The sequence below is a fragment of the Scleropages formosus genome, chromosome 1, assembly GCF_900964775.1.
Source record: "Scleropages formosus chromosome 1, fSclFor1.1, whole genome shotgun sequence".
NCBI lineage: Eukaryota > Metazoa > Chordata > Actinopteri > Osteoglossiformes > Osteoglossidae > Scleropages > Scleropages formosus.
Window position 1 is genome coordinate 38,714,143 of NC_041806.1, and position 72,089 is coordinate 38,786,231.

Below are 72,089 nucleotides of genomic sequence, written 5' to 3' on the forward strand. Positions count from 1 at the left end.
ATTTATGAGCAATCATAAACCTATTCCTATTAGCAGATTAATCAGTTTTTCCTTCTGCAAGACGTTAAAACTTCACATTGAACAACACCCAAACAGTGCTCACTTAAATCCAAAATAAACAGAATTACTTCCAGCAGCTAGATTTGTGCACCACTAAGGTATTATGGATGGTATTTATATTCTCTTCCTGTTGATCATTTACAATAGAATAAAACTTTTTCAGGCCTATGTGTGTGGGTGGCATGGTTGCACAGCAAGTAGTGCTGCTGTCCTACAGAACCTGGGTGATGCAAGAGGATGTGGGTTTGATCCCTGCTCGCTTTGTGTGGAGTTTGCATGTTGTCTGCATGGGTTCCCTTGTATAGTCCGAAGAGATGCTGTTCAGGTTCACCCATAGTGTGTGAGTGATGCAGAGAGTGTGTTCCACTGACGTATGGATGAGTGACCCATTGTAAGTAGTGTATCTAGCAGTTTAAGTTGCCTTGGTGAATAAGGTGTGTGGGCTGCTAACACTACATAGAGTTCATTGGAAGTTGCTTTCGAGAAAAGTGTATGCCAAATAAATGAATGCATATGTAAGTGAGTATCAGTTTCAATATAATGTACTGCTTCCCAAAAGTGGTTTATTTTTTTGTTTGGCTTTGTGAAAATATCTGACATTCCACACCTTGGAAGCCTGAAATTATTAAAATGTAACACACATGTTTCAATAGAGCAGAAACTGAAGCAATGAGGACATTTCAAAATGTTTCAGTCATCTCATTTATACATAAATTCGTTCAATGCAACTTTTTGATTAAAAACTTGTAAATGGTTTTCTGGTCACATAATGCATGTTGATGTTGTTTCACATTGACAGTAAAATATTGAGGATGTGTACTTGAATATTGTTCTGTGATTTGGCAGGATTAATGGATGTTTTTTTAACCAAGTTCTAAATAAACAGGGGTCTGAGTGGACATACACGCTATTAAACAAATATGTTTTCTTAGAAAGAACTGACTAATGGATGCTGAGAAAATGTGTACACAACTGTATAAACAGTAGGCTATGGCAAGCATTGTGAAATTATTACATAGAAATCTAATAATGTAGATATAAATTTGACCAAAGTGTTCCTGCTAATATTCAGTTTTATGCATAAATGTTTTAACTGCTATCTCAGGATAAAAGCATGATCTCATGATATAAAAGAATGTCATGTTTCATCCAAATGTGATAATGTGCCTGATGCAAAAAGTTGCACAGATCTAAAAGCATTGTTGTTTGTGTTAGCATATTCCATTGAAAGTTTACTGTATAAAAGACAAAATAAAAATGAAAAGGGGTATTTAATTATTTAAAAAACAAAAATAAAGTTTTAAAAATAAAAATGAAAGAAGGCAATTAAAACTGGTATTTAAATTCACCTAATTAGAAATCCAACCTATTCTTGTCTGTGTGATAAGAAAAACCTGTCTGTCCTGTCATTCTTATTGCTTCCACATTAAGGAACTTGTGAAAAAGGCACAGGGTGTAGTTTAAAATATTTCAAGCACAAAGACATACCCGGCTATCTAAGGGAAAGGGGGAAGACACTGATTTAAAGCTAGATTTTTTGTTGTAACAAAGGCAAAGGTGCAGAGGTTGCATAGGAAATTGCAAAGTACTTGACATTTTTCTGCACCCTTCAAATGATTATATGTACAAGAAAATATCAGTACCTTTGCCCTTTTCGTTAATAATATTCTCTTTAAAAATAAGTGGAAATTGACCAAAGTATTTGCTCCCGACATTTCTTTGTTCTGATGTTAATGTTACAGAATCTTTGCTTCTTTTCAGAACCCGATATATCCTATTATAAACCGAAAGTAAAAAGAAATGGCAATGACCAACTTACTGACACCTTAATATTTGGTAGCAAAGCTTTTTATTAGAATAACGGTAATAAGGCACCTCCTATAGCCATTGTTGAGTTCCCTGCACCTCTCTTCTCACAGTTTCACCCACTCTTCTTCTGCAAACTGCTCCAGTTCTCCCACACTGGAACGGTGCCTTCTCGCAACAGCTGTTTTCAGTGGGATTCAGATATGGACCCAAAGCTGGACACTTCAGAACAGTCTGCTTTGGGCTACTGTAGTGCTGAAAGACCCATAACCTTTGATGGAGGCTTATCTTTCTGGGTAGAACATCATGCTGCCAAATGCCTTGTTATTCTCCTTATTTCATGATTCCATGCACCTGTTGAAGGCACTTGGGACAGAGGCAGCAAAGCAACCTCAAAACATCACTTAACCTTATCCATGTTTCACTAAAAGAAAGGTGTTCTTTTCTCTGAAGGCTTCATTTTATTAAACCTGTAAATCTGGTCTAAATCTGTCCACAGGAGATGGACTTGGACATGTCCTCCTGAGTCTCCTACAATACAAAAAAAAAGATTCAGTCCAAATATTGAATCTGGGGTGTCAGTAATTTTGTTTATCCCATTTCTTTTTATTTTCTGTTTTAAAAAGGATATATTAAGTTCTAAATCAAAAACGGCGATTTGGTAATATTAACAGTGAAATATAAAATTGTGAAGACTAAATATTGCAGGGTGCAAACTGAGAGTGCAGTAATTAGAGCTGCTGCCTTTGGATTAGGCAGTTGCAGGTTCAAATCCTCCCTCCTATTGTAGTACCCTTGAGCAAGGTACTTACCCTAAATTACTCCAGTAAAATTACCAGCTGTATAAATAGGTAAATAATTGTAAGTATCTTTACATTGTAAGTCACTAGGAGAAAAATATCAGATAAATGTACTTCGGTCAATTTCAACTTATGTTTTAGAGAAAACAGATTGTACCTTCATATCAGATCTGAAGTACAGCAACTCATTTACAATTAATTCTTGTTCTTACATCAAGATTGTCAATTCACAAGTGGGAAAGCACTATAATAATTATTCCAATGAACTTTTAATCAATAATTATCTACAGCAGAAGTTTTTAAACCTGATACTGGTGACCCCCCTGTGTTCACTGTTTTTGTCCTGGTGGAGCTCTTAATAAATCATGCATTATTATACTTTTAAATGATTCATGATTAAAATCATGATTAAACTGAATGCCAAGAGCTTGCTATTATTACTAACAGTGATGGTGGAACTAAATTCATTTTAACTGAGGAGTACCTATAATTGTAAAAATAGTACAGAGCTATTTAATTGTATATATTGTATAAACATCTGAAATACATATTTCTTTGAGCAATTGCATCTCTAACCATTTTCTCTGCCAAAATGATTTTTTTCACAACCACGAATCCCTATTAATGCTTCTGGTTCAATGAGATTTAATCAGCAGCAAAATGACAAGTTAATTCAGCTCACCTCTGACAAAAACCAGTATACACAGTGGGTCACCAGGACAGCGAAAACCCCAAGTATACTGAGGATACATACAATACAATATCATGTAATGTAATATGACTTTAGTACAGTAACATGATCAGAGGAGGGCAGTATTTATTCAAATCTCCTCTTGAATCCCCAGAACTAGCTCATTATTTTATCTTTGTGAGATATATATGGAAATAGGAACTGTGTGAAAAGAAAAACAACTTGAGGGAACCACTGACATAATGTATATGGAGAATAAAGATGGAAAAAGAGAGACAGGAGGTAGGATGGACATACTGACCCAAGTTTACAAAATTGTGCAACTGCTTCTCCCATTTCTTCTCCCATCTTTATCAAAAAATGAAATCGTCCGTTTGATATTAAACACGTATGTGCCTTGATATGGCATATCTTCAGCGGTCTATAGGCTTCAATTATGTGCCTTTGATGGAAATTCCCAGTACTGTGTATAAATGAAACCCATTGCATACAATACACATCCAATGATATTCAGCTTGTTTTTGTGTTTCACAGTATTCTTACCCTCATGACAATCGCTTCTACCGTCTAAGTGTGTAAGAGGAACTTACAAACTCCTCTGCCTCCTTATTGGTGTGAGCATTTGGCTGTCCTGACTTGCAGCGATGGCAGGCCTTTGAGAGTCAACGCTTCCTTCTGGTTGCTTCAATGGCAACATGTCAAACCAGTTTATGCACATGGGCAGGACCTGGAGGGGAGTTGGGGTGGAGGCGGGAGCCATCAGCCTTGTCTTTGGTTCGGCACAAGTTACCGTTGGACACCAGGATGCAGCAGAATCCCAAAGTATACACTTTTTTTCAACTGAGCTACTAATAAAGTCGGAAATGTTCCATCACCTACAGTGTGTGACAAAGTTCTCATCTGCAAAACCAACAGAAAAAAAAAAATGTTGGGTGGGTGAACATAAAAAAGATGGGAGTGTGGTGTAGTTTGTACAGTGTTTTCGTGTTAAATTGCATGTGCGACCAAAAGTTCATTGCCTACGTTTAAAAGTTTTCCAAATGTGGAGCCCTAATACAATAAAGGAATCGTTTGCGAAGAGGACGCTCAAACAGGTTACAGGTGGATGTTTGCGAGCGTTCCTTTGTTTGCGTGTGTGCGCTGCTCTTTGTGCACACAGGTGTTGCACAACAGAAGAGTCCTCAGTCCTTCTGAAAGTCAGTGATTTATCTGAGCGGCGTTCACAGCGGAGGAGTTTCTGTGTGCCTCATACAGACGAATTGATCTGGACTTCCAACGTGTCGTGTTTTTTGTACCCCCGTCCCCCTCCCCCGAAACAGCGCGAGCAGAAACAAGCCTTACAAGGTCGTGTCATTTATGGTGTGCAGATTTATCTGGTCCAACTACTTCGTCTGCACGCCGTCGCCGCACGGGTTGTTTTTCTTTCATTTTCCTCTTTGTTTTCCTTGGAATCAACGAAGGGGATAATAAACCACAACAGCGTGAAGATGGTAAGAGCGCCTGCATGTTGTGTAATTACGGTTTAATTAGCGCTGTTTGTTGTTCATTACTTTCGCGGTCGTGTCTAAACTTGCGATGTGTGTGTGTGTCACACAACAAACGGGGCGGGAACGGCATCCTTCTCTTTCAGCAGAGAAAACGACTTTTTTTGACACGAAGAACGGTTTTCTTAACATTTTATTACAAAATGTAAAAGTAATAGCACAGCCCACACTTACGTCTTCTTACACGAGTCGGGTGAAATTTGGTGTTACTGTGTACTCTTTGCTTGTACATAGTTTATGTTTGTTCACTCTTATTAAATAATCTAATCTAATTCGCGTCCAGTACACTGTTGTATAGATAATTTGCCGTTACTTCGTGCATTATTTATTATTTTGTTACGATTATTTCATAATATTACCCCGAAGTCCAGTAACTCAAGAGCAAATATTTAATGATAGCTCTAAAACTTTAAAGTACGGAAACTTTGCATTCATTACGCCATTTAATATGAATTTTAACCTGAGTAGCCAACTGTGGTGCCTCCATCTGCCCCACACGCCATAAACCAGGTGTGTCTGCGTGACGGTTTCCCGTAATGCATTGCGAAGGCGCCGCCTGTCCGTCAGCTCTGCGCGAGACCGTCCCGTGATCCAATGATCCGTCCAGTTACTGTATAGGCAAATAGCGCGGACGTCGCAGGCCTGTTGGATCATTTTAAGGGGAGCAAACGTAACATTTTCTCCAAAGTCGCCTCAGTTATCCACAAAAATGTACTAAATTGGCGTGCCATTTTGACTGTAATCTTTTATTTCTGTATCTCTGTGAGACTATTGACCCTGCCTGTAAAGGGGACCTGTGGCCAGCGCGGAGAATTTTTAAATCCCGTGTTTTTTTGTCATCTTAAATCTGTCTCTTTTACTGTTTATGGCTGAGTCAGGTTGATTCAGAGGTTGATGTATTGCTTCTTGTATTGTAGGAAGGATTTTTGATGATTTTCATCACAGAGTGTATGAAGTTCATGTCTTCAGAGAAAAGCACGAGGCATCAAGCTCGTGGCCCATGTTAGAAAAGAGTCGTAGGTGTAGCTTCCAGAAATTACCGGTATATTCACTATATTTTAACTTTTTTTTCGATTTGTGCATCATTTTCCTTACAGTTTAGCATGATGTGTAAAGACATGTGCGGAATCACTCTCTGTTTATTTTCTATCCCATTTGTAATGTCCTTTAAAATATATATAACACGCTCTAGTAGGACTAAGGACATTAAATGAAGCATAGTGAGGTCCTGTAACACAGGTTTTAAGTGTTGCAGCACTCTGGATGTTTTATCTCTCTGGAAAGAGGAAAGAGCAGTTAGACAGCCCCCCATGTGTCTCTAACGTTCGTTCCAGACCCCAGCATTCCAGCAGCAGTAAGATGGGAGCACTCCAAGATCTCCCAAATTAGGAGCACATTCTCAGATGTGAGCCCCACCTCTGTGGGCGGAGGTAGAGACACAGGCCATCTGAGTGACGAGGAGGGTGTTGACAAGTCCTTCGGGCAAGACAGCAGCACAGTACACCTGAATACCTTTTCTTTCTCCTTCAAGGAGACACCCATCCAGGACGTGAAACCAGCAGTGGCAGATACAAGGCTGCAGTCTGCAGTCTGCTTGGAAGGGTCGTGTGTGGACTACAACCAGAGAGTCAAACATGCAAAGAACTTCCCTGTCATTTCTGGATATTCGCATTTATTTACTGCATCATCGTCCTTGACAGATGATCAGAAGGTATTACTGAATCCCTCTGCTGTTGGATTATTGCTTGAGCCAAAGACCGCAACCCAGTCAATCTCAGCTCTTTGCACCAGCAAGACAGAGGGTGAGACGATGGGGCGGAAGAATTCAGGGAGGAGGAGGTCCCGCAAGAATTCTCATGGGGATCCAACCAGCCCTCAAGAGTGCACCTCACCAAAAACCCCCATAAATTTACCAAGTTCCCCTGACCCAGGTAATACCAGTAAGACCCCAAGCTTGGTGGAGGACTCACCTGTGTTTGCCTTACCTGTATCTGTTGTTGGCTCAGATGTCGATGTCCCAGAGGGTTTGCTTGTCTGTCCTTCCCCTTCTGAGCCAGCCACCATGACAGTGGCCTCCCCGGAAAGAGGGTTTAGCTGCGCTGCTCCAGAGAACCCCAAACCATTGATGATGCATATGGAGACTACAGGGTCAAAGCAAGAATTGCAAGCTGATAAGTTCTTTGCCAAGAAAGTACTGGTGAATCCGGAGTTGGATGACGATAATGACACAGGCTTTGAACAAACAAAACAAAATGCGAGTGCTGAAGGGAAGGTCTCCCAGATGTTTGGAGTGAAACAGTAAGTAAATGACTTTATTTTTATGAGCGATTACTCAATTTGACACTGATAGGCAGAAAAAATGACATTTGTTTGCAGATGTTTCACTGAAACTTGAAATCTTTTATGATCACCTTTTAATAGTCATGTTAAATGTAATAAAGTTGTTACAAAATATTGAAAAGTGACATAAAGGACTAGCAGCATGATCGCACAGCAGGTATGTCTTGGGGCTTCACAGCATCTGGGCTGGAAGTTTGAATCTGGAGCAGTTTGTGTGGAGTTTGCAGGTTTTCCCTGACTTTGAGTGGGTTTTATCTGTGTGCTTTGGCTTCCTCCCACTGTCAAAAGATGTACTTCAGGTGAACATTGCTCATAGTGTGAATCTATACAAGTAAATGAGGGCTGTGTGAAGCCCTGTAATGTATTTGTGTCCTAACCAGTGTGCACCCTGCCTTGCACTCTGTGATTCCTGAATCGGATTAAGACGATCATTATCCTGCATTGGACATGTGTTTACTGATAATTAAAGAACGAATAATAAAGGACATTTTCTGAAACCGAAACATTTTATTTTTATTTGGTAAACAAATTCATTTCTAAATTTTTTTAAACTGCGTAATATCACTAAGATCTACCTTTTAACAGTATTTTTTTGTGTTTATTACACACAGATCACCAAATCTGAAAAGGGAAAATGTGGTCAATCTAAATACTGAAAGCACAGGCAAGATAGCAGATAAAATCAGTCTTTTTGAGGGTCGGGTAGCAAACCAAGACAACAAAACTGGTCATGTCACAAGGAGTGTGGATCGTTCCTCAAGATCAACAGAAAGACTAATTGAAAGGGTTGCATGGAAGTCACGGTCGGCTGACCGTGGGGTGACTTCTGGACCAGTTGGACCAGGAAATATGACAAAACCGTTTTTTGGACACTCTGTGGCTTTGAAAACAAAGACTGTCAGGGAAAGGGCTAAAGACTTCACAGAGAATTTCCAGAGTAACAACAGAACAAGTGTTGTCACACACCGCAGTCCATTTCAAAAATCTACCCAGGGAGGTAATATCATAGAGAGTAATACTGACATTGTGATATCAAAGTCCCAAGTGGAGAACACCCCCCCTGTGCCTAACGTCTTTTTAAGCCAAGAGAAGTTAAGGTCAAACCTTCATAACAAAGACCTTATTATAAAAGACAGCCCCTCTATTGTCTGTCAGGATAGTCAGAACTATAACATACTGGATGACCAGACCTCAGAAAAGTCTGTCACTTCAGTCTCTAAGATGAAGAAAGAACAAAAAGTGGGAGGTACACATAGAGCAATGCCCAGCAGTGAAAGTGAACAAGATCAGTGCTCTATAAATGAGAGAACCCCAACTACACATGAGCAAACCTCAATTATTGTTACAGCAGTGGGGTCTGTCAAGAATGAGGATAATAGAGGACACAAGTCTAACAAAAACAACCTATTACTACAATGTGGATTGCAGGCAACAGAGCAAATGGTGTCCACAATCACGGATGACACCGATAGCAAACAATCTATCAGTGATCTTACAATCAAGGAATTGAAATCAGATGTTAAAGGGACAGTGAGTGCCAAAGTGTTGACAATACCGCTGAAACAGAAAGGGCCAAAGATAAGGGTTGTGGGGAAAATAACAGCTGATGAAGTGAGAGACCTTTCAGAGACATCACAAAACACAATAAAAGTGCACCACCCTGGTCTGGCACCATTACGTGAAGAATCCTTGCATAACCAAGCAGACTTAACTGCAGTGGCCACACGGGCAGATAACAAGATGATACAGTCTGTTGCTATTCTGTCAACATCAGAGCTTATCAAACCTCTGAACCGCACCAAAGAGGAAAAGACTACTGAAATCAAAATGAAAAAAGAGCACTCTGCCAAAGAGCATAGTTATACCTCACAGGTGGCTACAGAAGTAAAAATTTCTGTAAAATACCCAGTAAACATAAATATCCCTGAAATTCAACCTCCTGACAAGGTGTCTAATGCATCTGTATCTGCTTATAAAACTTTTGAAGGCAAAGTCTCTCAGTGTGTCACAGATGACAGTGTGATGAAACCTATGAGAAAACAGAAAACACTAAAGGTCAACAAACTTCAAAGTGAAGGTTGGGCAAAACAGGAAAAATTCTTGAAAAGTACAAAGAAAGAAGGTCAATCTGATCACACTGGTATGGAAACAGAGAACTCTGTGAATGATTCCAGAAGCAAAAGTTCTGTGCATGATACACCTAATGTGCAGTTAGAAACTTCTGGACTTAAATATGAAATGTCAACAGGCAAAGTATCTCAGCTAATTGCACTGTCCCAACCAAATCACAAATCTGCTGACACGCAGAAGAAAACATCTGTGAAAGGAACAGATGAAAACCGTAAGGTCAGCCATTCAGTTAACACGCATCCGCACCATACAAGTGTTGCTGCTGATACCTCATCTAGCTTTAAATCTGCAGTGACTGACGTAGGTGATTTGGCACCTGCTGTCAGTATGCTCTCAGAACACACACCTTTTCATGAGTCTCATGCCGTGAGCAGGCACAGCCATACATTAGACAGGGAGACCAATCAGCATAAAAATATCCATCCAGTATCCGTGACAGACCTTCCAGTTATCTCTAGAAGAAAGAGAACGAAGGAGGGATTATCTTTAGACTACGAGACAGACATCACAAATGAAAGTCTTTCTGGGTCCAGTCCATCTTTCCTTCCGAAGGTAAAGAAGTATGAGGCAAAACAAAAAGCGACCTCTCCTGTGAATCAGTTGCAGAAAGGCAGGCTAGAAAGTTCACAGTGCCAGTCAGTAGAACAAAATATACCAGAGAAGGCCAGAATCTCGGCAGTTAAAGAAACTTCACGAAAAGGAATAGGATTCCATGATCATGACTCGTCAGAAAAACAGACAGACTCATTTGTGATGGAACAACAAGCAGATAATAAACTGAAACCACTTGACCCTAAATATTCAATATCTAAAGTAGCCGAGGCTATAAATGATACTAACACCCAAGACAAAAATACCACGAAAGGACAGGCTGATGATGCTGCCACTAAAGCAAAAAAGCCTGGGGCAAGTAAGTTGTCACCGGCTGTAGATGTCTTTCCAAAACACACGTCTATTAGTGTTTCTTATGCAAATTCAAGGACCCTGGACCAAGAGAGTGGGAATAATCAGCAAGAAAATGTGCCTTCAGCACCAATAAAGGACCCTCCTTTGAAGTCAGTAGATGAAAACAGTAAGGGGGAATGGCCAAAAACTAAGTTAGAAAGTCCTTCACAAATCACCATTTTTAATCCTTCAAAGGAAAGGGAATCGGGGCAAAACTATAGACAGATGGCTGCTACTGTAAGCCTTGCACTGAAAGGGGAACTGGAAGAGTCAAAATGCTTGTCATTGCAACAGAAAGAGCTGGACAAGGGTGAGCTTGGAATTTCAGTAGATGAAGACAGAAGCCATTCAGACACATCACAGAAAGGAAGACTGCACAGGGAGGAGATTTTGCAACATCAGACAGACTCATCCACTGCAGCCACACAGAAAGATTTCAAGCTGAATCCACCTTTAACAAAACATTCAATGTCCGTGGTTTCCAAGTCTCAGAATAATAACTGCACTGCAGAGGAGAAAGCCTTGGAAAGCAGTGTGAAAAAAGAGCAGTCTGCTCATGTGTTTGATGCCACTTCTCTAGTGGTCTCACAAATAAAAAATTCAGTAAAGGACATCAGCCACAATGACACTGAGTGTCCACCTCCTAATGAGAGGTCATTTGAACCTAACAATAAAGATGTAGCAAGCAAAGCCCTTGAGTCCACAGAGGGACAGTTGCAAACAGATAAGCATCATTGTGGTAATGCATGGAAGGAAGAAATATATCTAAAAGTTAAAAGCAAAGCCCATGTTGAAGAAAAGACTGTTTCTGCTATAACTACCTCTGCTGTGGTTCCTGAGTTAGAAAAACTGCAGGTAAATCAGAAGGAAGAAGTTCCATTTGGAAACCAGTCATTCAAAGGGCAACCAGAAAAGGGACTGCCAGCTGAAAGTCCAACTCAAGCTGAAAATAAAGAAACTCAGCATATTTTACATTTTACTGCCACAGAGACTAATACTCTGAGTTCAGGGGAGGGAGTTGGGACAATGGGGGCAAAATCTACCATCACAGAGACAACAGCAAAGGTGAATCAGGAAAAGTTCCTATTTGGAAGCCAGTCACCCAAAGGGGAACCAGAAAAGCCTCAGGGACTACCAGTTGAAAGTCCAACTCAAACTGAAAATGAAGAAACTGAGCCTATTTTACATATTACTGCTGTAGAAACTAATACCCAAAGTACATGTGAGGCAGCTGGGACTATGGCGGAAAACTCTGGCATTACAGAAAAAACAGTAAAGGCAAATCGAAAAGAAGAGGTCTCATCTGGATGCCAGTCCCCCAAAGGGGAACCAGAAAAGCCACAAGGACAATCATTTGAAAGTCTATTGCAAACAGAAAAAGAAACTCAGCCTGTTTTACATGTCAGTGTTATAGAGAGAAATACCCAGAGTATAGGGGAATCAGTTGGAATAATGGAAGAAAAATCTGACATTACAGAGAAAACAATAATGGAAGATCAAAAGGAAAATGCCCCATTTAGAGGCCAATCACTGAAAGGGCAACCAGAAAAGCCACAAGGACAATTAGCTGAATGTCCAACTCAAATTGAAAATAAAGAAACTCAGCCTATTTCACACGCCACTGTGACAGAAACTAATACTCAGAGTATAGATGAGGTAGTTGAGACAATGGGGGCAAAATCTGGCATTACAGAGAAAAAAGTAAAGTCAGACCAGAAAGTAAAGGTCCAGTTTGGAGGTCTCCTCCCCAAAGGACAACATGAAATGGCACAAGGACAATCAGTTGAAAGTTCCCTGCAAATAGAAAAAGAAACTCAAGGTACTTTTCATGTCATTGGTGCAGAGACGAATACCCAAAGTACAGGTGAGGCCGTTGAGACATTGGGAGCAAAATCTACCATCACAGAGACAACGGACAAGGTGAATCAGAAGGAAAAGGTTCCATTTGGAAGCCAATCACCCAAAGCGCAGCCAGAAGAGCTACAGGGACAGGGATCTTTATCATCTGAAGATCAAGCTCGAATAGAAGACAAAGAAACTCAGCTTATTTTACATCTCAGTTCTCCAGAGATTAATACGCAGAATACAAGTGAGGAAGCTAGGACTATGAGAGAAAACTCTGGCATTACAGAGAAAACAGTAACGGCAAATCAAAAGGAAGAGGTCCTTTTTGGATTTCAGCCCCCCAAAGGGGAACCAGAAAAGCCACAAGGGCAATCAGTAGAAAGTCCACTGCAAATAGAAAGAGAACCTCAGCCTGTTATACATCTCAGTGCTATAGAGATAAATACCCAGAGTATAGGGATGGCAGTTGGGACAGTGGGGGCGAAATCTGGCATTACAGAGACAGTGGTAAAGGGAAATCAGAAGGAAGAGGTCCCATTTGGAAGCCAGTCCCCCAAAGGGGATTCTGAAAAACCACGAGGGCAAGCTGTTGAAAGTCCACTAGAAATAGATAAAGAAAATCAACCTGTTTTACATGTCACTGCTATAGAGATAAATACCCAGAGTATAAGGGAGGCAGTTGGAACAATGGGGGCAAAATCTGACATTACAGAGAAAACAGTAAAAGCAGATCAGAAAGAAAAAATACCATTTGGAAGCCAGTGTCCCAAAGGTCAACCAGAAAAGCCACGAGGACAATTAGTCGAAAGTTTACTACAAATAGAAAACAAAGAAACTCAGCCTATTTTACATGTTACTGCTACAGAGACTAATGTCCAGAATTCAGGGGAGGCAGATGGGACAATGGGGACAATATCTGGCATTACAGAGACAGTGGTAAAGGTAAATCAGAAGGAACAAGTCCTGTTTGGAAGCCAGTCACCCAAAGTTCAACCAGAAAAGCCTCAGGGACTACCAGTTGAAAGTCCAACTCAAACTGAAAACAAAGAAACTGAGCCTATTTTACATTTTACTGCTACAGAGACTAATACTCTGAGTTCAGGGGAGGGAGTTGGGACAATGGGGGCAAAGTCTACCATTACAGAGACAACAGAAAAGGTGAATCAGAAGGAAAAGTTCCCATTTGGAAGCCAGTCACCCAAAGGGCAACCAGAAAAGCCTCATGGACCATTAGCTGAAGGTCAAGCACAAATTGAAAACAAAGAAACTGAGCCTATTTTACATCTCTCTGCTTCAGAGACTAACAGTGATAGTGCAAGTGAGGAAGTTAGGAAGATGGTCCTGTATTCTGGCATTTCAGAGACAAAGGCTGGCTCCCGTTTTGAAGCTGCCATAGGGTCTGAGGTGAGCTTTCTAACAAGCAAATGGCATCCATCTCCTGAAGGGCAGCCAGCCAGAAAAGCAGTTCCCTCTAGCTGGCTGGATGTTGATCAAAACCTAACCCAGAAGAAACCAAAAAAACCCAAAGGAACCCTGAGCTCCTCTGTCAGTGAAGAAAACCTTTTTGACACCTCAGATGAGTTAAAAGACTTCATAGAGAAAATTAAGAGGCTGGGTGCTCCGTTTGCTCTACCACCAAGGAAGCTTGGTCAGGTCAAGTTTCCCTCTGCTCCTTCTAAAATGCCTACCATCAAAGAAGATTATTTTGAGAAGGCTTTTGACTCAGAGGAGTTCCCGTTTGGACTAAGGAAGAAAACAGGCAAGAAAAATCGAACTCCTGGGATGTTGGGGAGAGTATACAGCACTGAGGCCAGGGGCAAGCTGGAGCTAGAACAAGCTAACGCTGAGGAGAGCAGCATTCTCTTTCAGTCACATCACACCTGTGGCAAGGAACAGGAAGAGAAGAAGGAGAAGGAGTTGAAGGATATGACAGAGGAAGAGCCCAGTCCTTTTTCATCACGCTTGGGAAAGAGCACTATCTTTTCCAGCCTCCTGAGGTCCTCCTCCAAAGCCAAAAGGTCTGGTGATAAGGTACATTCTGCCCAAGGCAGTGCGGTTTCCACCAGCAGTGCCATCAGCCCTTTAACTCCAGTGACAAAGACCACAGTGCAGCCGCTTCCTTCACCGGACAGGGCTTCAGCTGCTCAGGACACTGTATCAGCAACAGCCACTAACCCAGGTCACAGTCCCGCAGCTGCTTTCCCTTTGGTCCCAGAGATTGTGCTGCCTGATCATTCAGCAGATGCCTTTCCCCAGGTCTGGAAAGCTCTGATTAAATCAGAAGACCATCAGAAATTGCAGGTTTGTCCCTTCCTTTTCGCCCAGTCAGTGTCAGTACTTTAGTTATTTATTTCGATCATGGTCAAGTATTGAACACATAAAGTAATGAAAAGCTGTTTACGTGTTTTAAAAAGAACTGGGTTGAATGGTATCCTGGACATGTATAACATATGATTTTCACAATTTTTCTTAAAATTTCTCTGCATGGGTTAGCCAGGAACAGGGGTTGATCCTCTGGTTCCCAGCACAATGGATCCAAAGATCGACATTGGCATTCACACAGCAGATGCTGGACCCTCTGAAATACCGGGACAGACCTCTGCCAGCGTACTAGACAGCATTGCCCCTGTCCCTGAACTTAGTGCAGGCAATGTTACCGTGAGTCCAGAGAACTCTGTTTATTGTTTTACTGCAGCTTATTGCTGCACTTTGTTTACTTTTTTAAACTTGTCTTGTTATCACTGTTAAATTGTTGTGCAGTGCTTTTTAAAAAACCCACAGGCTGAACACAAAATCTCATGGGAAACTTCCTTTTTTACATGAGAAAATTATGTTCAGTATGTTAATATTTGTTCACTGATAAATAACTTTACAAAAATCAAATATCTGTAGTATGCATAAGAATAATTTACTTAATGCACTAGGATACATGTCCTTAACCACTTTGCTGCTGTATTTTGGACAGTTTACGTGCAATTATGTCCCTAACTGCTATACTGCGATAACTGATGCACAGTACACATCCTCTAACATTATTTTAGTACATTTAGTGCAGTTTATATTTCTTTTAGTGTGCAGGAGCCAGCTCCCATCTATAGATGGTGGTATTTATGGAATGTTTATTGCTGCTGTTTAAGTAGTGCAAAGATAACACTTTTTTTGTTGGTAGTTCCCAGCTGTAAAAGGATTCCACACCCGTCCAGGAAAGGTGGGTAATTTTAAAAGTGTAAAACGCTTCATTATGTCTTTTCTATACAGCAGATGTGCACTACATTGACATGTTGAATGTGGTGAAACAGGTAGATAATATGTGAGAGGAACAAGGGTTCTGTATGTTATTTTTGCTTATAGTGAAATATAGAAATACACTTCACTTTTGTTTGCAAAGAGACACTTATATTGCTCTGACTTACAGTTGGGAAAAACAGGAATCTGTACCTGAAGAAATAATTCCCTATGTTCACACACACACTCACTCACACACACACTGGCTGAAGCCGCTTGTCCCAAACGGGGTCATGGCGAGCTGGAGCCTAACCTGGCAACACAGAGCATAAGGCTGCAGGAGGAGGGGACGCACACAGGACAGGACGCCAGTCCATCACAAGGTACCCCAAGCAGGACTGGAACCCCAGACCTGCTAGAGAGCAAGACCCAGCCAAACCTGCTGCGCCACCACTTCCCATATTTAATTTATAATAATTGTATGTACACATTACATGTGATGTCAGGCCACAGCAGGTTGAAGTACTGCCATGTGTTTGTCTTTGCAGATTGTGATTTATGAGCAAGCTCAGTTCAGTGGCAAGGCTTTTGAAGTGTTCAGAGACCTGAAGGATTCTACCTCGCTGAAACTGTCCCCTGTCATTTCTATCAGGGTCATCAGAGGATGGTGAGTCATACAGAGAGATACTCTGAAAATTCACACTCTGCAGATTAATTCCATATCATAGCTGCTGTTACAAAAAAAAAAAAAATCCAACATTTCCAGCATAAGAAATTTCCAATATGAGATATTTAATTTTCACTACTTTAGCCTGTTTTCACTCCTTTATATAACTCCTTTATCACAAATAATTTCCATTTAAAAAAGAAATTCCCAAATGCTTTTGTCTTTATTTAGTTGGATATTATATGAGAAGCCTAGATTTGAGGGGCGTTCCATTGCTCTGGAGGAGGGACCTATCCAGCTGAGGAATATCTGGGCTGAAGGAGGGTTAGCCGAACAATCGCATCAGACTTTGCCCACAGCCCCCATTGTCATTGGCTCCATCCGCCTGGCCGTCAAGGTGATCCCTCCTCCACTCCATTCCTCTTTATCTCCACCTTTGTGGTATCACTAGATGAAAAACGAAAGGCCTTGATTTTCACTACTTATTAAAAAAAAAAATGTAAATCTTTGAACCCAGTATGTCTCCACATCAGCCAGAACATTTCAGTGATATTTACATAAATTAAAATTTCAGCCACATTACTTGTAATTATGTTGTGGTGGAGTCGAGGTGTATCTGCTACACTGCTACACCACAGATTGCCTTTGTCCTGTTTTTGTTAAGCTGTGTTTTTATGTGTCATTTGCTTGACCTCCAGGACTACAGCATTCCCCACATTGACCTGTTCTCAGAGCCTCGAGGTTTAGGTAGAGTGATATCCTATTTTGACAGCACAGTGGACATCTGCAATTTTGGGATTCTACAGAGCACAGCATCCATCAAGGTCCACTCTGGGGTGTAAGTTTACCTTTCTGCAATATAATTTCATGTTATAACTGTATTTATCTGTTGTTCTGCTATGTAGGCCTGTCTCGGTTTATGTGTATTCAAAGTGGAAGTTAAAATTTTTGAAGAACCAGTCTAATACGAAGTCACAGATCCTTTTATTCTAGTCTCTTATCGTTGTCTTTCTGTTTTTGCTTTTGGTGACTGCATTCAAACAGATTCTTTCATTGTTTTTTACAACTGCTCTGTACAGTGCATGACTTGGTTCTAGTGCCTATTATGAATTGAAGCATAAATATTGAGAAGCTTAATGACCACGGTGTGGAAAAGAAGTAAAGATGACAGGCAAGAATTCTTGTGGTTTAGCACAGAATGGCAGTTTGGAGTCTCAGCTTTGTTGTCTGTCAGCTTGTTTTGGTTTTTTTCCTTTCCCCTTCCTGGAATGTCAGCTCACTTGCTCATGCATGTTGAAAGGAGAAAATGTGACCACAAAGTGTTTCTCTTTTGTGCCAATACCCTACCATATGACCAGAAAGCATAGATGTTATGTGTACACTAGTGAGGAAAGGAACACTTATTCTACAAACCAGCATCAGAATGGACTGGAAGGCCAGACTTTTTAGTGATCCTACCCTAACAGGTAGATTAGACATCATAGTATCTCAGGAATGCAGGGCCAGTGTCTATTCACATGTTTGGTCTGCCACTCACGACCCACTTCTGTGGAATTCTGCTGATCCTGTTGATCCAACAACACGCTTAAAACATCTTGCAGGCAATGCTTGTTGTTATAATAGCAATCGCTGACAATGCTGCATGACTTTTTTTGCAGCAGTTGGTGAAGTTTTCTCATAGAATGACTTTCAAAATTAGTGGTTTTTCCCCACATCTATATTTTGGAGCAGTCATGTAGCTCACCCATAGATGTCTTTATTCCAACCTAAAGTTGCATGATTAAAATGGAGTTGCACCACTAGCTGAAGCTTTAGAATGCTAGAAGGTCTCACACCTTGCTGTGCAATATATGCGTTTGCTTTAGCAAATTTTGACAAGCTAATTGATTTGATTCTTGTGCTGTTGTGGTTTCTCTCCAGCTGGTTGCTTTACAGTGACCCAGGGTTCCAAGGCCTCCTGGCATTGCTGGACGCAGGGGAGTATCCCTGTCCTGAGTCCTGGGGCTTCCCTGCACCATTTGTTGGCTCCCTGCGACCCCTGAAAATGGTGAGCTCTCCGTGGACTTTCTCACCTGTTCAGCATCTGTGGAATTATGAATGGCTTTTAATATGTAAACAAGAGTAGTTACAGAGGGGGGTGCGGTGGCGCAGTGGGTTGGACCGCGGTCCTACTCTCCGGTGGGTCTGGGGTTCGAGTCCCGCTTGGGGTGCCTTGTGACGGACTGGCGTCCCGTCCTGGGTGTGTCCCCTTCCCCCTCCGGCCTTACGCCCTGTGTTACCGGGTAGGCTCCGGTTCCCCGTGACCCCGTAAGGGACGAGCGGTTCTGAAAATGTGTGTGTGTGTGTGTGAGTAGTTACAGCAATTTAAAAATTAATTTCTAAATTCAGTACTCACACATAACTGCAATTCTGCTGCATCATTAGAAAAAATATTTTAAAATTGTCACAATTCAGTTAGCAATACTATTTGCAAGAGTTCAGGGGAAAAAAAAGGAAATATTTACATTGTCAACAATCTGACTGATATTTGAGATTTTGTGTTAAAAGGTCATATTATTTTCTTCTCTCAGATCTCAGTACTGACTCTCCACCGTTCCCACAGACGTTTGCATGTTCCTTTTCTTTTAAAAGATTACCTCTGTTGTTTTTCTGGTCCAGGCACATTTTTTGCGGTAGAGAATTTGTTCTTTGCCAAGTACCTAATAATTGCTTTTTAGTATTCCTGAAACTGCAAGAACACGTGTTTGTTTTGGGTTTTCAATTTCATTTTTTATTTTCATAATACACATAGTAATTTCCTAGAACTGTGCTGCTGCAGAAGGGAATAATATTACCTTCTTTTTCAGGGCGGCCTGAAAGTGGAGAACCCAAATGAAGTAAAGGTTTGTAGGAGTCTTAATTATGCCCTGATTAATTAATTAAAAAAGAAATAACTTCCAGATACACTTATTTTAAGTGATCGCCACATTTTATAGGTATCTTTTGTTATTATTCATAAACTTAGATATGGGGCAACTTGTGCATTATAATTTTCCCTCTGTGTAACTGAATTCATGCACCACTTCAGTTTTATTAATTTATTACATATATTTGTAACAAGCTGCTAGTTCAGCTAGGCAGGATGATGCAGGGACTTGAGGTTAAGTGCTGATACAACCAAGTTTATTGATGGCTTTGATTCTGTACAAGATGGGGCTTGAGGAATGCAGACAAGGCGACGTGCATGAATGGTGAAGGGTTTAGGAAAGCACAGCAACTTTCAGAATCCCTTGGTTTGTCAAGATGTCAGTCTGGGTTTAGATTGATTCACTCTACTGAGAATAGCATTGAATAGGAAATCAGTGATGAGGTGATGTAGTGCAGATGGAGTGCTTATATGATTTGTTGAAGAAGCTGTACGACGTGAGAAGGTTCGTTTTAAATAGGCTGACATTTCTGGGCTTGTGGATATTTTAAGCATGCATATCATAACTATTTAGCAAAACTGATAATGCAGACAGCACAGAAGAAAGTAACTTCAAGGTAAGATGCAAATTGTAGCATTCTCAAGTTATGGTATGTATAAAATACAAGGGGATGGGAATAACACTGAGGTGAACATAATTTTATTGCTATATGACTTATTTGAGCAGTCAAAGTTCTGGGTAGTGAAATTAATGTTTTGAAAGATGATTGGGATCTCAGATGACTGGTGTGCTGTGGCATACTGGCTATATGAGTCATCAGGATTATCAGGACTGGGCATTTTCTGAGGGAGGAGAGATTATTGGCTTTGCGTGTCTAGCATAGTTACTGTTTGGTGCCGCATCAGTCAACATTCTAACGACCCACTACCAAGTTTTTTTGGAAATTTGTTGGTATCCAGTTTGGGAACTAAATGGGTTCTTATGCCTGTAATTTAAATAACACTAATTTGTATGCAGACCTTTGATGCATGACCTTGGCTGTTCCAGGCCCTGCTGTATGAGAAGCCAGGTTTTGAGGGGCCAAGCACAGAGGTCAATGGGGATGTTTTCAGCTGTGTAGAAAAGGCACAGGAAGAGAAGGACGGTGATGCAAAAGCTTCAGAATCAGTCAGCAAGGCACTGAGCTCCGTGGGCTCTCTGAAAATATTTGGAGGACTGTGAGTGCTAATGACATCCCTCTGATATTTGATCACAAAAACATAGCTTCTGTTTTGCATATACAGTATATGAGATATTCCTCTGGTGTCGTTCTTTGACCCATCCACTCTCTTTGTGTCTCCCTGGTGCTGTAGCTGGGTGGGGTATGAGGAGCCCAGGTTTGAGGGTCCGCAGTATGTCCTGGAAGAGGGAGAATATGTGGACTGGAGAGACTGGGGTGGAAGGAGTGAAAAGCTTCTATCACTGCGACCTGTTCTGACTGTAAGTACAGGATTCAGTGCTGGCTGTTAATGTGAATCAGTACAGTGTATTGATACAACCTAAAACAAAGGCCCATCCATATAATAACCATGATGAAACATCAGGTTAATAGTACCCTCTCCCTAAAAGTGACCAAATACAGTCTGTAAGTACAACCTAATTCAGTGAAATCGTGTAATGTCTGGCCACATCTTCTGTCTCACTATTATCTAGCACAACCTATATTTAAAGTGTACTAATAATAGGTTCAATACCACATCACCTGGACTTAGTATGAGCGGTACTGGTTGTCAGTATTATTTTAAGTTCTTAACTTTGTATTACTGCATGATTTACCTTTTTTACACCAAACATGTTATATGAAAAGCTGAAGCAGAACACAAAAGTGGACTCAAACTGGTGGAAGGCATATCAAGAATCTGTATGACTACAATACCACACTAAAAGCAAAGGATGCAGAAACTCTTAAAACTGAAGTTTGGACTATCATAAATTTGAAAGAAAAGTCATGACAGTCCGAACAGCAGCAAATTTTAGTGCTGGTAGCAAAGGTATGGACTTTTCAATTGGGATCAGTGATCAAGAGCCAAGAATCCAGCAGTTAAAGGAGGCTGTAATAACTAGTACTTAGTAGAGCTGCAGTGAAAGAGCTGGAAAAGATCAAGGTCAGAGTCAGAGTTGTTTATTTGTCATTTGCACAGTTGTACTGGGTACACTGGGCATTGAAATGCTTGTGACAAGGCTCATATTAAACGTGAACAGACATGAACAAACATGATCTTCAGATGTGTCAGTGGATCCACAAGAAAGAATATTAGAATTGCTTATTATATTTGTGAGGGGTGTGGTGGTGCAGCGGGCTTGTCCGGGTCCTGCTGTCTGGTGGGTCTAAGGTTTGAGTCCTCCTTGGGGTGCCTTGTGACAGACTGGGGTTCTGTCCTGGGTGTGTCCCCTCCCCCTCCAGCCTTGCACCCTGTGTTGCCAGCTCCGGCTTGCTGCGAGCTTGCTCGGGACAAGCAGTTTCAGTCAGAGTGTGTGTGGTGTGTGTGTGTGTGTGTGTGTGTGTGTGTGAATGGCCCTTAACACCAGCAACAGTGGTTGCTCTCTGTTAGAAAACCTTAGTCGATAACTAACTGTCAGTGGACAGTGTATCACTGTTATCACACTGTACTTCTAAGTATGAGTTATTTATCAAGCTGTGATAGTTTGAAATCTTTTCCCTGGAGATTTGTTCTGCTGAGTAGTTTGCAAACCAGCAGTATCTAGCATTTAGTAATATGACTGGATTTTACTGGCTTTGTAAGCTGCATTAGTTGTATTTTAACATTGTACCGATATTCTTACTCTACCAATGGGGTAAATTTCTTAACTGGAAGACCAAGAATCTAGACCTATAATTTTATGAGTGCTTAAATTTGTCTTTCAACCACAGGACTTTCTGTCTCCACACCTGACGATGTACAGTGAGCCAGACTTTGATCCAAGAGGAATCAGCATTGACCTTGTAGGACCTGTCTTCAACATGGAAGACACAAACTATGGGACAAGGAGTCAGTCTATAGATGTCATCAGAGGCATGTAAGCTGCCCCTCGTGCCTACGCTACAGTGTCTGCTGTGTGCTTCGTTTTTTCACATCCCCTTACTCCCTTCCTTTACCCTTTTGTTCTGTCCCGGTGCTGTTTTGTTGCTTTTCAATGTGCAGCACCTGAAATGAGATGCATTATACGTGGTTATGTGTAAAAACGTGTCAGGATCCTGTTTAGTGAATGAGAAGAGTTTGATAGAAGAATAAGAAAAGACTCTTAATAATTGTCACCAGTTTGATTTATCGGATGCAGAAAGTGGGGGGAAAAAAAAACCTGAACAACAGCGACAAGGAGGAAATGGCTCATTCGAAAGGATGTGTAATATCGTGGATTCTTTGAACACATTAAATATGATCGTCTGCATTTTACATGTCCCATGATGTTTTTGTCATCCTCAGCTACTCTTGTCAGGTAGTGTTACCCACCTGCTTTGATAGCACTAACCATGAAACTAACAAGATGTTTTTAAATGTATTCCCACCGGCTCCAGCCTGGTGCCTGCAGTGACTGACACATGCCAGAGTGCGCAGTGCTTACCTGTGGGACTGTCAGATTCCACCCAAGGGAGCAAGTCTGAACAACACCTATTTTCTTTATAAGGCTCTGAGACTGCAACCCCTCCCCAAGTTTGTTAGTCATATGACAAGTCACACACCCAAGGCCACAAACATGAAGGCGTGGCAGAGTAAAAGTTGTGGGATCCATCTCAAGAGATATACTAATGGCCCCAATTAAAACACCATAACTGTTTCTTTTGACAGGCTTTCTTGTGTTTCACTCAGAACATACATTGTCAGAAAAAATTATTAAATTGACAGGTGGGCAGGGCAGTAGAATAACCTCTCTTATGGTGTTCCAGCTGTTGACTAGCATGTATTTTATCCCTTCCCTTCCCCTCCCTCCCTAAAAAGTAAGGTTTAACATCAGCTGTGGTCTATGCCGCTCTTAAATTTTAAGATACACATTATGTCAGTTCTTTAACCGTGGATATTGAATCTCCAGACCTTACTCTCCTTAGTTTTAGCCATCCTCCTAGATCTTTTGAATCCTCATTATGACTCAGAGTTTACAGAGCTGTATAAACTATGTCAGCGCTGAACCCGCATGAGATCATATGAGAGAAAATTCATTGATTTATGCTTTCAAATGGAACTTCAGTAATACTTCTAAATAATAAACTAATTGCTCTATGATAAAATACCTCTCTTAAATAGTATATGTATAACACTGAGTACGCTATAGATATCTTACAGGTATCACTGTCATATTTTTTAATCTCAGCTGTTCATCATGTTGACTCAGTGCTTCGCACTAGCCATATATCTGTAAATAACTGTGCAAAGGGCTGATACACAAAGGTGGCAGGTTAAAGATCCACAGAACGACTTATTCAAGGTTGAAGTGGGTGGGAACCAGTGATTTCCAAACACGAACTTAAACCATCCCCCTGTTCTCTGAAGGTGGGTGGCTTTCGAGAACCCGCACTTCTCTGGAGAGGTGTACGTCCTTGAAAAAGGCCTCTACAGCAAACCAAATGACTGGGGAGCTCATGACATGAAAATCTCCTCCCTGCAGCCTGTCCTTCAGGTACCTGGTACACACTGACATCTCTTGATCTCCGTTTATGAATTGTACTATACTGTACCTGTGTCTTAAGCATAGAAGCAGTGTTTACCATATATAGTATTGTGTTTAATGAGAATATAGTATGCATACAATAAGTGTGTGTGCATTTGATTTCCGTGTAAGAATGATTTCTGTGTATCAGTAAAATACAGACAAAAACCTAAATGGCACATCCCTGCATTTTTCTCTCCACTCAAATGTTTCCAAGCTATTATCATTCCCTCTGAAACAGGGTCTGCAATTTTTGTTTGATGCTTTCAAAATCATATGCACATTTTCAATCAGTTTGACACTTGTTTCCATTGACATGTGTTTATTGTTCATTTTAGGATAATATGGGTAACTCTTCCAAATTTAAGGTGGGTAACATTCATTTCTAAAGAAACGTCTTACTGAATTGTTTAATCTGAGTCCTGTTTGAGAAAAGGAGCTGTTGGCTCAACTTGTGACTTCCTTCTTCACATTCTCTCTCTCTCTCACACACACACACACACCACCCAGTAATGACCGAGCCAAATGAGTGTTGATTATAACAGTGACTGGCTGTTTTAGGTGCAGCTGTTCTCTGAGCCTGGGTTCAAAGGCACTTTCCGGATTCTTGATACCAGTGTTGCAGAGCTGCCAGAGGGTTTCTCCGTGGAGTCCTGCAGAGTGCTGGCAGGCAGGTGTGTACAGGGGAGTGGTGTGTGTCTGCTCTCTCTTTGCTGTCCTTTTATATGCTCAATACATTCTCAGACAAGCTGCACTTATTTAGTTGTACAGTGATCTGTTTTTATGCAAGTTTCCAGATCATGAATTGGCTCATACACAATTGGTAAATAGGGGAAGGATGTCCTTATAATTTAATATCTTATATGTGATTTGATCCTGAGCATTGAATCTCGCAGTAATAGCTCAACAAAGTGGTCTGCGGAGAAATACACATGATGCTCAGTTGTCCCACATGCTTTGTTTTGGATGTGCTAATTGGGAGGTACCCGTCACTTTTCATGCTATTATTTACATTCTGCATTGCCACACATATGAGTGGACAAAGTGACAAAGATGTAAGAAATGTGCTGGTGATAAAATTTCAGGAGCTGAGTGTAAAAGAAAACCTTTAACGTTTGCGGAAAAACAATGTAATTGGTTTTGAATTAACTCGTGACATCATCAGTGCTGCTGAAATAAAGGAGTCAATGTTATGTACAATTAGACAGTGCATAAAGAATGAAAGAAAGCTTTTTTGGCAATCAGGGACAAGCATTCTTGCACTGTAAAAGAAAGCATTACTTAATTACTTAAGCAGTACTTAAAGACCTCAAGGAAAATGATGAAAATCCTGCCAAAGAGCCTTCTTTTACTGCTAGTAGTGGGAAATTTGTTGCTTTCAAGAAACACTATTCTTTCCATAATGTTAAATTATGTGATGAAGCTGTGAGCACAGATGTAGAAGCTGCAAAGTCATTTCCCCATAGTAAAAAATATTGGGATAATTATACAGTTTGATAAAGCTTCGGTTAAGCATTTGATTAAGTTCTGAGTGGTTTGCCCAAACTCTATTCCTGCATAAGCCCTTTTACTTTATTGTGGTTTTTTTTGCGTAACACAAGGTTCAACAGGAACGCATATGTTGCATTATAGCTGAGATTCCTGTACCATAATCCTCTACGTTCTTTGTCCTTATCACTATTAGCCACAGGGAAAATACTTTACAACTATGACATGAAAAAAATTTAAAAGGAACAAACCATTTTTGGTTGCATTGTGACGTATAATTTCCAGTCAGTCATTTGAACTATGATGCAAAGCTTATTCTTGTTCAGATGAGGTGATTAGTGAGAAGTAAGATTAATGTTTGTATGTTGTAATGTTCGTTTGTTTACTCGTTTTTTTTCTAGCTGGCTCGGCTTCGAAAGCCAAGGTTTCGCCGGCCGCACCTACGTGCTCGAAGAAGGGAACTATCCCGACCTAAGAGCCATGGGATGCTTTCCGCCAGATTCCTCCATTCGCTCCCTGCAAACTACTGGCTTTGTTAGTGCATAAGGAACCGCTCAGCATTCCTCGAACCCTTACTCTTTGACTTTGCGTGATCACGAAAGGCTCTCCGTTGTCCCCCTTCCTCCTCTCTCTTTATGGCACTTTCACTTTTAATTCCACATTACAAAGTAAGATACAATGAATTATACAGTAATATACACAGGTAACAGTGTCCAGTAACTTGTGGGCACACTGTACATAAACGTGTTCATTTAGCTCACAGTTTTCTCCAAAGCAGCTTACAGTACTAAGCAACTTACTGTTTATTACCCATCAATACAGCTGGGCTTTTTAATGGTACAAAGGTAAGTACCTTGCTCAGGTGTGCTTATAACAGGAGGTGGGATTCGAACCTGGGGCCTCCAAGTACCACCCTTTCTAACTGCTATGTTGCCAGCTATCCTAGTAAAGAAACTTCACTGTTTCTTACAGTGTTTTTACTGAGTAGGAATTGATTTAGTTTTAAATGAGCTTACTTCAGTTTAAGAGAGATACTTTATAGACCCCATACTTTACTCACTTTAGGCACAGTTGAGTAGTATTGACGGGCAATTGTTGTTAGTCCTTTCAGTCACTTTTGCAGGAGTAAGGCAGTTTCCATTAAAAGAGTCTGATCTATAGAAATGAATTCCTTTTTGTGTAAAAGTTATTAGCTTCATTGATCAGCAAGACAGGTGCGTGGACTATTTATTTAATCTTACTGCAGACTTGAACAAGGATGCCTCTGCTTCTCTCTGACTTGGTTGCACACTCTCAAACTTGTGCAATAATCCTAATACCATAAACTGTTACAGTGAGTATAAGTCGGAAACCTGGACGAACATTTCAAACACAAAAAGACAATTTTTAGAGAAGCAAAAGTGTAATAAAACGTGACCGTAGTAATATGGAAAATAATGTAATATAAAGAAACAGCAAACTCCTCTTTGTCTCTCTCACCCAGGAGTTCTCAATCCCATCCATCACACTTTTCTCCAAACCACGCTTCAGGGGTAGGAAGGTGGTTCTGAAGAGTGGTGCAGTGAACCTGCAGCTGGCTGGGTGTGATGGCCGGATCCAGTCGGTGCTTGTGGATGGTGGGATGTGAGTCCAGCATAACACCCTTCAGGACCAATGGAATGTCACTGAAAGTCATCTTTAGTTTTACTGCCCAAAACAATACATCTTGTACTTCTTTATAACAGCTACAATTGAATAGTTTTACAGTTTCACTACAGACACTTTAATGTTCAGTTCTTAGATGATGGATCCTGGGGTTTTGACATTATTTAGCAGCTTATTTAAAACAGTGCAAATCAGTACCATTGCTCTGAGTTCCTACCCTAGACATACTGCTATACCTCAGCTATCCTTAAGTGAGCATGAATCGTCCTTTAGAATATCAGAGGAAGGCTCAAATTGTAAGAACTCCATGGAAACTCAAGGCATATGTGACCTTCACATGTTAACCTGAGCAATAGTCTATTGTGCCAAGAAACTTGAAGAAAAAAGTCATGCCTTCTAGGGTAACTGGAGTAATTTCTCTTTGCGTACGTGTGTGTGGGTTTCTCAGGTGGGTGGTGTACGAGGGCAGCAACTTCCACGGCCGACAGATCTTGTTGAGACCCTGTGAGGTGGAAGACTGGTGTAAATTCAGCACCTGTCAGCGAATTGGATCACTGCGTCCGCTGATCCAGGTACAAGGCCACTTCCTCACCTGTCAAATTCTAAACCTAGGGACTAAAAGCTAAGTACCTGGATGGCATAGGTTTTCATTCCTGTTTGCATCAAGGGCAGGTAAAGTTGCTGTCAATCTGTATTATTTTTGCCAGTATCTTTCTTTCCACTAGAATAAAATTTTTTTTAAAAATTTCAAAATAAAAAGTCAGTACAACAATCCTAAATTTATAACAAAGCAGGTAGGTTAAAAATGTTGTTTTCAAGTATTGTGGTGACCATATGTACACATTACCTTTGTGCTAGCCACACAGAAACAGCGTGTTCTTTACTGGTTAGTGGTGGTTAAAATGCATAAAGCAACGTAACCTTTGCTTGTGTCTGTTTCTCATTCTTAAAGAAACCGGTGTACTTCCGCCTGCGAAACATGCGGACGGGCTTGCTCATGTCACTCACGGGAACACTGGATGATGTCAAGCTTATACGTATCCAGGCAACAGAAGAAACTGGTGGCGCTGAGCAGATCTGGATCTACCAGGATGGTCTGCTACATTGCAAGGTATGATTGACAAAATTTAGGTATCAGAAGAGGTTCTGTTTTAACATTTCGATTAATGTTCCATCGGCACTTGTCCTATTAATGTCCTGGCATGCGGGCGTCTTCCTAGAAAGAACTAGATAAAGGACTGCTTGAGTGGGTAGATTTACTGTTAAAGGCTAGCCTAATTAGGAGCCATGGTGGGGATGTGTCACATTCTGGGTGATGCTCTGGGGCCTGGCCATCCTGTAGATGCTGGAGGACTGTTGCCTGGAGACCACAGGGAACATGGTGATGGCAGGCAGCAGGCTGGGCCTCTCCCCAGAGCGTGGGAAAGAGCTCCACTTCTGGAACATCACTGCTGATGGGCTCGTGCGCTGCTATGTGAAACCGAACCTGGTGTTGGAGGTCAAAGGTCAGTACATAGAGACAAAAACAATGCCACAGGCATGAGAACTCAAAATGTTAAAACAGAGAAAGAATTATTATGAATGCCTCATAAATTGTCTTGTGACAGAACACCTATTCATCATATTGGAAACACACTTCTGTGAGAACAATATAGCAGATCTGAGCATATTGTTGTTATTGGTTGGTTGTGCAAATAGTACTTCACAGGTTAGCTTGTGTTAATGCTGTGTGCTTGTCACGTAGCGCCACCAAGTGGCCCGTTTAAGAAGTGTTTCGCTTACAATGGAATCTGTCAGCTGTGGAAGTTACTGCTGCCATGTGCAACCAATCTGACACATGGAGAAACAATGAAGTCACTACTTTGTGTTAGCAGATGTTTTTTTCTTCCGGTGGCTAGGGGGGTGACAGCCCGATTACCTAGTTCTCTTCAGGCAAACCATGAAAATCCAGACTAGTAATCAAACTAATATTATAAACTACATTCCTTTTTGGGTCTCTCTTTGTATTCTTTACAGGAGGACAGCAATACGACAAACATCAAGTCATTCTAAACGTGTTTGATGAAAACAAGCAAAGCCAAAGATGGTTGCTGGAGATCCTGTGAGATCACCCAAAATGTATAACAGTAGCTCCCGTCATGACCCAGGGCTCAGTAAAACAGCTGTGCAGAAGGCCCTTCTGCTCGGCGACGCAGGGCTGTGGTTGATCAGTGCACGATATACAGAATAATTTCATGGGCCATCTATGACACAGGCCTTTTCTTGGGAAACTTCAAACTGGATGTTTTGTAACAAAAACTGCTTTTTGTCAGGCTAAACAGTTGCAAGTTGTATTTTGTAGCCAAATTGCAATTTGTATAAAATTTTCAATAAGATAAATGATAAAAATGGTGTTAGAGGCATAGCAAAACAATGCAGAATATAATTAATTATTTAAACACCAATCAGACCAGCTGCTCTTCACACAATGCATTCAGGAATTCCTCAGCTGATTAGGCAGGGGATGATCGGATTAGAGAGCAGTGTTGTTCCATAATGTAGTTGGGGCACCATGATCCAATGCCTCTAAATCCCTCTAACACTAGTCAGTATTGTGAAATTTTTAGAAACTAGAGTGAATCAGGAACTTGTCTTCCAACAACTGCCATTTGTACCATAGTTTCATTTAGTTTGCTGATGAATTATGTTACTTCAAGCTACTTTTTAAAGAATTAATCAGGTATCCTGATTGTTTTAATCAGGGAAATGTTGTCTTGCTTCCTTGTTTCTACATCTTTTTAATGTATAGATTCCCTTTTAGTTCCACTCATTTTTTTCACATGCTATCTTATTCACTTATAAGCCCAAAACATTTGGAAAAGGGTAATTGAGTGGACTTCATTATTTCTGATTTGTTGATGCTTTTATCCAAAGCAGCTTCCAGTGTTTGATCCATTTATACAGCTGATCATTTTACTGTATTAATTTAGATATACTTAGATAATCTAGTTTTGGATAAACTACCTTGTTTAAGGGTACTATTAGCAGTAACAGGGAGTGGGAATTTTACTGTATATACTGTGAATAAATGTGAATATTTATAGTACAAAATGTTTTGCAAAAAGATTTAGTTTCTTTGAATTAAAGGTGGTTGTTGCTATAACATTAACACAGACTTAATTCATCTGTTTATTGTACTTGATGTCTACATGCTGAGAACCTTAAAGAACAAAAAACACTTGTCACTGCAACAAACCTTTCACCCATGAGCAGAGAACTGTATTTATGTATGCACATACAGTACATACAATCTTTGGGTTTCTGCTAAACGCATCTTCAACACTTCTGTAATACATGCTTGCTTCACTAAAAGTCCAGGGATTCACGTGTGACTGAGATGTTCCTAAAATGTCCAGTTTGCTGTTGATCTGCGGAAGTTTGGCCTCGTGTCCTTTGGAGACGACGACTGAGCTACTGGGGGTGGTCTTCAGCCACAATGTTGATCACAGTCTTTCCTCGGGCATGACCCTGCTCCACCTTCTGGAAAGCTTGGGCTACCTTAGAGAAAGAAAACTCTGCTTCGACGACTGGTCGCACCTGCCAGGCAAGAGGAAGAAGCAAGGAAGTACACTATACATCCTCCTTTTGTTTCAGGCAAAAAATAAATAAATTAAAAAAAAAAAAAAAAATCATTTAGCTGACACTTCTGTAAAGAAACTTACAATGTTAAGGTGCTTAGAGTAGCCATTCACACAGATGGGTAACTTTTACTCTATCAGTTCAGGGTCATCGCCTTGCTGAACTAGAGCAGGAGTAGAGATGCACAGGAATCCAGTGTATCTCACACTGCAGTAAAAATGTTTTTCTATTGTAGTCCTTCTGCTTCACATTTCAGGAAGCGCATGTGTACTCAGTTTAGGGATGTTCCGCAATGACCAAGAACAAAAGATCAATCCAACCATAGTGACATTAACTCAATTGTCAAAGGCAGCCATAACATGTCACAATAGAAAGGGTAAGCGATATTTCAAAACCAAAAAAAGGACAATGACATGGCATCCTGTTTTATGAGGTCCTTGTATAGGCAGTGTAACAGTGATTAACTTTTCCCAACACCACAGTAGTTGCAGTAACAACTTCTCATCAGCCACGTAAGCAATGACATTGTATTCATAGTCAATTGTCTGAAAATGGGGAAAGTCCAGGCTTCAATAAACGGCTATGTAATCTGCTACACTGAGAAGTTTCATTAAAAAAAAAAAAAAAAACAAAAGTACGGGAAACAAGAGCTCAAGAATGAGGACAGTGTTCCCTATTCTCACTTCCCTTTGAGTGAGACAGTTGGAGATGAAACTTGGCACCTAATGCCCATTACTGTTCCCTCGTCTCTGGAACTGCACACACATCATCAAAACAGGGAAAAGTGATGAGGCTGGACTATCCAAACCACCCATCCTGCCACTGCTGAATGGGGAGGGCCGCCAAGCTGCTGGAACAATACCTCTGAGCGAGATGGAATCTTACTGTCGGTATGCGGGTAAAAACCCAGTACAAAAAGGCTGTGGATTAGGAAGCAATGCCGGGACTCTAGGGAGGATTTACAGAACTATCGCTCAGCACTGTGAAAGCCCACCCATAGGAGCTAGACTTGCCCACTCAAGCCAGACTAAACACATAAACAAATGGGAGGTTTACCCAATCACCAGCTTGTCCAAAACTACCACCTGTGTCCTATTATCCTCATCACACCCTCCCTTACAGTCTCCTTCATAACAGAAATAACCTGAAATATCAGTTGTAATGTATTCTATAGGGGTGTGGTAGCGCAGCGGGTTTGACCGAGTCCTGCTCTTTGGTGGGTCTGGGATTCAAGTCCTGCTTGGGGTGCCTTGTGACGGACTGGTGTCCCGTCCTGGGTGTGTCCCCTCTCCCCACAGGCCTATGCCCTGTGTTACCAGGTTAGGCTCCAGCTCGCCGCAACCCTGCTTGGGACAAGTGGTTTCAGCCACTGTGTGTGTGTATTCTGTAATAAACTAATAAGTGCCATTTCACCAGTCATGGCGAATGCTCTTCTCCACTGATTCTGGCTCTGTGTGTGTGTGTGTGTGTGTGTGTGTGACAGCATCTGTTGAAATACGGCACTGACACCCTGTCTAATGTTTCACCACTTCGGCCTTCATTGTCCTCGGCCTCCTTTCAAACCCAGAGGGAGAGATGTCTCTGGACTCCATCCAGCCTCTGCTTTTACTACTCGTCCTGCACTTCAGTGTCCTGAGCATACGGCGCTGCTGCACCCTGCATGGCATGACGACATTATGCGAGTCATCACGAGTTCTCTGTATTTTCAGTCAAATGTCAAACATTCCCAACAGAGTCCCATATCTACTGCAGACACATTTTCCTTCTGTTGACAAGATGACTTGTGCTGCTTGTTCTGGTCTATTGTCGGTACTCGAAGATCCAGATTCAGATAACACAGTACCAAGTAGCCCCGTACCAGAAGTAATTCTGTCACAAAATATCAAGCATTTTTCTACACACTGTACTTGAATGAAGTCTGGGCTTATTCATACCACAGTGGCACCCTGCCTCCCTTTCCTCTTGTTTCTATGGCAAAATATTGATTGTCTGCAGAAGTACTAGAGGAACTTGCCCTTTCCCTCTTCCTGGCAGTCAGCTGTGTACTCTGGCTTTTATTCCAGCCTCTACCTCATTAGATACAATGAGGCATTTTCATCCATCATGGCAAAAATGAGATGACCTCCTACTTTGTCAGTATAAAGACACTAATGTGGCTTTTACAAACCATGCAAATTCTTTGACATTTGTTACATTTTAAGCAGGACAATTCTCATTACTTATGCACATGGTTTCTTTAGTTTGTGTGTAATTGCCTGGGGGTGGGCTGGTCTCACACTCAGCATGTACCCGGCGTTGTACTCTATGAATCTAGGAAAGGCTGTGAACCACCACAATCCTGTAACAAGATTATTGGTAATGGATGGACACTTCCTTCATTGGGGCTGCAAGAAAACCACATAGCCCCTACTGATGAGAAGGAAGGTGCTTGTGTGAATCATAAGTGGTGTTGACATCTGGACAGGTGTAATTATACTCCAACAGGAAGTTGTCAGTCACCCTCTGACAAGCCTTTCTACATCCAGTCACTGGACCAAAAAGAGAGTCATCAGTGACATGAAATGGACGTACCTGCTCTTCATCCACCATGTCTGCGATTTGGTCCAGGGCAGCTCCATTTGGGGCAAAAAAAGCCCAGCGGTAATGAACACCCTTATCGCAGAGATTCTGTGATAAATAGGAAGAGAGAGACAGGTCACTCATATGTACACAAAGACACACAGAGTACAGGTGAGATATCTTGAAGCATACACAAGACCGCTCATGCAGTTACCCTGGTTGAACAATAAAATGCACTCGGCCACGTGGCACAGCGGTGTGCTCAGGACACGTCCAGTACAGCAACTCATGCTCAACAACAATCACAGCTGCTCTCATGATTCATCCAGGGAAATAAATGGGTTCAAACATAATGTGATGTCATCTAAAAGCTTCAAAAGAACTTGCAACTGCTGGCACAAACTCGCCTTTCTGGGTTTTTGCGGGCTGTTCATGGGTAAGTGAGAAAACAGAGCATCGGAAACTAGAACAAATTACTTCTGGACAGAGTGTGGAAGACAAAGGGAAATGTGATACACCGTCCGGAGTTCTCTGCCGAGGGGAGCTTATGCTGGACGTTCAATGGAACTTCAGCGAGACAAGGCTGCCTGACGGCAACCAGCCCTTGCTGTCTCCAAAGAGATCCATGGGCTAAAGTCAGCCCTCCACTGAGCACATGGTTTCCTTTATTTTTAACACTGCTCCACATATTTAAATACCTGGTCCAAAAATAAACTGATACAACGGACCCACGAAGTACAAGCTCTTGGTGAGCCTCTGTTCCTGAAGGCCGATTGTCAGACAGGTGGCATAACTCCTTCTTACCATAAAAGTGTTGTTAAAACAAGCGACAAATAAATAAGCCTGCAGTTCTTAATTACTTCTCCCATTCGATCGCATTGAGAAGAGGGAACTTTGCTAAATACGGATTAAAAGAGGTGTGACAAGACAATACATGGGCTTAAGTCCTCCGAGCCTATTATCTGCTACTTTTGTATCTGGGGCACTTTGTAAATAAGAACCACTTCGATAAGCTCCTTCAGGCAAACAAATTGTGCCCAAGATGAGCAGGAGAGGAGCACGGTCTGAGAGCACAGGAAACCCCAGAGCTTTCCGTCTCCTACTGGTGTTACCGCACTTTGCCACTAGGAGGACCTTCATGGGGCTGCAGGGGGTGACTCATGCCACAGATGTGCAGTTGATCCCCTGTCACGGCACAGACAATGGGCCCCGTCAACTTGGCGGGAAACGCAGTGAGGCATTCAAAACCGTTTACCACCAAAGTCCCCAATCAGCCAAAATCCTGCTGCATCGGCAACCCCCCCGTCTTAGCGTTGCCGTCGGTGAGGAAACACACCCTTACCCCGTCCGCAGAGCACCCCATCTTGCGCCCGCTCTCACCCCTTCCCACTCTCAGGCAGGTATATCCCACTCTCCCTGAAACAGTGAGCTGAGAGCATGCATACTGATAGCTATTTGGCTTTCAATTCACCAAATATGCTCTTCTCATTCACGCTTTTTTCCTGTTTCTCTCTCACACACACATACAAATCTCCCCTATACTTTTTACTACCATAGGTAACTGAACCAACCACACTAATTACACACACATCACAGAGTTGCATCTGACACTCATTTACTTAAGAGTCTCAGTTTTCTGCAAGTGACCCCTGCTATTTTATATTTTCTTATTTACTTTTGCAAAAAATGATTTCCACATGTGAATAGTACTTTTGAGAGCACCGCACACCAACTGAGGTAATGAACTACATCAGCCATCTCTTCGGTGACTCACAATGCCCCTCACACACCTCACTCATTCTTGATATAAGCATATTATTATTACTGTGTAAAGAACTGGATGGTGTACACAGGTGTATACTTTTTTTTTTTTTTTTTTTTTTAATTTTTCATGGGTAATTATTTACTATTGATGTTTTGTTTCAGCACAACATTGTGGTACTACAGCCTATAAGGGTTATGTAGTGAAGATGTGATGTGGTTTTTGAATTAACATGCTATGTCACTCCTGCAGTCTCCCAAGCTGCAATTAGACCACATGTTAAACGTACTGAAAAGACTTGAATGCATCAATGTGTACCTTTTGCTATTTCTCTACACATTTACTGTATAAAGATGCTAACTGCATTTTCATGATTTAGATTGTATTGACCCAGTTCTGATATTGTTTATCGCGTGAAGATTTGACACTAGTAAACGCTGGAAAGAAGCATGGAAAAAAGACAAACGAAACATAGTATTTCCTATTTTTGTGGGCGTAACAAACCCAACTATAAGAGGAGGGTTAAAAAATAAGAAGTACGATAACTAGCTCTAACGCTGCGTACTGTTTCTAGGACATCCGCGACCATGTTATCCCCACCTCTTGAACGTCTACATTTTCATCAGGCGGTTTTGTGGTAAGAAAATAGGAGGTTTCAAGAGAGTTTGGTGCGGTGGGGAAGTACAGATGTGTGCCAGAGGCTTTCAGTAAAATCAGGTCAGACACAGGAAAGCCTGGTGATCTGCCTCTGTGAAACTCCCAGGTTCCGCTTGACTGTACCACACACACACGCAAGCACAGCCCATCTAAACGTACCCTGACCTGCTGTGGCACTGAACTGTGATCTGACTCAGGTTAGTTACCTTTAGCGCCTTGCTGCCGGCAGTGAGTCCAGTTTGCACTGTGCCTTCAGCCAAGCCCAGCTTGTCTAGGTTCAGCAGGAAAGGCGTCACCAGGGTGATGTACTTAGCCCCCGCCCAGGGTCTCAGGAGGGTCACTGCCCAGTCCTCCGTGTCTCCACCAACATTATCAAGGACCACGTCAAACCTGAAAGCCACAGAGGATCAGGGCCCTTCAGAAACTCGACGTGACTGCAACACAACCTCTTAACAAGCCAAGCATGGTACACTGGTCAGTTGATTCCCCACCAGACCCATTTCAGGAGCATCAACTCACTTCTCCAAAGTCTCCAGCTGTGCCTTTGTGTCCCCTGATGTATAGTCCACTACATGGTCAGCACCCAAACTTCTCACCAGCCCTTCAGCACTCCGAGAGCATGTGGCAGTCACATGGGCACCCCAGACCTTCATGAGCTGAAGGAGTGGAAAGAGGAGAAACAGGCATCTATGAAAGAAAACCACTGTCGAGCAAGCTGGTGTTTACACTCAAACCATCTCAAACCATAACATCAACAGCCTTTGCTGGCTGTGAATTCGGAGCAAAAAATACCTGGTGTCACCTTAAAGCTTACGCGTGAACCAATGCAGGATAATGCAAGTAAGTCATTTAGGACTTACTAGTCACTGCTAAACTGAATTGATCACACAGTTGTCTTGATATATCGTAACACTAGATTATAAATAGCTTGTGTTGAAGCTCTACGTTGACAATATCAAAGGGAACATGCAGGACCTTAGAATGCCTTTGCTACTGCTGGAATCAGATCTTTACAGAGATTGTACAAACTGATTATTCACACCTCATGATTAACATCTGACAGCATATGGCACAGAAAGAGGTTACCCATTAACTCAAAAGCCATTCAAAATCAAATGAATAGCATGGCTATCATTACTATCTTCCTCCAGCATATTAAAAAAGGTAAACTGTGGTCTTCATATCCTCTTCGCTTTGAACCACTGTTTCTGGACTCTTTCATTTGAATTTATGGGCAGTCAAAGAGACAAAAATGATCTTCAATCCATAATGGGTAAAACAAACAAGAAAAGAGGCCTGCTGCCCCTATAAATATTCATGATCACCTGCTGTTAGTGCAGACCTATAAAGGTGATCAGCTTCCTTTGTGGGCAGGAGCACCGCTTTTAATATGATAATGATGTTTGTGGTGGGTAACCAAGGAGTTATCCCCTTACCTGGATGGCCAATATTCCAATTCCCCCAGATGCTCCAACTATCAGAACACTAAATGAAGACAGAGGATATATTACTCTTCATGGCTGTGCACTTCATGAAAGTTATTTTTCTGGATTCATTTATTTTCCGTAGAATATCCTAGAGAACATGGCTGCACTGAAGAATCTCTCGAAAGGGTCATGAGACTGAGGTGTGATAAATTTCGCATTAGTTACAAAATCAGAGAGATACACTTCTTGGTGAAGAGGAGAGGCCTTTTCCCAACATTCCACTTTGGGTCTTTAGTTCTGGGCTGACAGACCCTCTTACCGTTTCCCTGAGCAACTGTCCTTGTTGAGGCCGGCAGTCACTACGAGGGCCGACCAGACGGTTGACGCCACGTAGGGAATCGATGCCGCTTGTGTGTGACTCAGAGATTTGGGCTTGTGGGAAACCTAAGGGCAAACCATACACACACACCTGTCCCCATAATCAGTTTTATTATTGGCGAAGCTGCTTCTTTAAAGACAGAAACAAGCACTGACAACGATGGCCAAAGCGGGATGATCAAAGCTCAGAGCATCCCATTAATGAAAGTTCATTCATTGGATCCATCAGTCTAATTGCTTCTCATTTGGCTCTTTGGTGGTGCAGAATCTCATAATGAGTCGTTACTGGTTACAGCCATTTCACTGCCCTATTCTGTACCCTCCATGCACCCAACACAAGCTTCTAGCTTCGGGAAGCTCCCCAGGAAACATTAGCAGGATGCTAAACACTTACAACAAACCCAATTCCAGTATTTATGCAAACAGTCTAGTATAAAAAAGTTGTTTTGTTTCCATCCAGTATGCTCCCTGGATCCATTCCATCTATGTATGCAGAATGATGACCGATAACACAGAATAATAATTCTTCACCGTTCCCCACATAGATTAAAATATGGGACAGTACAAATAACTGTATTTATAACAATATATCTGGTAACTGTCTTGTGTGTGCAAGACCTTCCCTGCTTTTCACCGAGTAATTTTTGGTTGAGGCTCATACATTTTCTCCTTAAATTAGTCAACTGTGAGTAAACATCACAAAATAAGAATTAAAAGCTAAATATTTGGAACAAGCTTGTTGGTACATATAACAGACTTGGTAGACTGCACAAGCAACTGGAGGAGGGAGGGGGGAAAAAAAAAAAAAAAAAAAAAAGACTTTTTACTGTACCTCACTCTCACTCAGGACTACAAACTCTGCCAGACTACCTTGTTTCCACGGAGGAATGGCCGCCCACACCTGCCGGCAAGATGCACCATGGTTAATGTGGAAAAACACGTTACTCTTGTCATGACAGAATCAATGAAGCTGTGAGCTGCTAACAAAGGAGTTGCACAGGTCATGCAAAACCAAAGTAATTTCTTGAACTACCCTTGTTAGGCACAATTTAGAGTATATCTAGTACACATGTATAGTATATACAGAATGTATAACCTGGTAAATATAGGAATATCAATGTAATACGGTGACCAAAAATATTAACTGAAGCAGTAATCGCATTTGCCAGTTACAGCTCTTATGGGGGTTGGAAATTTTGGAAACCATCCATTCTTAAGCCACTTATCCTGGTGAGCGTCAGTTTGGAAACAGGACGAGCAGGCTGAGAGTACCAGAAACACCACATCCAAAACAGCTCTACCTCAATTCAGTTACAAATGTAGAAGCAGCTACCCAGGCAGATTAATTGTTATTCACTAAATACAACTAATCAGCAGATATCATCTGTAAAAAGTACAAGAAGCATTTCAGTATTCGACTTTCTGAAAGATGACCCATAACAGAATTTAAAAGAGGTCAAATAGTCAACAGCCAAGCTGCATGGAGGTACATCACTCATAACTTCAAAAAACATAACCTGGCATTTTGTGCACCGGAAAATTTTAATACAGGCTATTCAGTTCACTTTTAGTGTTTGTTACATTCGGAAATGTCGATGATTAGAAAAAGAGGAAAATACCAGCTACAGACATTGTGGGCTGACAGCTGTTGGTGGTGCACCTTAAGTCTGATGAAGGTTCTGAATAGTCTTATAACAACCAACTAATACGAAGACATTAGGCAACCAGGTGCCTCGTATTGCAAGCATGATGTCATCATATACTCTATACAAAGACAAAAGACTGGTTATTGTTGGGTTTTATTTTCCTGATAATCTTTCAACAAAGCATCTTATAATGTCAAGTTCTAATGTTAAACGGGGTGTTTTTACCGTTTCAACCCTCAGATTACAAAGCAAAAGCCCTAACATGTACACCACCCACTACTGCCTAGAGCACCAGGATGAAGTTGAACACCTTCAACACACTGCTTGACTAAGAGATATCAACATTTTCAACCTTTTTGGCAAATTCTGGAGTGCAGTACATGGAGATGATTTCCACCTCCATCATCCCTTAATCAAGTGGTTCCCACTACCTGGCTCCCAAGACACCACTACGGCCCTCCAAAAAGCACTGCAGGCATGGTGGCCCAACCCCTTATATGTCACTTTCAGTATCTTGTCCAGGTTTGCAGAGATATGAACCATCTAAAAATGATTTTATACAAAGCAAAGCATATTAAAGTGTTTAATATTAGCATCTAAGGTTTTAGGAACCCTAACACAAATGAAAGCCCAACATGTTAATAGCAATCTACTGTCTTAATCCTGCAGGTGCTTATTTGTCTGCACAATTACCTCATCTCCTGGCTGGAAGTGGGTCACACCTGACCCACATTCCACCACCACACCGGAGGCGTCCCGCCCGAGGACCAGGGGGAACTCACCGCCCATCCACCCCAAGCTCAGGGCATCTCGCCTCACACCTAGCAGGGTGGATCCATACCCTCCTGGAAGGCAACAACTGCATTCATCAGGCTGCAATGGCGCAACCTCTCATCGTTCATCATGTGCTGAAGACTCCAACAGGGTATTTTATGGTAAGTGATCTCTGAGACACAGAGAAAGTCAGAAGAGGCACATAATTCATCTTTTGTTAAATCATTCTCATTGCAGTGCAGGGTCATCGTGGTCCAGAGCCTATCCTGGAATGACAGACAGGGCATGAGATGGGAAGCAACACATCTCCCATTAACTGCTCGGCCTTTTACCGAACGAAACAGCCCTTGCGAACATTTCACGTGAGTGCAGAACTCAACACCTGCCTCTCATGGCCACGTCTACAGGGTTGAGAGCGGCCGCGTGCACCTTGAGCAGCACCTCAGCGGAAGTGCACACGCTGGGGCGTCGATTATCCTCCCTGAACTCCAGCACTTCGTTACTACCGTATTTATCGATCACCCAGGCGGCCATTGTGGTCAGTTTTCGGAAATGGACGTTTTTGGTGGGCTGGAGCACGGCTGACCGCTCCGATGGTCCACCGCGGGAGACACGAGACCGCAGAGGGAGAGCGCGCGCCGCGGGTCGCCACGTGCACAGCATTGTTCCCTACTACAGCCAGTGCAAGTATTCACTTCGCGATTTCAATTCAAACCGCTCTTAACGTGTAGGTTCTAGGTACGAACAAAAACACGTTTCAGTATCAAATGATGTGCTGTGTGACTGTCATGTCAGTTTCTCTGCTCGCAAAAAAACACAAGTTACGGTTTACTGAATTAATCTAAATATGAACTTGTACTCATAGCTGCGACGTACAAGAATTGTCACTGAATAAAATTATTACGTAAGTAAACTACGTTAATTCCAGAAAACAGCCATTCGAGTAGTTTCCATTCGTCCTTAGTTATGTCACGTTCACCACCGACATGATTTGGTCTTTGACCTTGAATTCTCAACCAATCGAAACTTCCAAATAGTTTTCACTTGACCAATGGGATGGCGCATTGTGTAGTGACGCGATTTAATTTGCAACGCCTCCTCATTTCACGAGAATGCAGAATAACGCTGTATGTGCGAGAGAGAACTGACACCAGAATAACGGATTTCGGAAACATCAGACAGCTGCTGAAAAACATACACATGTATTTTATTTTGAAAAATCAAATAAATGGAAAACATGTCTTTTTCAAAAAAGAAACACACAAAACATGCATTAAAAACAATTAAAATTTATAAATACATACGTATATGCACATACTTCTGTGTGTCCGTACAAACATTTCAAAAAAGGATTTTAAGGAAAGCCACTCGTGTGGACCTATCACAGTTCGTCTTATATATCAGCCAATCGGAGCAAGCCTAGCACGCGACAGCGTCTCTGTGCCTACGAAAATATGAAATGTAAGGAAAACGGGATTTTCGGAGTTATCGACATTAGCGTCCGTTGTTCTGAGGATTGTCTCTAACTGTATTATCCGGAAAGAGACACAGTTGGTTTTTTATTTTAATTGGAATTAACCAGTTCATACCTATTGGTTTTTCAGATTCAGTTTAAACGACATACAGACTTATTAACTCGATATTGCAATATCGATTCAAGGTTCATAATTGATATGAAATGATTTGTTAATCAGATTTTAAGGGGAAAGCCACACACAGTAGAAACGTTAATAGAACGAAGGGATTACCAGTGAAAAGCAGATGAGATGCTTAGTGAATTGGCTTTTTGTGCTAGTTGAGTGACTTGGTTCAACTGAAAAAAATGAAGGAAGAATATCAATATACTGTGACTCAATGTAATTTCTTGCAGAACTCTGTTTAAAACATTTCTGCAGCTTTTTAAAGGCCTCTATGACACCAGTTAGAGAATACCTAGACTTTATGATCATGCTGTGTTTTCAACTCATCCAATTTAGTGTTTAGGTCTGAACGAGGTGTCGCATCAGGACCACACTGAGTTCCAAGGTCTTTACCTGCATTGACCAGGGATTGACTCTGTAATCCCACCCAAACCAAACTTCATACTGTTGACTTTGTTCCTCTTTCTCTCTCTCACACACACACAAAAATGTGCATTTACATTTGGTTCTATGCTTATTCTTGTAGGACATGATTTTACATTTATTCACTTAGCAGATGCTTTTCTCTAAAGTGACTTACAATAAATACTATGTAGTGTTACTAGCCCACAAACCTTATTCACCAAGGTGATTTACACTGCTAGATACACTACTTACAATGGATCACTCATCCATACATCAGTGAAACACAGTCTTTCTGTGTCACTCACACACTATGGGGAAAATGTAATTCTGCAAAGCAACACACAATGTTCAGGGGAGATACCACCATGGCCAACATGAGGTGCCCCTCCCAGATTTTTGCTCTGCTCTTCTAAGTACAGTCTTTCATAATCTGTCTAACTAAAGGTATTCCCACCTATGAAGTGTCAGTGCCCTCACCTACCCAGGTCAAATCAGTCTAGAATTGAGGATGACAAACAAGTTGTCTAGTCCTAGAAAACCGTGTCACTGGTCACCATCGAAAAACACATCTAATTCTGCATCATTTTCTGCCTGAAATCTGTTTGTCTTACTAGTACATATACTTGACTAGTGGGTGGCACAGCCAGTAGAGCTGCTGTCTCAGCACCTGGGTGATGCAAGAGGAGGTGGGTTCGATTCCTGCTGAGTTTGCATGTTCTCTGCATGGGTTTCCTCCCACAGTCCAAAGACCTGCTGTTCAGGTTCACCCCTACTGTGTGAGTGAAAGAGAGAGTGTGTTCCACTGATGTATGGATGCGTGACCCATTGTAGGGTCATGTACCGCACTAGCATTGTAAATCACACACACACACACACATTTTCAGAACCGCTTGTCCCAAACGGGGTCGCGGGGAACCGGAGCCTACCCGGCAACACAGGGCGTAAGGCCGGAGGGGGAGGGGACACACCCAGGACGGGACGCCAGTCCGTCGCAAGGCACCCCAAGCAGGACTCGAACCTCAGACCCACCAGAGAGAAGGACCCGGTCCAACCCACTGCGCCACCACGCCCCCCATTGTAAATCATCTTGGTGAATAAGGTGTGTGGACTGTTAACACTGCATAGTGTTCATTGGCAGTCACTTTGGAGAAAAGTGTCTGCTAAATTAATAAATGTATAGGAATGCTGAAGTATTCAGAATAAGTACTTGTATTTGCTTTTGACGATCTAAAATGTATTTTTTCCAACATGTGATCACGATTGCTTTACATACCTTACAGAAGTCCTAGTTTGAAAGTGACATGTAGAAATGGAAACTTGCCTGCTTAGATGATAACAGATTTTGACATCCCAGTGGTATTACTGCAGGCTCAGTCTGAACCGTTAAACCTAACGCCAGCTGAAAGAACATGCCTCTGGCTCCTTAATTTATTTTTAAGTAATTGGTGGTTTGAGTTCATAAAGTGCACCATTTTATAGCTACTAATACCCACTCTTTATCTATGTACAAATTATCAGTATCAGTTATCACTATTTACAGACTACTTTATTATTATTCAGTATCGCATTTATTCTAATTTTTAATCTACATATTTTTTCCTAGAAGCCTTGGTGTTGCATGAGGAGAAAAAATGAACGTGGATAACCATACTAAGACAAAAGTAATGCAGAAACTGCACCTCACTTTCTCCATTCTCAATAGTACGTGACATTGTAGTTTCCTTTACATACAGTAGAGTCAAGTCACCATGTCATTCACACGCACAGGAAGCTGAAAGGATGAAGGAACTTTTGAAGTGAGAAAACCAGTTCTATAAATACTTGATGATAAATACTAGCAAAGACGACTATCATCTAACAGATCTGAGGAATGCTAAAGTAAGAGTGGCAGTAGCATTTTTCTTAAAAGTACTTATGTTATCTACGTATGTATTTGTGCATGTGTTCATTTAACCAGTAAGTCTGAATAAGAGGGAGTGTATACAATTATATTTGATGTAATAAATCATTAGTGATATGGATGAACATGGAAAACCAAAAATCTTTTCATCTTAAGTGCAAATGGAACACAAAACATGAGAACTGAAACTCGATACAGAAAACACTAAAACGTGCTGGTCTTTTGGTGTGTTTTTAGTCAAAATATGTAGGTTTCGGTAGCATCACACATCTTTCCAGCAGATGGTCAGAGGCTTGAAGTTTCAGTCTGATGCAGGCGTTTAGTGGATACTGAATTCTGTTGTTATTCATAGATTTTGTAGATTTATAGCTACAATTTATGAGATATCTGACACCCACGCCAGTGAGAGCAAGTGGAAATTAACAAAAAAAAAAAAAAAACTAATATGAGGAAAAGAGTCATTATGGCTTAATGAAATTAATCAACATTCAAAAGGCAAGAAATCAAAGGCTCAGTTGTGCATAACTCCAAAACCTTCCCGGTCTGTTTGAATTCTTTTAAAAAAAATTAAGTGTTCAAACTTAGGCTGCCTTACCTTAGCAAATCACTTTATCACTGCAGCCCTCAATCAGGTACAGTGGCAGTTAAAAGTCTGAATGCATGTGGGCAGTACCTGTGTGGGGGTAACTGGACAGAAGGGAGAAAACAGTGTCCAGCATCTCTGTGAACTGCTGTATTAGAGCTGGAAGGACATGGCAGCTGAGTTCCTGCTCGGACTTGTTAAATGCATGTCTGGTGAAAAAGTTTTCATCAAGTTTACTCAGACCCGTAACTTGTACTGTAACTGTGGCTGTGGCCAAGGCTACTGCCTGCCGTAATAACTGCATTTAACATCCGTTTAAACATAAAAGCCCAAACTTTAAGATATACTAAATTTGTGATTTTACGTAATTTTTAATAAGTGATCCATTGAAGAAACTTGTAAAATCAAGCTCTGCAGGTCTGTACATCTATTTATGAAGCCAAGTGGACCAGTACAATGTGCTGATGAAATGTTTTTTCCTCTTTGTGTCGTTAGAATTAAGTTTCTGGAGAAAAACGTTGATGGCAGATTTGTAAAGTATTTGACTTTCATATGGAGTCTTGTCAGCAGATGGTCAGAGATAGCAACTCTCACTTTTATTCATGCTAACACACAAAATCTTGCTGCTAACTAATCCCCATGGTTACTCAGTGGAGCAGAATGGAGTGGTTCAGTCAAAATAACCAGACTGTAAAAAATACTTGTGAGATGCTGCACTAAACAACAACAACAACTAAAGTGTCTGTCCTGTTATAAAAGAAAATAATACAATAGTAAATTGAATGAACTCTTTCAATAACTGAGACTTCTTTTCGTGGGAACAGAATACTTCATGACAACCAGCACACAGTAAATAGCATTTCCAGAAACACCCTAAAAATAAGAGCATTTGAAGCAGAAATCAGTCCTCAACCAGAAGAAATAACTGGCTTTATACAAATCTAGTTTCATCTTGGATTTGGAATGAACACTGAAACCACTTTCCCCCAGTACAGTACTCATCCACTTTATCATCACACCACCTACTCAAATTTAACAGCTACAGAAGATGCTCAAGCATGGGCTAATATTTACCAGCCATCATTCATCATAGTTCATGATAATTTCCTCCATTAATAATAAACCTAAGTCATGGGACAAAACAGGCAGACGTTTGACAGTGTGCAACTGTATGAGTTTCATACTTTCGGAGTTTGTGAAACCAATGTTCAGACGACTTTGTCTCTCTCAATGTAGTGGTAACTACAACACTGTCTGTTCACTGGAAGTACAAAAAGTAAGCAGAGTAAAGCATTTATGAATGGGGGGGGGGGGGGATAATAAAAATATGACATGCATATAGGGGGCTCCTCTGGATTTCATGTGTTTGTCCTGAATTGTTATTGTGGATGAAAACTTCCATAAACATATGGAAGAAGGCTAATTCAGTAACAGAGGCTGAAGAACAAGACATTCAGATTTTGATCGTTGCATGCTTTATTTCTGCCATAGATTTCACCAAAGTCCTTCATGGTTGCTTGATCTGCAGCAGGTGTGCCTAAACAGAGTGGTCAAAGTTAATAAAAAGGAACCAACTTGGATAATAGCCTGTAACACCACTTCTTCTATCAAAGGTGATAATACTTCTCACACACACACACACACACACACACAGAGAGGGCATGAGGGGGAGGGGACACACCCAGGACAGGACACCAGTCCATTGCAAGGCACCCCAAGCGAGACTCAAACCCCAGACCCGCCGGAGAGCAGGACCTGGTCCAACCCAGTGCGCCACCGCACCCCCCACAATAAGTACAAAAGAAGGTAATAAAAAGGTTAAATGGAGATTAACTGTGCTTCCTCATCGGAACCAACACCTGTGGTGAAAGACCACGCTGAACGAAACATACTTATCGAACGTGGCCACAGCTACAAGAGGAAAAGATATTTTTGTTTGTGAATGATAAACGAACACAAGTATAATGCCTTGTAATACACCGGTAATGAGATTTCTTTAGCTATTAAAATGTCCCACTCGCTTTCAAGCCTTTCTGCTTTTGTTTGCTTCAGTATATAACCATGGTCCCAGAGGGTCACTTAAGCAAAGATGATATGCTCTTGAATGACAAACTTTAGTTTGATAGCTGATTTTATCGTAAGAGTTGTTTAATACAGTAATAGCACCAATAGATTTTTTTTATCATTTTAATTCATTCTGCAGAGAGAAGTCTGCAAGTCAGTTCTTAAATGTATTTATGAGGTTGTTCAGGGAAACAGAACGCTGAAAGACCAAGAGCAGGGTGGATTGAATAAGCATATGTTTTTATACATCTAAACTAATCTTAGTGTCCTGAGCCAGAAGGTAGAGTAGCAATTTAGGACATGTACTTGTAACCAGCTGCTCCAGCCTTTATTCCCTACCTTTGCTTTAGTACTGTGGTGTCAGGTCCGACTCAGCAGAATTTGAATTTTAAAAGCCATTGAATTCATCTCCTCTAAATTTCATTTTGAAATTTTGGGTTACTGTTTCTGTTTGTCTTATTCATAATATTTTTCATATTGAATGACAGAATCATGAGACCATCACTGTTTTGCCTCTTTCATCTCCACTCCTGAAGGATTCACCTGACTTTGACCCTCGGACCCCCGCCTTGCGTATTAACTCCTGGGTATTAACAAGAGCTTTGTTGATTCCTGGCACTGGGCAACAGACTGACAGCAGGACAGGTGTGAAACAAATATGAGCAGCAACTCTGAGACAAAACTAGATTATTCATGGGCTCGGGCCTCCCCCCATGCCCAGAGTTTGGTTGCTGTGCTTCTCATTGCTCTTTAAAATGCACTTTCATACATACAGAAACACAAAATACACCAGGCCATAATATTCTGTGCATGAAAACAAGAAACAGAAGGCCAGAGGTAAAGGTAAGTAAAGGTAAGGCCTTCAATGGTAAATTGTATGTAAATTTTCATTTACTATAATGTTTCTAGGAAACTGATGATTTTAGCCTACAGTAGGATTTATGGACTAGTGGTATAAACATATCAAATGAACCTATTCAGTGAAGATATCCAGACATTTACTTAATACCAACAATTGTTTGATTTGGATATTAGAATGACCTGTTTAAAAACCCAGTAGGGTTTAGTACATATTCTTTTAGACTGTTATTATAAAAAGTAATTTGCTGAAACACACACACATTCGCTGAAACTGCTAAAAAGTAATTTCACTACACAAATTTTGAAGACTGTACTGCCTAACTAATTTAGTTACACTTCCAGAAGGGCACACATACTGTATTTATATGATTCTACTGCTTTCTAATTAATTATCTTTACTACACACAAATAAAACATCAGGAGAACGTGATCAGGTAAACAAACGTAAATACAACAGAAAACAGCCACTTTTTTTTTTTTTTTTTTTTTCCTTTTTCTTCATCTATATTTCACTAATAAATGCCAGTTTCTGGAATGAAATAAAGCTGAGAGTGAATGGGCAGAGTCCTGGAGCCTGGAGGAATAGATACTTGAGTTCTGGTTCAGAATCAGGGAGGCTGTGGAGCTCAGATTCTGACAGAGCTATTGCCATTGTTCCAGACATGGGGTATGCCAGAGGAAGAACCCGTTGGACCCTCCAGTAGAGGGTGTGTTGCTCTAACATTATTGTTCACTCTTTCCGGCTCAGGTGCTTGTTAAATTTAGAATACATATAAACTATAAAATGCGCAAAAGTGTGTGGGAATGGTGAGCTCAGAACTGAATACAAATATGCTTATTATAGCTTCATTGTAATTTTTTCACTGAAACATCTGTCCACACTGTTGTCCACTCTCTTTATGATTCAATGTTTGCAGCAACAGTTTAACCCATAATGCAAGAAACAACTACTTAATTTCAGTAAAATTGTTTTTTACATACCTTACATCGCTCCCATTTAATTGATGAAAAGGAAATGGGCTATCATTTACATTTTTGAAAGTGTCAAATTACCCTAAGCTGCTGAAAACAGAATGTTCTCCTACACATGTGCTTGTGAGGGAAAAACTATGTGCAATGTAGTGCTAAATGTTTAGTCATAATTCATACATAAACTAGTTATGGTTTAGGAAATTTGTGCCATGCGGTGTTACTGCAGTCATGTAGTGGTTGCTTAATTGTTTTTAATGTCAAATTTTTACCATTCTTGGAAAAACATCAAGATGGGGGACTGCTGCAAAAGAGAGGTATACTGCCTGAAGTTGGGAGCTCTTCATGGGCACATTTATATTTATTTATTTATATAGCAGACACCCACACACACTGCCTGAAATCGCTTGTCCCAAGCAGGGTCACAGCAAACCAGAGCCTAACCCAGCAACACAGCACAAGGCTGGAGGGGGAGGGCATACACCCAGGACAGGACCCCAGTCTGTTGCAAGGCACCACAAGCAGGACCTGAACCCCAGACCCACCAGAGAGCAGGACCCAGCCAAGCCCGATTTAGCAGGCACTTTTCTCCAAATTGTCTTCCAATGGATACTATGTAGCATTACCAGCCCACACACCTTATTCACCAAGGTGACTTATGCTGCTAGATACACTACTTACAATGGGTCACTCATCAACACACACTTTCTATCACTCACACACTATGGGTGATTCAGAGTCACCAATCTACCTGAACAACATGTCTTTGAACTCTAGGAGGAAACCCATGCAGATACAGGGAAAACATGCAAACTCCACACAGGGTGAGCGAGGATCAAACCCACGTCCTGTCACATCACCCAGGCGCTGTGAGACGACAGCACTACTCACTGTGCCATCAGGCCACCCAGGTATCCAGGTCATTCATTGTATCTCACGTTAATTTTCTACTTACACACACAGAAGCTGAAACCACTTGTCCCAAGTGGGGTCGTGGCAAACATGAGCCTAACCCGGCAACACAGGGTGCAAGGCTGGAGGGGGAGGGGACACGCTAAGGACAGGACGCCAGTTCGTCACAAGGCACCCCAAGCAAGACCCGAACCCCAGACCCACCAGAGAGCAGAACCTGGCCAAACCCGCTGCACCACTACACCCCCTTTACTTTCTAGTTAGCAAATTTTAAATAATTGGCTCATATTAAAATATAGTTTTGTATACAATGGGTTCATGGTGCAAAATCCCATGAAAATAGGGTAGGTAGTGTAAAATGAGTGACATCAGGATACATTGTTTCCATGGCTATCACACGTGGTTTTTATGGTAAGGTGTGGTACTGAAGTGGTTTGTCATTGCTTTCTTCCGCACATGTTTCGGAGTGCGTACATGGAGAGAACATGCGAACTCTGCACCCCCTAAGCTGCATTTGAACCTACATCTGAAACCCCAACTCTGGCATTGTGAGGCACCAGTAAGAAAATGCATTGCTTTCCCCTTTTCCTGGCAGTAGCAGATACAGTATACCTAACACCCAACAGCAGTTCAGGGTGCTAGAAGTACCTCACTGAATTTTAAGGTCGGAAAAGAAATTACTCTTCTCCATTGTGTTATGTTTCATGGAAACAGAAACTGCAGCAGCTACAAATGAATTAGTACTTTGACATTCAGTAGCAGAACAGTAGTGTTCCTAGGGAAAAAATATGACAAGTACAAAGGTTAGAAGCCACTGTAATTCACTTACGTGCAAATCAAAATGTTTGAATTTTCCCAATATTGAAACCACAGGCTGTTACTTGACAGAGTGGAAAGGAATTGTCTTGGCAGACAGTTCAGGTAATGAAACATTTTGATTTTTTTTTTTTTGGACGAAATTTCGATATGTGCTTCCAATTGTTCACTGATATTGAATGTTATATTATATATCACAAGATGTTGCCTAGGAATCCATGTCCCACTAAGCATAAAATTGTCCCTGTGTGGTGTAAAGTATGGAAGATCACTTATGACTTCAATTACATTATTTACTTGAGCTGTTGCTTGAGTGCTCATTTTTAAGTCAAAAGGGATATTGGTTATGCTTGGCTTCATAAATCAAGTACAATACAAACCTGTCCCAAACTGAAATGTACCTCTGTTTCAAAATAATACTCTATGTTGTCCATAAATCAGAGCCAGCACTGAAGGTCATAATTTAAATTTTAATGAAGTTTCTTCCTGCACTTCTGTTAACTAACATTAAAACACTGTTATTACAGAACATAGCCATGGGCAAGATAACATTTACTTTGAGTATACTGCCTGACCTGTGGGATTATTTCTAGTGCAGAAAGAAAATTACAAAGTTCTTTTAAAAGGCCACAAGTGGCCAAACAAAAGTGCAACACTCACTGCTTACAACATCATTTATACTACGCTAAAAATTCTTGACAAAAGTCAAAGTCATGTCAATGAAGACAGTCATGCCCCACTTACTCAAGTCTGGTTCAGGTCTAATCCATTAAACATGTTCAATGTTAACAGTGTGGCCCTTCCAACTAATTTACCCAGTATTTAGAAATCATATCAGACCAAAAAGGAACATTAGTGGACTTGCTTGGGACATTAAACAAGCATTTGTACAACCTCATACTGTCCAAACTGTGGACTGCAAGACAAGCTGGACAGCAGCTGACGCTGCAATGTAACAATGCAAATCTACGCTACACTCTTGTCTTCTCTGGTTGGATGACACTCTCCATTGCTGTAGCACCCCTTCCGCTCTGTTAAAAAAGGAAAATGTACATCCTTGGGGTGAGACCTTTCCTTTCTAGGCCGTGGGATGTTGCAGTCTTGCCTCTGTTCAGTGTCGGCTTGGGGGAAGGGGTGCTTCAACAGCGCAGGAAGGAGGCTGCCACGACAACGGGGAGCAGGCAGGTGGGGTTGAAGGAGCGCAGGGCATTGCCCCCACCGCTGGGTGTGGTTTGGTTGGCCCCGCCGCCACTGTAAGTGTTGGTCGGGACTGTCGTTGCATTGACACCTGTCCCCGCACGGGTATGGTTTGCTGTTGTAGTCGATTCCGACACATTCTGAGGGCTGACCTAGGAGACAATTGAAAGAGAGGGACAGTTACATCATGCAGGCTACAGGACCTTCTGTAATCCCCTCAAGCCATTCTACCATTAGGTTCCCAGTCAAAGGCTGCGCCAGGCCAGTTAGATGCAAAAAGTTCAGAACATCTGCCATGCAAGTCCTAGCAAAGTGAATCTGCTCCATTCTTCGCTTCCTCACTTTTAAGGTGGGTGTTTATTTCAGAAGTTCACTCAAGTCCTTCACACCTCCATTCTTTCGTAGCTGAGAATAAACTTCTGCTGACCGAGAACTTGAGGACTTAATATGACTTGAGTTAAACAGATGTTTTTTTGTTTAGCACTGAAATCATTCATAATGCTGGTGATTTTTTCCAGTTAGATGGAGCAGGAGGTTTGCATGCTGCCAGCACAGAGGAAGTACCCATTGCCATTCTGGAGACTGGGGAATCAATGCAATTCACAGCTTATTTGCACAAAAATGTTCTTAACAACACTGTGCTACCTATTCAGTGTTATAGGAGGAGGCCACATTAGCAAAATCCTGCTGAACAAGTACTATGTATGACTGTCTATGTGAAAGACAATTTAGGTAAATCGGTTTTTGAAAATCTGTTTGCTGTGATGGTAAAAAGTGTTAATTTGTTCCCGTGAGGGACAGCATAAGAATTAGTGTTAATAAATCGGGAATGGATCGGGCAATTCGATGAGGATTAATTCACAAATTACAGACTAAAAAATATTTTTACAAGTCACTATGACGACCACCTTCAAACACCAAATATTTTGTGTGTTGTAGTTGTATCGTTAGTCAATATAGCAAAAAAAAAACCTCTATGAATACCTAGTACTAGGAATCGGTTCCAATTAATAATTTATAAACACCGTGTTTAACACGTGCTATTCAAAATGTTTTCGAATGGTTTTCAGATTTTCCATAACGGGAAAATAACGGTCAAGAAAGCTGCTGAGAAAAACTAAAGGCAGCAGTTTAAACGTGTAACAAAAGAATGAACACGGAGACGCGCAGCGAAATCGTCCTCAGCCCTGGCAAAACACTGCAAGTGCCCACTGAAGGAATCAATAGCACATATAATATGTCTTCTGCGAGTCAAAGTTTAACAAGCAACTGACGCTCGTTGAAAATATATCCACTTTTTAGCGAAGACGGGGTTCATCATGATGATGAAGTTCATGTATGATGTAGGGAGCGCAGGAGGACTACACGCACACAGGTCACAAGTTATTATGGGTTAGAAAAGAAAAAAGTCTGACACGTTACTTAGACGAAATAATTCGCTGAGAGAGACTCTGTCACTGTATGCTCAATCCACAGAAGATATAATTTTAAAATATCAAACGCTCGCGCGCACACATACACACACCCGCGTAGTCGTACCTGGGTCGAAAAACACAAGGCGAGTAAAATCACTCCAAAATAAGCAGCTGCCATGATTTAAAAAAAAAAAAAAAATCTTTTCTTTGGATTACTTATTCCGAGAAAGCACACGCAGCGCTCTCGCCGAATGAGAGCTCGTGTGGCGCGCACGGGTTTTAATACGCGGGTCGGTGGTGACACATGATGATGACACAGGTGACACACGTGGGCGAGGGCAGATATCCCTGAAGAAAAGACAAGTACGCTCCAGTACGGTACATCTCATTCCTCTATCCAACTCCTTGAATAAGCAATAAGTGAAGTGATTCGACCCTTATTATTATGAACCAACCGTTATTTGCCCGATGCCCGCCGTGTCCAACGAGGGCTGCTTGCAGTGAAAAATTAACAACTTAACGACGATTTTACTCACTCATCCGTGCAATTCAACCAGTAGTACCTTGAAAAAAACTTAACAATATAGCCCGTGGAACAACTTATTTCATTACATGTCTAACTACGCGTTATTCGCTCTGCCTCTATATGATGCGTTCATTGCTGGTGTCATGATTGCCGCAGTCGGCCCATCGCATCGTTGCCCGTGTTTAACCCCTCGTTCGATCTCATCAGAAGCGCCTACTTAGCAGCGCGCTGCCGGTTCTATGAGCCCCCGACACACAACTCTCACTCTGTCTGCGCTCCATTCTCTCCGTGTCTCTGCCAGAGGACAGTGGCTGTAACGTGAGAAGTTCAACACTGGATTGCAGTTTATTAGCTTCCTCCACCATTTAATAACTTGGTGTTTGCGCTGATGTGGAGAGAAAGGAACACGTGTTCGGCTCTGTCGCCGACAGCCGCCGCCGTTCTGTTCGGGAGCGCCGACTTTCGCGGGCACCTCTGTAAACACACAGCGCTTCGGTTCGGGCGCGTTAATAAAAAGGATTGAAGGGAAGGTGGACGAGCGTGTGCGGGGGGAAAGAAGTAAACTTTTGTAAATATTTAATTAGTTTTATATTATCGGGTACATATATTATTATAAATGTTGGTCTTGAGAAATGTGGCAAATACAGCAAAAGATCAAACTACCAGCCTCGTAGTACGTTTACAGCTTTTCTAATTTTCCATTAACGTAGAATTAAGCTTTTTACTCACCGTAAAGAGGGCGAATTAATAAAAACCAACAGCGACCTCTAACGTCGTGAAATAATAATAATAATAATAATAATAACAATAATAATAATAATAATAATAGTAACAACAATAATAATAATAATAATAATACACACACACACACACATTTTCTGAACCGCTTGTCCCATACGGGGTCGCGGGGAACCGGAGCCTACCCGGTAACACAGGGCGTAAGGCCGGAGGGGGAGGGGACACACCCAGGACGGGACGCCAGTCCGTCGCAAGGCACCCCAAGTGGGACTCGAACCCCAGACCCACCCGAGGTCCAACCCACTGCGCCACCGCGCCCCCTCTATAATAATAATAATAATAATAATAATAATAATAATAATAATAAATAGACACTCTTCTTAGGAGCTCAGTGAACACAAACCACTACTTCATTTATATATATATTTTTTTTACTTTGACGCTCCCCACACACACAGACACACACACACGGTGGGTCCCGACGTGCAAACTTTCGAGTAACAGCGGTTTTTTTTAAGTATTAATTTTTCATAAAGGGAGCCGGCATAAGTTGGAGTTTCACTCCAAAGCCTCAGTATAAGTGTCAGCTGACAGCGATCACTAATATTATTGCGGCCTTGTATTTTCCAGAAAGACGGGGAAGCAAACAGTGTGAACAAACGGCCCATGGCCCTGCATTGACCACTCTGAGCCCATCAGTGAAGTGCCCTCCCTCAGTCTCCCTCCGCTTCCAGGTAATACCTCTGACTCCAATCCGAAGCGCAGCCGATGTTGTCTGCGCTTCAAAGTAAACAAAATACAGCCTACGTAGTTTTAAAATTTCCTGTGCTTTTATTTCTTATTAGTAGCCTGAGAGAGAGACAGAGAGGGGTGGGGTGGGTTCACAGCGAGTAGCGCCGCTGTCTCACAGTGCGTGGGTGGTGTGAGAGGACATGGGTTCAATCCCCACTCAACAGTCCAAAGAGATGCTGTTCAGCTTCCCCATAGTGTGTGAGTGACAGAGAGAGTGTGTTCCGCTGATGTATGGATGAGTGACCCATTGTAAGTAGTGTATCTAGCGCTGTAAGTCACCACGGTGAATAAGGTGTGTGTGCCGATAACACTACATAGAGTTCATTGTAAGCTGCTTTGGAGAAAAGTGTCTGCTATATAAAGAAATGTAAAAGAGAGAGAGTGAGTCCACTGTGCTGCCCTGTTCCCATGTGGAAAGTCCTACACTGTTGCCTCCCTCCCTGCAGAACCTCTCTGGGCTTTTCACAGTAACATTTACCATTGATTCATTTATCAGACTCTTCTCTGCAAAGTGACTACGACTCGGTAAATAAAAATGCATTTCCGCAACAGACAGAGTTACACCAGTGCAGACACACAATTCTCAAAGCCCATCCAGTACCACTGTGTCTGTGGGCACATGGCCAGTAGCATATGGGGAGACCCAGTCCTGCTCCGCGTCACACTCCGCTTACACACTTTTCATGCAATGAAGCAATTCTTAGTCCCACTTAAGTTCATACTATGTTGGAACCAACAACAGGTTAAAAAAAAAAAAAAACTATGCAGTTCTGTATGTAATAGTGTAGTTCTGCAAGGGAACTCACACAAAGTGAGTAAAACTGAGATGCAGAGGAGGTACCTGCGGGTGTCATGAGTCGCAGAGACCTTATCCCGCGTGAACGGTACACATTAATGTACATAGTAGACTATTTGTTTAACAGGTGTCCCTTTAAAGGTATATTAAACAGGGAAACTTCTTACACCAGTAGGTGAAAGTGCTTTGTCGTCCCCTAGTGGACATCAAATGCCTGGACCCCAAACCGCCCCCCCCCCATCCCCCGACCCACCCACCCACCCACCCCACGCACACAGCCACACAAAGACTGTGGTCCACAGAAGCAACATAATGATAAATAATGGGAAGTCCGAAGGGGAACCCACGGCATAGTAACAATTTACCTTTGGCTGTTGAATGTTGAGTTATAAATGACAATTTATTTTTTTACCTAGGGGGGTGTGGTGGTACAGTAGGTTTGCCTGGGTTCTGCTCTCTGGCAGGTCTGGGGTTCAAGCTTGGGGTGCCTTGTGATGGACTGGTGTCCCGTCCTGGGTGTGTCCCCTCCCCCTCCAGCCTTGTGCCCTTTGTTGCCGTGTTAGGCTCGGGCTTGCCGCGACCCTGCTCGGGAGAAGCGGCTTCAGCCAGTGTGTGTGTGTGTGTGTGTGTGTGTGTGTGTGTGATTTTTTTTACCTTTTTAACATGGTGGAGAATTAATTCTGAAATATAATGAAACAGGTGTGGCACGGTGGCACAGCAAGTACAGCTGCTGTCTCGCAGTGCCTGCGTGGTGCAAAAGAACATGGGTTTGATCCCTGCTCAGTCTGTGTGGAGTTTGCATGTTCTCCCTGTGCCTGCATGGGTTTCCTCTGGGTACTCTGGTTTCCTCCCACAGTCCAAAGACATACTGTTCAGGTTCCCCCATAGTGTGAGTGACAGAGAGAGTGTGTTCCACTGATGTGTGGATGAGTGACCCATTGTAAGTAGTGTCTCTAGCAGTATAAGTCACCTTGCTGAATAAGGTGTGTGGGCTAGTAACACTAAATAGTATTCATTATAATTTGCTTTGGAGAAAAGCATCTGCTAAGTGAATAAATTCAACTGTAGACATTGGGGGTTGTCAAAAATGTTCAGAGGAATCTTTTTTTTCCAAAAATCTTCAGCAGTACAAGAATACAGAACAAGTCAGTCAGCAAGAAACATATAATGCAGCAAGACTTACAAAGTATGGCTGACATCTCCCATATCAGTGCTATTTTCCTCTGACTTATTTTATTATACACACACACTCAGGACTATTACAGAGGAAAAAAGCATTATTACTCTCTTTAAGTGATGCATGTTAATACTCCTGAAGTGTGGCCTAGGCTAATAAGCACAACACATACTGTACATATGCTGAACATAACTTTAAGGTCTTTGCCTGGGGTCACCAAATCTGAGCAAATGTGGCCTTTTCCTTGTCCGCTGTGTCACAGGACAGACTATCCAGGCGAATGAAGGAAAGTGCACACATCTAACACATAAAGTATTTGCATAAACACACAAATCAACTCACACTGAAGGCCTGTAGCCAGTTATTGGAATGATTTGTTACTTTCTGCTTTTAACGGCCATTCCCTAGATCACCAGAAGAAGACGCTCTCTTGTCTTGTTGCCCACTGGTAACTGGATCATTGAGGCAAGACTGACGGAATGCAAGCCCTTGAGGAAGCAGGCAGACAATGCCTCTACAGTGTTACCAGATGTGTTTTCCTGGCCAGCTTTAGCCGTAGTGTGAGAGATAGGTTTTTTCTCTTCCAGCGAGTGTCTGCTGGGCTGAGATTCCAAATCCAGGCAGATCATGTGACACAAACAAGTCTGGATTGGGGATGGGACAGGAGGGAGGGAAATGGAGCCGCTTCTCAGGATCACATTACTGAGTGGTTTCAAAGTTCTGCTAAGTACAGACCCAGGAGTCAGTGAAGTGCAGTGGGTGATAAGTGAATGCATATGGCTGGAGACAATCTTTGTCAAAAACTCTGTTTTCTGCTCCTCTTCTCAGCACCACAGACAGCCACTCTAGCCATCGTTTGTGCTGAACCAGAACACACCTATTCCTAAACTCATCCACTTCTTTACGTTGCATCTTGTTTTCATGGCCAAAGATTCAGTTACTGATGAGCAAATCGTATTAGGGAAGGGTCAGGGTATGCTGGTAGCTGAACCAGTTCTGGCAACATCTGTGTGCAGAAGCGTAGCTGGCAGTTCCAGCTACTGGTTGAAATACGTGTTGGAAACATTGAGATGAAGAAAATCTGTGCCTGGGAAGTGTCAGCAGTGTCCTGCCTCAGTTTTACCTCACAACGATAAAACAGGTGGGCAGCTAGACTTTAACTCCAGCGCTCATGCAACCTGTCAGATTCCCTGGACAGAGATTTCTCCTTGAGTGAAATGAATTCATCAATACACCCCCCTCCCCAACCCCCCGCCCCCCACACACACAGATCTACTGCAAAATGTGTTTATCTGGAGCAATCTAAGTTCAGCCTTGCGCACTGTAATACCATGATACTATCATAATAAATAAACTCTTCATCCCTGGACCCCATTCGATCGTGGCTCCAGCAGACTTTTTCTCCTGCCATGGAAGTCAGTGGATGGGATTTGGAGAAAATGAACGCGATGCCGCGCATGAAGCAGGATAATAATAATAATAATAATAATAATAATAATAATAATAATAATAAAACACGAGGGTTTCTTCCACTTGCAGAGCGCGCACGAAGACGCACCACCACCGCACCGGCGGGAGGAAAGGAGCGCTGCCGTCTCCCGGTGCCGCACCGTATAGAGTTACTGCAGTCGCTCCTCCCCTCGGCCGGGGTTTTTTCTGCGCGTCTCGCTTTCCAGCGGGGAAAGATCTCCCCCGCAAGCTCGACATGTTCAGCGGAGATTCAAGGCACCGCCGACGATGGGCGGAGATGCGGGACTCGAGTCCGGGAGCGCTGTGTCCGACATCCCTCCCCCTGTTGCCCCGCCGCTCTCCCGCCTCCGGAGGCTCCGGTGTCCTGGCCCGGCTTGTCGCACTAGCCCACCCGTACAAGACGGAGTACATGGATGGTAAACTAAAATAATAATAGTAATCGGAAGCATGTGTGAGAAGGACACTGACAGACCGCGGGAATTTAAACGGAGCAGAAAACCCGCTCATCCCATGAAGAGAGAAATCAAGTCGGAGGTGAAGGTAGGAGCTGAAGACTCAGCCTCGATCGCATAAGAGCTGCGTCCAAAATACTCTCTTTTCTGTTGCCTTTCTTTCCCTACATTTTACCACCGGCAGTCAGTCAGCGTTGATATATTAAATGACTTTTTATTCGGTGTGACAATCCCTGCTGAATCACGGGCTTGTCTTTGTCATATTTCAATAAGTGCCGCCGACATAACGGGTGGAGTGGAGGGAAAACGGAGAATTTTCTCGTGGGTCATTCGAACCCGCGTCTATGTCTATTAGAGGACGAAGATTTGCACTTCCACGGAGGTTCAGGGAGGCTGCAGCAGAGCCCTCCGCATGCATGCGTCGCTCACCAGCAGGAGGTGGGGGCGCACGACATCCTGCGCAGCCCCCCAACCACGAACCCCTCCAAACCCCGAACCGGCGGAACCAGTGCAGTGGTTCTAGACGGTGCTCCAACCGGATGCAACAGGAATGGATGCAAAACATGCCTTAAAGTTTCTGACCAAGTTTGTTTTTTTGTGGTATGGAATTTTAGCCTCATGCCATGGTCAACCATTCGAGTCTCCCAGGGGTCCTGCTTTAGTTTTTGTAAATGGGGAGTTACTGTCAGAGACTGCTGTTCGAGGGCGGCACGGTGGCACAGCCAGTAGCACTGCCACCTTGTAGCGCTGCTCAGTCTGTGTGAAGTCTGCATGTTCTCCCTGTGTCTGTGTGGGACTGCTCTGGGTGCTCTGGTTTCCTCCCACAGTCCAAACTGATGCACTTCAGGTACATTAGTGATGCTGAATTGACAGGAGCATTTAAATGGGTGAGTGTGTCTACCCTGCAATGGGCTGGTGTCTTGTCTAGGGTGTACCCCCCTCAGCCATACACCCAGTACTTCTGGGATAGGCTCTGGTTCACCATGAGCCTGCTTAGGACAAGTGGACTGTCAACTAGGGGCTCAAATCATAATAGAAGAGAAGAGGGTAGGTTGGTTTTTAATTGACTGTTTTTTTTTTGCCCTACTTTCCACCACTGTTCCATATTTGAGTCTTGCACATGGAGGCTTAGTAGTTCTTGTTTCCTCACTGTTTACCTTCTGATTGGGTTACAAGGGGAGATGAGGAGCAATGCCTCCAGAAACAGAGGGGGCTTTGGCTCTTGGCGGGGGGTCTCGGAGTTTCCCATTTGTTGCAGTCGATAGGGGTTTGATTCCACGCCCCTCCCTTGTTAAATTCCAGTCACTTTACATTCACTTGGGTGATGGGGGACATGTCCCCCACAATGCTCAGGAAAGACTGCTTAGTTACCCCCACCCAGTATTTGTGTATAACTCTTCTGAGTAACATTCCTGTTACTATTTTGTCCTTTCCATACCTGACAAGTTATTAACACTGCTGGCGAGAAAGTTGTTGACCTCTGGACCTAACAGCCAATGCAGCTCACGCAATAGCCGTCCAGCACACGGACCACTGAAAAGTTGCAAAATTACCCTTAGCACTTTGCTGCTTTACTTTCTTGATGTGTAAGTGGTGTTTTTCCAATTCTGTAAGGTTTTCCTGGTCAAAGGTGAAAGGTGCTCTGGGAATTTCTGTTTGCGTAGTGAGCTCACCTACTCAGTTTGTAAGGAATAGCAGGTAGATGGAAAACTGCACGAACAAGCAGCTCTTGTATCCCAGCTGCAAAACCCAGGAAGTAAAACGTGGTACAAAAAAGTGCTGAACAGATCTCATTGCTTAATATCACAACAGAAATTTTGTGATCGAGGAACCAAAGCTGTGACCTCCGAATCCATGTTACACAATAACACACAGAAACCAATGAACAACTTATTGTGAACCTTCCTAGAAGATCATCTGATCTGATATTCAAGTCACCCTGTTTAGGGTAATAAATCTGCAACAGCATGTCAGAATGATCCTGCTGCAGTCTCAGATTTCCCAGAGTAGATCAGCTGCAATCAAAGTAATAAATGACTATTGTTTTCTGTAGAGTCATGCTGAGAGTACAATGAACGAGTTGTTGAGCTGGTACAAATATGGCAAGGCCGATCGGAGAGATCCAGACACGATGGAGGGTGGCCTCAGCATATCTACCCTGAAAGGTAAGACCAGAGCAACTGACGAATATGGGATATTTATTTCATGCAATGCAAGTTATAAAGATAGGGCAGATAATGTGGGTTGTTTCAGAACAAATACTGCAAAAAATCATATAGTTGTGAGACCGAACACATCAGAGATCAAAGTGAAAACAGAATTTAAAAAGCATTATGGAGCCAGTAAGGACAAATTGTCATGAAATCAAATGTCAAATGTCATAATGAATGAATAAATAATAAATAATGACACTGTTCTTTTTTGTAAATCAAATGTTTATGAGTGATGTAATTATTGAAAAAAGGGATTTCTGTGTTGTGGGGCAAATTGCTGACTGAGTGCTGATGGGTTTAACTTGGCTCAGCATCTGACCCTTAGATGCTGTGCATATTTCTGCACTGCAGAGTTTGAGAGCTGTTTCTAATGGCACCTTCTTTCGTGTAGAAAACTGTGCACCGAAGGAGAAGAAGACGGGTGAAAGTCTCAGTTCTCTGGCAGTGGTAATGAAGAAGGGAAGGATGGATTCATCCTCTGTCACTGAGCAGGCCAAAATTCAGATCTGTTCTCCACAGATTACCTCTTCTCAGATAAAGATACCAGCAGGTAGAATGCTGTCCTCTAACCCTAACCCTATATTCACTCTAGTGCAACCAGGCAGGCACAGAGATTAGAACCCAAGAAAAGATCAAGTGTAAGCAGACCTACTAGAAAAGGGATAAGTTCTCACCTTCTTCTCATGATTATATTAACATTTATACATGCTTTGTCCTGATCTTCTTATGTGCACTGTATTAACTACCATCTTCTGAAATGGCTCTTCTGCAAGTCTTTAGATTTGTATTTGATGATGCTCCCCTGGACCATATGTGGCTCTTTTCCAGGGATATGGATGTTTGGTGTATTTCTGTGTAGATGTTGGATCAGGAAACTTTTCAATATTGTTTCACAGAATACCGAATACCAGGACTACTTTACTGGGTGATTTCCTCGTTTTGTCTTAATCTTTGTAGGGGGCTGAGGGTTACAGTTTACTTGTGCCTTGTTCGGAAATTCTGGGGTATTTTTGTGGCACTAGGGTTTAACACAGCTTTGTATATTTAAACGTTACAGCCTATTTGTCTCTGTGTCTCCTCTTTCTTGTCTCCTGGTTTTGTACACACCTTGCCGCATCAGAGCAGGATGTGTTGAGCGAGCAGGTCACGTGTGCCTGGTGTCAGAAGGCTGGGGCTCGTAGGTACTCCCTCCATATGGGCAGCGAGCTCAAGAGCTTCTGCAGTGAGAAATGCTTTGCTGCTTGCCGCCGGGCCAACTTCAAACATAACAAGGTATGAATGGCTGGAGACGTCTAGGTGTTCATGTGCCAGCTCAACCGTTCAGCTACACTGCCTTGTAAATTGCACCTAGATGGCTAAATGTCAGAAAACACATCATCGCTGAACGACTGTAAGGATACATAAGCCCTTTGCACGGTACTGCTTGCTTATGCAGACATTGAAGAAATCTGGAAAACCTCCATGCACCCTGGTGACCTCTAAACAATCAAACACTATAGTAAACCCTCAGGGTTTACTAATGTGCTAAAGATATTGCAGGAGTATGAAGTGATGCGGGGGGGGGGCATGGTGGCACAGTAGGTTTGGCTTCTGCCTGCTCTCTGGTGGGTCTGGGGTTCAAGTCCTGCTTGGGATGCCTTGCAATGGACTGGTCCCATCCTGGGTGTGTCCTCTCCCCCTCCAGCCCTGTGCCCTGTGTTGCTGGGTTAGGCTCCGGCTTGCTGCAACCCCGCTCGGGACGCGCGGCTGCAGCCAGTGTGTGCAGTGATGCTAAAGATAAACCATCCTTACTTAGTTCCTTTTATTTGAGTGACATGACTATAGACCGGCACCTCTGGAAAGAGATGCTTGAAATCACACACACAGACTGAAACTGCTTGTCTCGAGCAAGGTCGCAGCAAGCCGGAGCCGGGAAGACAGGGTGCAAGGCTGGAGGGGACACACCCAGAATGGGACGCCAGTCTGTCACAAGGCACCCCAAGCAGGACTCGAACCCCAGACTCACCAGAGAGCAGGCCTGGGCCAAACCTGCTGTGCCACCAATGGCGATACCTTACTGAAACCCAATAAGTTCTGCGCACCACGATTAAAGTCACTGGACAACTTGAGGGAAACTTGAAAGACATCAGTTAAAAAAAAGATGCAGAGTTCCAAGTAAAGAAACAAATAAATAATTTGTCCTGGCAAAAGTTACAATCAAACTTGGAAGAGAAAAAACCTCATTCAGCCTTTCTTCAAAGCAAAACAGATGTGGGGAGCAAATGGAACTTGATATTTTATATGGGTAACGGGCTCTCTCCGTGTACCCCCCCCCCCCCCTCAATTTTGATTTTCAATTTAGTGTACTTTACTGGCATGACAAATGTTATATACTTGTATTGCCAGAGCAATTGTTGAACAGCTTGGAACAAGAATATTTTGTAATATTAAAGAAACAAACAAATGGAGAAGTAAAAAACAGACAGTAAGCTCCATCTCCCTCCCTCAGTGTCTTCCCTGTCCTCCTTCTCTCTGTGGCAGAAGAAACACAAACTGTATTGTTGGTCAAATGACAGAGTGCCAGTCCACACGTCCTGTCAGGGAGGCAGGACGTGTGGACTGGCACTCTGTCATTTGACCACAGGGTGCATGGGTGTGTCCCCTCCTGTACGGCTCATGACCCACACTGCTTGCCGCACTCACCTTCCAGAAGCTTCTAAAAGGCTGACTTTATGGTCTTTTGAGGAATGAGTGCATGTTCCAGGGGAATGATGGGTATTCTCTGAGAGACCAATTGTGAGAGTCAGAATTTAGTATCGGTTACACAGTAATAAAAGCAGATGGAGTTATCAGGTTTCTGTGGTATTTTGAGTGGACTTGTGTGTAAAAATAGATTCCTAGTACCATATTATGTTGGTACTTGGTCCTGCCTCACAAAGAAGAATTATGAGTCTCTTGTTTGAAAGGCTTGCTTTAATGAAAGCTCATCATAGGTGCTGTTGGCCACATCATTTACAGATGATATATCTGTTTCTTTTATCAACATGGTCAGTCACAATCAGGTCTTATGTTTACCTGACACCGAGACAGAAATTTAGCCTTTCGCTTGCCCATGCTTGACTGAAAGGCAGCGCTCGGTGCTTGGAGCAAAGTGTCAAGTTTCAGTAAATAACCACACCTGCCTTGTCGCAACCAGACACCCGTTGGTGACTTTCAAGCGGGGGCAGCACTCCGTTCCCCCCCCGACAGTTCGGTTTTGCTTGTGCCGGAAAGAATTTTGGGCATTCAGATGGTGGCAAGTACAAGAGCTTTGTCACCATGATCATCGTCATCGTACTCATGACACAAGGGCATTGAAATGTGTGCTATAGGGTGCAACAATATGCAGTAACATTCTCTGAAACCTGGAGCCTGTCCCTAGTTTTTTGCCTTATGTTCCTATGAGTAATTAATATTGTAAAAACGAAAAGTCCTGACTGTTTTGTTGACTTGAGCGGTGCTGTTACCGTGCAATTTCTCTCCCCTTGTTCTAAAAAAGCACTCTTCATAGATTTTCAGTTATCACTTTCATTTTTTTTTTTTTTCTGTGCTGCCTTAAATCTATCCAGTCAGTCTGTTAAAAAAGACTGTTATTTACCGCTGTAGGCAAGGGACAGAAACGGCCAAGATGAGGACTCACCTCAGCAAAGCAAGTGGAAGGAAACATCCAGGCAAGGAATCAAAGTTATCAGTGAATCTCTGGTAAGGTGACGGTAACTCAAAGATTAAAAAATACATACGGTATTATCAATTCACCAGTGCATAAATGTACACAGTATTTTATTCCTTTGATATGTCAGCCATTCTTGCAGTTTAATATATCGGGTATACCTTAGGGACATAGGAGAATTGAAAAATAATAGCATCAAATAATTATCATTATATCAAGTTATGTTTAGTGATACATTAGGCTTACATACTCGTGGAGTAGGATAAACACCTTACCTAATGAACACAATTGTGAGTGGAAGTCTAAATTAATTTGTTTGTAAATCCAAAGCCTCCTTTGCCACTCTGGTCAGGATCAAGAAAAGTTCACGTTCTGTAAAAACTTCAGAAGAAACAATAATAATGATACTCTGACTCGTCATTATTTTAACTTCAAACAACATTAAAAATACAGTAAAAATAATGACTGCAGAAAAGAAAAAAAAAAAAAAAAAAAACATTCTTTACATAAGCTCTTATTCAGCCCCAGTTGCTGCTGACTGATGCATCCTATTAACATCTCCAGTGTTCATTGCCTTCTGGCCATCTTCAACGTTCTTTGTTATCTAACAGTCAACAAGAGCTTAATTGGATGCATCTGTAAGTTGCTTTGGAGAAAAGCATCAGCTGAATGAATAAATGTAAATGCAAATCTTGATTAATTTATCAGTGTGGAGGAGAGTGTTTACACACAGTCCAAGGACAAATTGGTGACTGTAACTTGCCCTTAGGGTATATGTGAGTGAATGAGTGTATGTACTTGCCCTGCAATGGACTGGTGGCCCCATCCTGGATGTACAGTACTCAGCCTCACACACCTATTCTTCTAGAAGAGGCTCCAGTCCACAGCAACCCTGCAAAAGAACCAGTATTTAACAATAATGAATGAATGAGTAACGCTGAAAATCATCAAATCTTTGGAAATTCTGAAGTCTAGAGGAGCAAACGTATTCCCGCACTCACTATCGCCTAAGATATCATCTAAGTTAATTACTGGTTCAGATTTATAGCTCAGTTATTAAAGGTGAATTAGGCTGAACAGAATGCAGCTTGGTCAGTTATCCAGTGTTAATGACTTAGCAACTTGCTGAAGAAAATGGCTCATGTGACTGGAAGGCAAACATTTTCTCACATAGATCGATAGATAGATAGATAGATAGATAGATTCGTTCTTGGCAAATAGTGATGAACTTAAATTTTCCACCAGATGTGTGAGCTTATGGCTCTTTTGATTGCATCTAATTGTTCATTACATCATCAGCTCCTGTGTTTGTTGTCTATCTTTAAATGAATATCATGTTACATGCTACCATAGATAGCTTATTGAACAAGGACCCCTTGGAAAGTTAATGCTTTCCCATAGTCCCATTGATCAAGGTTCTTGTCCTGTATAGTTCCAGTAAACCACTGAGTTGTATAAAATTGCAAGCTGCTTTATATAAAAACTTGAACTAAGGAATGTAATAATAATGACCTAACCCTAACCCTCCCTGCCACACTTCCTGGCTCCGGTTCTTTGAATGTGTGTGAGATTCTCACATGTCTGGTTTACTGCCTAAAAAGACACTTTTATGAATGACATTGAAAGCCTTTGGATGTGGTGTCCGCTTCTGTGGGTGCTGCAGAGGTGCTTCGGCCGAGTCCTTGTGCGTACAGGGGAACAAAGAGGGATCTGTTCTGCGGGCCTCAGAGTGGCAGCCTGGCTGAGTGAAGGTCCCAGATGATGCCAAGGGAAAACATGGTGCCTGCATTTTTTCGGCTGCAGCAGAAGCAAACACATTGCCCTCGCAGACTTGTGTTTTTCTTGGCTTGCAAGCTTGATCCTTGCTGTGTACATTTATAGAAGATGACGTAAAGAAAAGCTGCTTTAGAGAACGATACAGAAACAATTAGTGGGGTAAATTAGATTTTCACTCAATGCATCATATCCATTCCTGAAAAAATCCAGTGGTTTGAATTGTTACAGGCTATTTCTGACTTCCACCACACAGACATACACACACACACACACACTGTCTGAAGCCGCTTGTCCCGAGTGGGGTCGCAGCAAACTGGAGCCTAACCTGGCAACACAGGACGCAAGGCTGGAGGGGGGAGGGGACACACCCAGGATGGGACGCCAGTCTGTCGCATGGCACCCCAAGCAGGGCTCGAATCCTAGACCCACCACAGAGCAGGATCCAGCCAAGCCCACTGCGCCACCACACCCCCCTGACTTCCACCACGGGATTCTTATTATGTTATATTATGTTATAGCGTTATCCTCTCTCACTCTGACATTGTTCTGCCATACAGGTGTGTGACTGGTGCAGACATGTGTGCCACACCACAGAGTACTTGGACTTTGGTGAAAGTGAGAGACGACTGAACTTCTGCAGCCCTAAGTGCCTGAACCAGTACAAAGTGGGCGTTTTCTACAAGGAAAGCCATGCAAAGCAGCAAGGTGTGGAGACCAGGACGAAGAGCTGCGAAACAGGGCGGAGACTTCTTGGACCTGAATCCTGGAATTTGCCACAGGGAGACCTGCGCCCCCAGGTCAAGACAATTACAAGACCCACTGAGACCACCCTTGCTTCATCCATTGAATCCAGAGTGGCTTCTGCCTCCCCCGCTTTCTGTGTTCCTGTGGTTCATACATCAGGACCCCAGAATCAGAAGAGTCTCAATCTACCATCTGTCACTGGTGTCCCGGTCAACATCCCAAATGAGATGATCCACCACAGCCCTGCAGCCTCCTCTACTGAACATCAGAGGAATTGCTCTCAACCACCAGCCTTGTGGAAGCCCCCGTACAGCACTGCTTCTCATGGTACTCTGATGAACCTCCACCCTACTCCAACTGCTAGAGGTCCACCACCCCCCGACAGCTCCATTCCCAAATCAATGAATTTCTCCCATTCCCAGCCTCTTCCCACCACAGCTGCAGTACCTGGCACTCCAGCATGGCCAGTGCCACCGTACTTGGCCACTCACACACCTGTCCCACCCTTTGTACCCAACAGTATCATATCAAATCACTATATAGCAATGCCCCAGGGGAGCTTCAGTTTTACTCCTCTGGTGCCTTCTCCCACACTGTTGGTGCCATACCCCATTATTGTTCCTCTGCCTGTGCCAGTCCCCATTCCCATACCATTCAGAGCACGGAGTACCCCTCAGGGCAACAGGGACATTGTTCCAGGCCTGCCGACAGGGGAAGATCAGTCTGAGAACCTCCATGCACCATCTTTAGCAGATGCAGGAGAGAACCAGGGAGGCTCCGAGAAGAAGCCGACAAAAGACAAGACCTCTGAGCAGAGAAACTTCACCCAGCTGACTTTCACAACAGCCCATGAGCAGGGGAGGGCTAATACAGATCACAGTGTGAAGGTTGGGACTCCAGATGTGTCCTGGTCCATGTCTTTATCCCCTAAAGGCATGTGCCAAAGTGAGGTGACGGACTTGACATTTGGCCCAGGACCTGAGGAGTTAGACTTGCCGTTATTGGGCAAGACAAGGACAAGCAGCAGTCCCATGACCCCTACTGTTACTCTAGCTTGTGAGAGACCAAGTGACCGTGAAAGCAGGTCCCAGTGCAACTTTGATAATACACGACTGGGGAATGGCAACATGGGGGCGGAGCCCAGTCCAGCCACTCCCTGCACCATAAACGTCACGGCACCTGTGTCCATCCGAGGGGTGACCTTCTCTGAGGATGCAGCAGTTGGTGAGCCGGAACCACCTAAGGAGAATGAGTGGATGGCCCTGGGGACAAATGCCAGAAGGGATGTCCCATCCAGTGAAGGAGAAGATGGGGGGGACAGGGACGAGTCTAGTTCCACAGATGAGGAGCACCCCTACACTCCCGCCATACAGACTGGGGAAAAGCCTGGGAGGAGGAGCACTATCAGGGTCACCTGTGTGACAGCTGCAGAGGAACTGGGAGCACTAGAACTCCCACCAAAGAGGAGGTGTCTGCGCATTCGCCATCTAAACAAATGAAAGAGAAGAGCTGCCTGCAGCAGCAGCCCCGATGGCTCTTCCTCCAAAGTGGTTTGGCGGGGGGAGTCACAGCAGCTTGGGTGGGACAGTGGTCATACAGAGACATGAAAGGGGTTCACCGAGTGCAAATAAGCATGGGGAGATCCTGTAACAAAACAAAATACATTGGCTCCTCAAATTATAGATACAGTTAAGACCTGCCCTGTTCACAGTTCAATTTGTTCCTAACTCCAAAGTCACTTTCACCCACTAAGTCCCATTCAATAAAAGCTAAGTAATACAGAGGCAGGTTGACTTTTTTGCAGGTCAGAATCTGTAAAAGCCTTGGATGTAGCTATAGTGTCATAAAACTTTACATTTGAATATTTTTTGTCAATTTCGGATGAATTAAAAATTGAAGCTAGTTTAAAAAGACAGAAAAAAATATTGTTTCCACAAACTCCTTTTCATGCCACATTGTTCAATATCATTATGCTGTTACTGATCACAAATCATGAACAATAGATAATAACATCTTGGCAGGTCAACACAGGCCACGTTCCCTCCATCACAGATATTTTAAAACACGGATACTAGTGAATTAAAAAAATTAAACAAAATAAATCACTCACACACACACACACACACACACACACACACACACACACTTTCAGAACCGCTTGTCCCATATGGGGTCACGGGGAACCGGAGCCTAACCCGGCAACTCAGGGCGCAAGGCTGGAAGGGGGACGGGACGCCAGTCCGTCACAAGGCACCCCAAGCGGGACTCGAACCCCAGACCCACCGAAGAGCAGGACTGTGGTCCAACCCACTGCGCCACCGCACCCCCTCAAAATAAATCAATAAATTGGAAAACACTTGTATCTTTACAATTGAATTACCCAACCACTGGTAAGAGGAGTAGAGAAAAGTTGAAACAGCTCTATCTAGTGTAAAAGTGAATAGAATGCAAAGCCATACTCCTGCTTCTGTTTACTTTCATAGTAGTAATCAAAATTCCACAGAAATGCATATGTAGTTAAATAATAACATTTAAAAATAGAATTGTGTGATACTGATTCAGAAGATATAGTAAAGTTTCAATGCAATTAATTCTTCTTAGTAAGACTTACTCAGGGCTTGCCAACTGGTGAATAAGTAACCATTATGGTCTCATTTTTACAAGGGAAATATTGCAGCATATGCCAAAAATGAATTCAATATAGCAAAGTGTTGGAACATCACCAAAGAATGGAAGTCATGATTTCTTTACAGAGTTTAAGTTGAAAATACGACGTTGTTTTGTTGACATTTTGGATGTTGCCTAGCAACCAGCTCAACTCTGAAACCAGAGCATAATGGCTGTAGCTCGACGAACCGTAAAAAGACATTTCTGTGAGTTCCATACCTGCAATTTGAGCACATGTTTGGGCTTCTCTGACTGCAGCCCCATATCAGCTTTTATCTGTGTATTGTATTTTTCTTTCTTTAATCTGGCCTACACGGATAAGAATGCGAGAACCAAGCGTTTTTAGCCAAGTGTTCAGGTCGCTTGACCCTGGTGATGGAATATTTCGATTGGTGGCAAGAGCAATCTGCACTGTGTAACGAGAGAAGCTTCATCTGTGATTTATTTTGTGTGAGCAATGGGGTATTTTAATTGAATTTCATTTAACTTTGCATTTTTAAAGCCTTTTTTTCTGATCATGTGGAATACATCATATTTACATACGTATTTTAAATGTGAATAAATTGACATTGCAGGACCAGGTCTGCATGTTCTCCCTGTGACAGGAGGTGACGCTATACTGCATATGCACTGAGAAGGAGGGCCCATCCAGTTCCCAGCACTTCCAAAGCCCTCCTCACCAAGAGTGGTCCACATTTCCTTTTCATGAAGGTGCATGAACCTTGACGCAACAACACATCAAACTCAGCTGCTGGCACATCTGAACTGAAACTCCTTGAGTGCCATTCATCCAATTTTAGGTTACCCCAGTTAGGGGCACAGTGACCTGGGAAGAGGAAAAAGTGTCCCCACTCGGTGTTGTGATCTACACAGCACAGTATTCTTTTATTCCCTGAGGTTGGTGGAGATTCCTGACTTGCTGAAATGTATCTTTCTCTTTCACGCTGATGACACTTGAAACCAGAATCACTGAAATTCGAGGAGGAGGTCATTGTCTTAAAAGATTTGATCACAGTGGTTATTCCAGGTTTGTTTGAAATGAAAAATAGCAGTATGATTGTCGTAAGTGCCATTCCCTGGCACATGCTGTTTTGGTTTTGTGCAGTGATTTGGCTTCAGGCTTTTCATAGCCTTAGCAACACCAGAGCAACCATTCCCGGGGAAGGCCATGCTTCTGCAGAGAAAGCTCTGTAGACAATAACCTATAGCTTTCGAGATAGGTATTTTGCCTGAGTTACCCCAGAAGAAATGCTAGCTAGAATAAATAAAATATAATTGAAGAAATTATATATGTTAAGCAAATAAATAAAGTAAATCTTGTACTAAGGGCTGGCAGGGTGACACAGTAGGTAGCAATAATATTTCACCGTTCTTATGCTGTAGGTTTCGATGTGGGATCAAATGTGTCTCAGCTTGTCTTGAGTTGACAAGTTCTCCCTGTGCTCATGTGGGCTTCCTCCTGCAAAAATGTGTTTTAGGTGAACTGGTGATTCTAAGGGGGGTGCGGTGGCGCAGTGGGTTGGACCACAGTCCTGCTCTCCAGTGGGTCTGGGGTTCGGGTCCCGCTTGGGGTGCCTTGCGGCGGACTGGCGTCCCGTCCTGGGTGTGTCCCCTTCCCCCTCCGGCCTTACGCCCTGTGTTGCCGGGTAGGCTCCGGTTCCCCGTGACCCCGTATGGGACGAGCGGTTCTGAAAATGTGTGTGTGTGTGTGGTGATTCTAAGATGCCCACAATGTGTCTATGTGTGTGTGTTATGGTCCTGCTAGGGAACTGGTGTCTTGCCTGGGGTGTACTCATCCCCATGTCTTACACTTTCAGGATAGGCTCTGGACCATCACGACCCTGCACTGGACAAGCAGTTACTTTGGATACTGAATTTTTTGCTAAGAATGTTAAGATAACTATAATTGTTATTATAATAACTGCCACCAGGCGGTGCATCAACTCAAGAGAAATTCACTTCCAGTGGGGATTGCTGGCATTAAGTAATAATGTCAGAGGCTACTCTCTTACTACATAAAAAAACACACTCCACCTTAATTAGATTATGACTTACACTGCTAGATACACTACTTACAATGGGTCACTCATCCATACATCAGTGAAACACACTCTCTCTGTCACTCACACACTATGGGGAAACCTGAACAGCATGTCTTTTGACGGTGAGAGGAAACCCACAGAGACATGGGGAGAATATGCAAACTCCACACAGACTGAGCAGGGATCAAACCCACATCCTCCTGCACCACTCAGGCGCTGTGAGACAGCAGAACTACTTACTGTGCCACCTGCTACTGTTACGAGTGTATCACAGAAAACACCATGATCCAGCTCAGTTACTGGAACAGAGTAACTGATTTTATTAGAAAACAATAATTTGAATAATTTATTTGAACACGCATGTACACGCACATATTTAAAACCATCTTTGAATAGATATATTGCTGTCAGTAACAAGTATTCTTTAGTTCCTTCCTAAAACTAGAATCTTAAACTAATAAAACGAATAAACCCGCCACATCTTCAGCAACGCATCCCATTGTGCGCATTCTGATATATCTCAATGGTCAGTGGAACTAATGACATTTTTATTCAGGCTCTCAGGAAGTTGTTCACTATTCACTGAAGATCCACACAAAACCGGCGAAATGCTAACATGGTTAGGTCATTCTCCTCTTTGCAGCTCTCATA

General features: G+C 42.4%; 3 protein-coding genes across 3 annotated transcripts; 2 read left to right on the forward strand and 1 right to left on the reverse strand.

Moving 5' to 3' along the window:
* The first annotated feature begins 3,953 nt into the window (after positions 1–3,953).
* LOC108929321 (uncharacterized) lies at positions 3,954–29,896 on the forward strand. Its single transcript, XM_018743742.2, has 22 exons — positions 3,954–4,847; positions 6,433–7,199; positions 7,853–14,462; positions 14,655–14,819; positions 15,331–15,369; positions 15,935–16,053; positions 16,285–16,450; positions 16,752–16,891; positions 17,974–18,100; positions 18,900–18,935; positions 20,007–20,176; positions 20,312–20,438; positions 21,871–22,016; positions 23,486–23,612; positions 23,981–24,010; positions 24,204–24,316; positions 25,532–25,664; positions 26,614–26,753; positions 27,223–27,346; positions 27,727–27,885; positions 28,117–28,279; positions 28,791–29,896. Exons 1-22 carry the CDS (start codon positions 4,398–4,400, stop codon positions 28,877–28,879), a joined length of 10,140 nt encoding a protein of 3,379 aa, XP_018599258.2. The 5' UTR covers positions 3,954–4,397; the 3' UTR covers positions 28,880–29,896.
* Positions 29,897–29,906: 10 nt separating this feature from the next.
* Positions 29,907–40,762, reverse strand: LOC108929322 (reticulon-4-interacting protein 1 homolog, mitochondrial-like). The gene is made up of 9 exons (XM_018743743.2): positions 39,982–40,762; positions 39,515–39,666; positions 38,008–38,076; positions 37,117–37,241; positions 36,807–36,855; positions 35,890–36,026; positions 35,577–35,760; positions 32,964–33,059; positions 29,907–30,350 (listed from the first exon to the last, which is right to left on the reverse strand). The coding sequence occupies exons 1-9, from the start codon at positions 40,256–40,258 to the stop codon at positions 30,225–30,227; spliced, it is 1,215 nt and encodes a 404-aa protein (XP_018599259.1). The 5' UTR covers positions 40,259–40,762; the 3' UTR covers positions 29,907–30,224.
* Positions 40,763–58,059: 17,297 nt separating this feature from the next.
* Positions 58,060–68,839, forward strand: LOC108929250 (sine oculis-binding protein homolog). The gene is made up of 6 exons (XM_018743627.2): positions 58,060–58,396; positions 60,362–60,473; positions 60,913–61,071; positions 61,642–61,793; positions 64,146–64,241; positions 66,543–68,839. The coding sequence occupies exons 1-6, from the start codon at positions 58,304–58,306 to the stop codon at positions 68,226–68,228; spliced, it is 2,298 nt and encodes a 765-aa protein (XP_018599143.1). The 5' UTR covers positions 58,060–58,303; the 3' UTR covers positions 68,229–68,839.
* The last annotated feature ends 3,250 nt before the right edge of the window (positions 68,840–72,089 follow it).

Bases quoted from the DNA above. Each gene is read 5' to 3' on its own strand.
- LOC108929321 (XM_018743742.2), top strand. From the start codon at position 4,398: ATGTGGAGCCCTAATACAATAAAGGAATCGTTTGCGAAGAGGACGCTC. The intron at 14,463-14,654 runs GTTTGTCCCTTC...TGCATGGGTTAG, and splicing joins AAGACCATCAGAAATTGCAG to CCAGGAACAGGGGTTGATCC. The intron at 16,054-16,284 runs GTGAGTCATACA...GTCTTTATTTAG, and splicing joins ATCAGGGTCATCAGAGGATG to TTGGATATTATATGAGAAGC.
- LOC108929322 (XM_018743743.2), bottom strand. From the start codon at position 40,258: ATGCTGTGCACGTGGCGACCCGCGGCGCGCGCTCTCCCTCTGCGGTCT. The intron at 36,856-37,116 runs GTAAGAGGGTCT...GTCTTCATTTAG, and splicing joins GACAGTTGCTCAGGGAAACG to TGTTCTGATAGTTGGAGCAT. The intron at 33,060-35,576 runs GTAACTAACCTG...TATTTATCACAG, and splicing joins CCGGCAGCAAGGCGCTAAAG to AATCTCTGCGATAAGGGTGT.
- LOC108929250 (XM_018743627.2), top strand. From the start codon at position 58,304: ATGTGTGAGAAGGACACTGACAGACCGCGGGAATTTAAACGGAGCAGA. The intron at 58,397-60,361 runs GTAGGAGCTGAA...TGTTTTCTGTAG, and splicing joins AAATCAAGTCGGAGGTGAAG to AGTCATGCTGAGAGTACAAT. The intron at 64,242-66,542 runs GTAAGGTGACGG...TCTGCCATACAG, and splicing joins AAGTTATCAGTGAATCTCTG to GTGTGTGACTGGTGCAGACA.